The following is a 72089-nucleotide window of genomic DNA, read 5'->3' as shown; positions in this document are numbered from 1 at the left end:
GACAGTCACAACAGCGGTAGCTTCCGCAAAACAGGCGATTGCAGATATATCTACTTCCTTGGTGACGGGCGTTTTCACTTGGACAAGGCAAAATCCAGAAAAAAATGCAGAGGACTTTCCCCTTGCTGACTTCTTGGGAGCACCTGCTCGCGCACCTGCTCCCGCACCGGGTCCCGCACTGGCTCCCACACCGGACGTGCTCGGTGGTGCCTCCTCTTTGGCTGAGCTCGACGCCCTCACGGTATCTGTCACACCGGCCCCCTTCAATATAAATGTATAATCTCCCGTTTTCGTTGCCTTTCGGATGTCTCACGTCGCAGACTTTTCTTTGCAGGCCGACGAAACCCCGTGCACCATATTGTACACCATCGGCAAACAGAAGGTGGACATGGGGAAGGCGACGATAATGGAGCCGAAGGAACCATTGTTCCACAGCCGGCCGATCCCCCCGAACGTCTTCAAGGTTTCCATGGCTAGTGTCAAACCGGGCCACGAGAATTTGCCTCCTCTAATACTAGTGGGGGATGACGACGAGACTCCGCGGCGGCTTGGTGATTGTTGCAATAGGTGGGTCCTGTTGTGGCCAAAGAGTCTGCTTCGCCTGGAGGCAGCCGGGAGCACACCCACGAGCACGCAGCCTCAGCAAGGTATGAACATCAACACCCCACCTACCCAATTAGCATCGGGTGTCGGGTCGGGTGATAGCGGACGGGGTAAGCAGGTGGCTCCATTAGTCGCTGATGACGTCGCCATGGATGAGGATGAGGATGACGATGGCGCTGAACAGTATGTCTATACTGGCGCCTCCTTAGGGTTTGAGCATCATGAGTCGGTGCCTGAATTACCGCCTCAACGTATTATTGACGACCTTTCGGTAGTAAAGAAGTCTAGGAAGAGAGCGAGGAAAGGCAAAAAAAAGCTGATTCTATGATCCAGCCGCCTCAGCAGCCTCAGCTTCAGGACCGTGTAGATATCCCCAACGCGGATAAATGGCACATCCCCGGTCAACCAATCCTACCTGAAACAGCGCTTCGGGCCAGATTCGGTGATCTAAGGAGACTTCATGATGATGTGCTGCGGGTAGAGAAAGGCCTCATCGCCTCGAAAGATCATGGATACCCACTCTACGTGGTTAACGTTCCGCGGCAAATGTCGTACGTCGACAGCTTCCCCGCGGATAAGTTCTTCCTCCGATTCAATTACATATTCGACATGTTTCACGTGAAGAAGCTGGATTTTACGTTTGTCTGCCTTTATGCCTTGCACATGAACTACATCATTGGGGTTGAGCAGATACGTCATATCTATGTCGCTGACCTGTACTACATGCACGAGGGCTTCTTGGGAGTCTGTGCAGAGCAGCGTGAATACGCAAGGGATTACATCGTCAGTTTCATGCTCGCCAATAAGGACAAGGAGGCGATTCTTGTGCCTTATCATCTCGTGTAAGTCATCCGCGCTGCTATCCTTCCTTCTATTTCAATAATTCATTTGCACGGTGGAGGCTAATTAATTTGAGGTGTACTTATTTTGCGCAGCGGCAGGCGCGCCGTCCTCATCATCCTCTACCCCTGATTCTCCCACGCTCTTTACTTGGACTCGTCGAAGAACATTCACAAAAAGGATTACACCCACGTCAAAGATGTTCTCGACAGTGCTATGTTTTACTACCAAGCAAGGAGTGGAGAGGTTAGGGACAAGAAGAGAAGGGGCGGCAGGGCCGCCTTCAGCCATAAGACCGACTTCTGCTGCATCCAGCAACCGAACGATTCTCTTAATGATGGATTCTATGTCCTACACCACATGCTGGAGTACAGACGGGATCACAAGAACCTTCACATGTCACCTAGATCTGGCGATGCCCATATTCTGCAATGGGCAAAGGAAATAGGAGATATCAAGGATCATCGACTTCGAGCTGAGTTCTATAACATCCAACGCGAACTTGCCCAAATCATCATGAATGAGGTCGTCGAAAAAACAGGGATGTTCTACGCAGAAGGACAAATGTCGCGGGAAGACGTCCGAACATGGATAGCCTCTCAGTGTCTCGACATGAAGCCTTTCACTAAGCTCGAGGACTATCTCCCTGACATGGATAGATGGCACGACATGATGGAGTGATTGTCGATATATGACAATGTGTCTGTTTAGTCCATACTTTCTTTTATGACAAAGCTTTGAGTTATGGACGGTGAAACTTTACTTGTGATGTAATTAAACCGTCCTCCTCCTCGACTAGCGAAAATCACTCTAGTTAGGGCATTTTGGGTACGATGAACTTTGTTATTTATGCTTATGATATGTTGTTTCTATTTTTGCCAAGTCTGTCTCTTTCTGTTGCTCAACTATATATGTTGCATATCATCGACTCATGTGATGATGCAGGTGCATAGATCATAGATGGCGAAGAAGTGCTACGCCAGGAGTATATATACGACAAGTGGCCGGCGTGTCAGGCCCAGGTGTACTGGTTTTCGGTTTCTGAGCGACACGCAGTAGTTATTTTAGGTTCACGCTAATGCGAGAGAGGGATACGAACTCATGTACTCAAAGTGATAGCTATTCTCGCGTATATCATTGTTTAAATGGATGACGATGTATTTGCAAGTAATCGAGACTTGTATCACTATTTTTGAGATTGATGACGAGAGACCACTTTGTGTTGGATGATGATTATGATGATGACATGATTTGATGAGACTAATTGTATGTATATGCTATGATTACATTTGTATGTGGATGATATGCTAAAGATTAATGTATAAAGCCTATTCAAATACAAAACAAATATGCAGGAAAAAAACTAATAAAACTAGTAGTAGCGAGGGGGGGGGGGAAATTTAGCAGTAGCGCCGCCTTACCAATAGCGCTTCCCTGTAAACAACGCTGCAGATAATACCAGTAGCGCCCTTTTCTAAAGAGTGCTGCAGCTATTCATGTGTAGCAGTAGCGTGGGTCAACAGGCGCTACTGCTATACGTTAGTTGTAGCGCCTTATTAGTAGAGCCGGTACCCGCACTACTGAGAGGGCCAAAACCCGCGTTGCTGCTAGGCTTTTCCCTAGTAGTGTTAATAACACACCACATAATCACTATAGAGATAGATATGAACAATGTGTACTACATGAACTCGAATTCTATTTTTTGAATACACTTGATGTTGATTCCAAATAATAGTACATTTGATGTACTAACTATATATTCATAATCTAAACCATGTTCCATACGTGTACGCCGTGTTTATCACACATAGTATAGTGCCCCGCCCCCTACATTATGACAAGTATTTAGACCTGAGTTGCAAAAGCCACACATTAGCCCAAATTATGATCAATATTCTATATATTATATGTAGTACTAGCAAGATGCCCATGCGTTCGACAGAACATCAACATGATGAAGGGGAGGCCTAATTTGCAAATATGGAGAGGGGTGTGGGTATATTTTTTCAAAATTGCCATAGTTTCCTTCCTATCCGTCAGATATAAATCGGACGGCCTATATTGCAGGATAGGAGGCACACCATCATCAACAACTCTATTTTTTTATAAGAGTAGAGATAAAATATATTATATATAGTATAACATGTTCATAACCACACCATGTGTATCATCGTTATATATATATTCACACATGCGTCGGTTTAAAACACTATGATAAATTCTTAAAATATACAAATTCGCTTTTTATAATGAAGTATGATCTCTATTCGTCTTTTACACCCACACAATCCTGTTATCGTTGTAGCTAGCTAGCGCTAACTTTCTCTCGTGCATGCACACGCCCGCATCCCTCTCATCCTCTCTCAGCATTTTCTTGCTCCATCGCACAAATTCGTCTTTTCACTTTAGGTCATTCTCCCATGATGTGTTTAGCCCCCCCCAGCTCATTCTTTATGACACACATCGATCGATATGCCTCTCTAGCCAGGTGTGCCTAGCACAAACACAAGCTTCCCCTCTTTTCCTATCACCGTCCATGCCTCACTCCCATCACTCTTTTCATCGATTGCATACTCGCACACTCCTTCCCCCTCAATATACTATGACTCTCGCACCACCTCCTAGATATATCCCTCTCTCTCTATCCTTCTCCACGTGCCTCATTTTCTTCTAACACACACATGCATGTAGACCGATCGATCTCCCAACATATACCTAGGTCGACTTTAACTATTCCCCCCCCCCATCGATCGACGTACCTCACAAGTTATGTCTCTCCTTTTGCTGACAAAGGATGATTGATCTTCCTATGTAGTTATGTCTTCTTACCACGGTCATATCGTCCCCCCTCATCATTCGTGCATGCCTCCTGACCCGTCTCTCACCCGCACGTGCACAGACAGGCAGCCATCCTCTCTCTTATTGATATTGCAGGCGTGCCCTCCGGTTGTCTAGCAAGCCTATCCCACCATTTGTTAGAAGCAGCTCCACTACCACCCCCTCCAACACTCTAGCTCTGTCTCTCTCCCAACCTTATTCCTCTCCTACACATATGCATGGATGTCGATCGACCTCCCTTAATACATGAGGTAGATCGATCTCCCTTAATACATGAGGTTGGCCTCTCTCCTCCTCCACACATATACCAGCCATTTTACCTCTATAGTCAATTAGGCCTCCCTCCCCCCCACCACACACCGATAGTCGAGAGCTATAGGTAGGTATTGATGCCACAGAGAGAAACTGCACTTGTCCCCTCTCTCGTTCTAGTAGGCCAGGCACTCTATATCTTTGACGTGGGCACACACAAATTCGATGGCACTCTTTATCGACCACGCGTGCACACACACACATATTCCCTTTCTTCGATTTTGTGGGCACCTCAAGTCGATGATACCTCCACTCTCTTCTCGTGGATCGCCCCCTCTATATATATGATATATCCAGGACTCTATTTCACACACATTGCATATGTTACATTTTTTGATTGACCCCCCCCCCCACACACACACAAAAAAAAACTCTCACGAACCCACACGCTATATCTCTGTATGTTTGTAACTCCCTCACACAACCCCACATAGGTGGTGTACGTATACAAGAAGAGAATAGGTGCACCGTGCACGTACTCACGCTTCGTGCCCAGCCACGCCAGCGCGGGTACACAGTGGAGCTCATTTCTGTATGAAATGGCAGCCCACGTGCTAATTTGAATGCGTGTAGCGGTTGTTGACCTACGGAGGTCATGTACCATGCGTGCACGAAACAAAGTTCAACTTGATGCGTTGGCGCGTTATTTTTAAATAAATTTATATCGCTCAATGGCACGTACACATAATATAAAATGATTTTTATGGAGAAAAAGGTAGTCCGCTCCACTATATACAATGGAGCCTGCCTGCCTGGTTTGTCTCTCTTCAGATAACTCACACAAGGCTGCGGTGGCCTCTCTCTCTTTCTCTCACCGTTGGTCACTGATCCGGCCGCATCCCGTCCGTCAATGGAAAGGGAGGACGTGCATCGTTTCTCCGTTCGACGGCGCCGAGGGAGCACATCCTGATCTGTGGTACACGTTGTTCTCTTTGACCATGCTCCGGCGCGGAAGGGCCTATGCCACCTGCTTGCTGCCGCAGTATGGGTAGATTCCGCCCGCCGCCTCTCACCTAGTTACATCCCGATGACCTCCAGGTATCCCCTCCGGCCTTGCTCCAATGCCCGTCTTCCCACGTCGCTGCATGTGGATGTTCCATAGTTCTTCGCCCCAAACGTAGCTCGTCCGGCATACTTTCCATATTGCAATCTCGTCCTCACACTGTTTCAGACAAACACAACCGTGTTGTTATCTTCCCTTAGGACGAGGAATATGCTTCTTTTTGTCGTCACATGTGTCATCAACTGTTATTGGCCAGTAATTGTTTCCTTTCTACCTTTTTTTTGCAAACATGGCTATCCATTTCACCTCGTTGCTATTGTGACCTTTTGGTGAACTGCACAAATCACTTTTTTCTTAAGAGTGTTTTGTGCAGTTCTACCAAAATGTCACATGGACAATGACTCTACATTTTAGTGCGACTGCACAAAGGGAGATTGGTTTTGCTCTATCCACCTCATCCAACACCGATCCTAATCTTCTCCAACTAGTTAGTCATAAGAGAGACTACAAAGGTGACCGGCTTCTATTTGTGTGTTTATTGTTTCATCGGCAGTCCTCTATTATCGTAATCTTAATATCTTTGGAACAGGGACGCTCAGCTCTATTTTAGTGGAACTGCACAAAATGATCGGAATGTTGCATGCTCCAAACAGCTACTCTTTTTCCCAACATGCCTTGTATTTAGACAAAGCTGGGGGACGTTGCTGCCAATGAAAGCATGGATCAATTTTAATTTAACACCTTCTCACAACTTTATCTTCAGTTGTGATGTAAATATTAGCTCTGATTAGCAAGGCACACTACTAGGGAAAACCCTAGCAGTAGCGCTGGTTTTGTGCTCATTAGTAGCGCGGGTAGGCGCGCTTCTAATAAGGCGCTACAGCTATTGCTTAGCAGTAACGCGTGCCCGCACGTGCTACTGCCAGGACAAATAGTTGCAGCGTTTTTTCACTCCCACGCTACTGCTAATGTAACTATAGGCAGCGTGTTTTCCCTCCATCGCTACCAGTATTCTTTTTTTAAAATTATTTTTAGTGTATTTATGCGCCATCATACAAATATTGGTACAATACCAGTTATGAGGTTTACATCATTATGTCCATAACAGTGTGTCAAATGAAGGTGGATTAGGTTCAAGTGGAGGCAATATGTGGTGCATGTCAAAAGTATACTACTAATCCAAACTTGATATAGTTTGGACTAGTAGTACTTTCAATGTGCACCACATGTTGCCTCCACTTGAATCTAATCTGCCAGCACAAGCTATTTAATCATCATCCTAGTCATTACCACCAACAGTATTTATTTAATCACCACTAACACTAGCTAATAATAATCATCATAGTCATTGCCAGCAACACTAGCTATTTTATCATCATAGTAATAGTGTAACACATCATCATCCTCAAACTCATTTCTAGCTAGCTAATCACTCATGTTGCTCTCTCTTAGGTAAAATAACATAAAACATGTATATCTCTCCTCCTTGATCAAGTTGGAGCATGCAGATGAACCTGTCTCCTAATCGTGGGTAGCGCATCTGTTTGCTGCCCCCTAGTACTTCTCTGCGCTCCCCCATCACATATTTGGTCCAGTCTTGCACTATTAAGCATCCGTCGCTGATCTTGAATGCACTAAAGTAATCTATAGGATATCTTGGCCGTAAGCTGATAATACTCATGGTACCTTTACTCTCGATCCCATAAGGCACAACATTCATCGGGAGTCCCTGTTGAAGAACATCGTATGGTAACATACTTAGCAATGAAGTTTAGCGTCAAAAATAATGTATGGAAAATATGCACTGAGGAAAAATAGTAAAAATCTTACCATCCTTCCTAAATAGATGTGACCGTAGTTCATTATGAACACTATTGGTCGCACGTTTTCAGTACTAACATTTCTAAATGCAGGAAGAAAATTTGTCTTGACAGTATCAAGATCCTCAAGCCATGAAACATAATGACTTAGCTCCTCACAGTTGAGTTCAGCCCCAGGACAGTAGTAGGTCCTGTCTACCAAGCGTTGGACATGTTTGCTTGCACCGAAATAAGCTGACAATACAAATTAGTTGTCAACTATTTTTGAATAAACAATATCAAAGACATAACCTACTTTTTGATTCATTTAGTTCTTCAATTAACTCAAAGTGCTTTCTTTTTCTTTAATATGGTTGAGAAACTTACATAATGGTATAACTGGAGGCGTCTGCACATTGACCCAGATGTCGGTATTACCTTCAATATCATCTTCCGGACGAATATCAAAGGTGATAACCATATCAGGCTCAAATGCATAAGTCTTGCATAGTGCTCACCATGTTTTGCATCCAAAATAGGTGTAGTCGTCTGAATTGTATAATCTTGCATGGAAAATATAACCATGCTCGGTCTTCAAGTAAACTTTCTTTACCTCCGTAGTATGACTGAAACCTATCTTATCCAATACAAAAACTCTTGCATGGCAGGGGATACGCTAGTAGAATAGTAAAAAAATATAAGTTGAAGCAAATGAAGCAGATGTCATGCTTAATTACGAAAAAAGACTTGTCGTTGTAACTTACTATATCCACTTTGAAGTTCTCATGCAGCTTGATGCTGAAGCGCCTATCATCATGTAGGAAGATTCCGTCGCACAGGCCGCGCTCATCTTTGCATTATTTGCAAATACCGAAATTCTTTTCGTCGTCAGACATTTCCTATGTTCATAGTTAAAACATTAATTGAAAATCGATTGAAGACAACTACCAGGATACTCAACATGCAAATCCGGAGCACTCGATATTTCCTACATATTCTGGCACAAGTCATGCCAAAATTCACGGAAAAATCCGGCATGACCTTGCTAAAATAGGACATATCAAGCGCCTGAAATTTGCCGGAACGGAAATGAATCAACACTCCAGCAAAACATAGGCCACTCGAAGGTGTAACCTGCAAACATGACCGGCCACTTGGATATTGAGCAACACAAGATATACATTTAAAAATATCTTATAGGACTCAAATTAGCATGCATTCAATAAGCAAAAGTAAATCATCTCATGCGTCCGTACATCGTCGAATATTATCACTAATACATCACGAATGGTGTCATACATATAACATCACTAATACAACTAAAACCCTAGCACACGATGGGTATCGGCGCGGGCGGTGGACACCCACAAAGAAGGAACCATCACGGGATCATAGCTCCAGTGAGATCCCTAGAGAACCTGCCAGGTATTGGAGAACCTGTGCTCCAGCGCAAACAAGTAGCGACGGACGTGCGCGTCCTCCTCACTGACACGGTGACGCACCACCTCCACGGAGTCCTCGAGCCTCTGTACCGTCACTGGCCCACGCGACCGCCACCAAAGAAGGTTCGGGTCAACGACAGGCTGGCTCCTCACCAACCTGCGACCCCCGGTAGGTAGCGCCTCCCAGTACCACCCCGGCGGAGCCCAGTCCCGGACATGGCCGATCTGGTCAAGCAGGTGTCGTCCTCCGCCGACTCGACGACGAGGATGCAGGATAGGCATCGTCCACGTCGAGGCGGAAAAAATTGCTTTAACTAAAAAATAGCAACAATTTCTTACTAACTACTTCTATTAATTCAACTAGTTCTTACTAAAAATAAACTTGCTATAAATAAAAATATTCTAGTACCTAATTAGTACCTAGTTCTTACTAACTAATTAGTACCTAGGAATCACTGCCCTAATTACCATCTAATTTGATGAACCTATAGGGGTGGAAAGTGGTAGCGGATATCCCAATTATCCAACTATAAAGTGAAATAAGTAGTCAAATTTTACTCGTTTTATGATTCATCTTAGAAATTTGATTCGTTTCCACCCTTACATGAACCCTAACTCATTTGAGCCGCATCCGCATCCGATTTGTTTCCACTCTTACATGAACCCTAACTAATTTGATGCAACTAAAATATAAAGAAACCCTAGGCATATGTAGGGGAGAGGGAGGAGCAGCCGTGCTCACCTCGGGTGCCTGCGACGAGGGAGGGGCAGGGCGTCGTCGAGGTCAGGGTCAGGGCTCGGGCACGCGGCGGATAGCGGCGTCGAGGTCGGGGTCGGGGGAGGCGTTCGGGGCGGTGTTGAGGTTGGGGGCGGGGGCGGTGTTGAATCTGGGGTCCGGGCAGCGTAGAGGGTGTGCGGAGAGCGCGCGGCGGCCGACGGGCGACGGTGGCGGCGAGAGTGGAGAGTTGGATTTGGGGGAAATGGCCGCGTGGGGAAGGACGAACCCCATGGTTAAGTCAGAAGTAGCAGTAGCGTGTTCCAGGAAGAGCGCTGCTGCTACGTTAGCTACAACGCGTTCTGGGATACACGCTACTGCTACTCCTTTCTCTTTTTCCCTTTTTCATTTAGTTTTCTTCACATTTTATTTTTTTCCTTTCACCTTATTCTATTTCTTTCATTTTCAATTACCTTTCTATTTTCTTTCCATTTAATTTTATATCCTTTAGCAGTAGCAAGTTTAGATTAAAACGCGCTGCTACAAATAATGTAGCGGTAGTGCGGTTCATTATAGGTCGCTACTACTATGTGTAGCCTATCGGCTAAGCCGTGGGAATTTTAGTAGTAACGTGTTTAGAGCAAGACGCGCTACTGCTAGAACTTTATCTGCAGCGCGGTTTTCTCAGGCGCGCTGCTGCTACTTAGCACCAGCGTGCTTCTTTAACCCTCACTACTGCTAAAGTTCTATGTATAAGGTTTTCCCTAGTAGTGGAAGTTAGTTTTTTATTGTTTCCGAAAGAGCATCGATGGCAAGACACATGAAACAAAAGCTGAAAGCTCACACCATTATACAATTTCATGTCGCTAGAAAATTATTTGTATAGTACATCAATTATGTAAAAATATGCTGGAAGCTTGATAGCATTGCCAGAAGCCTCTTCGGCATCCGGGTCCATGTGCCATGCACAAAATTATACTCCTTCGTTCCTAAATATTTGTCTTTTTACAAATTTCAAATGGGCATATTTTAGAGTGTAGATTCACTCATTTTGCTTCGTATGTGTACTCCCTCCGTTCCTAAATATTTGTTTTTCTAGAGATTTCAACAAGTGACTACATACAGAGCAAAATGAGTGAATCTACACTCTAAAATATGTCTATATACATCCGTATGTAGTAGTCCATTTGAATCTCTAAAAACACAAATATTTGAGTAGTCACTCGTTGAAATCTCTAGAAAGACAAATACTCCGGAGTATATTTAAGAACCGAGGGGGTAGTGCATAGCCACATGGGAGACTCAGCCCGGTCGTTGCGCCGCATTAATAGTGAGTAATGAGCAGTCAAATCATAAGACCCACCTTTCCCATTGTAAGTTGCTCGGAAGAAGCAACCATCAATACGCTCGTCTTTGAATCCGCTCATACTACTCCATCCATCACTGTTTATAGAGCGCGCTTCAGAAAAAGAAATAATTTCTGGGACCAAGGCGACTAGCGATCATCCTGAAAAATAGCATTGGTAGTTATAGCACGGAGTCTATTACTAGAGGAAATAATGCGTACACACATGCATGCAGCTTCCACCCCGGGTACACACATGCATGCACTTACTCCACTCCGTAGTACTACATCGAGAGAAAATTGTGGACTTGATTACAGTTACCACGCCCTAATTAATTGAGCATTAAACCAAACGCGTCTAAAGTCTCTCTGTTGGTGGAAATGAATTGAGAGAAATGCATCATAATGAAGCGCGCCCTGTAAACTGTAACGGAGGGAGGAGGAGTATGAAGGTGCAAAACCAAGTACGTGTATGGCCAGTCGGTCAACGCACCTCCTCTTGGCATATCACTAACATGTGGGACCGGAGTGTGAGCAAACCGATCTCAATTGACGGCAAAATGGCCAACCCGCCGTTCCTTGGGAGAGACGAGGAGCGAGAACACACAGACGGTCTCGCACGGAGGCCAAGATATATTCGAGCATGGTTGATCGATATCATCATTACATGTTGGGCTGCCGTTTTCCGCCCTTCTCAGGAATAAATGTTTACTTTATCAGAGATTAAAAAAATAATAGTACAGAGGCTCCACCATGCGGTTCTAGTAGTAGTACTACTCATACTACTAAACCTTGCGCTTGGCTCTTCACCTTTTCGTGAAGTCGAACAATTATGGTACTCCGCATGTTCGGTCCTACAGTGTACGCCTCTGGCAATCTGACACCGAATGAACTGATGCATGTCCACTGCCTATGCGAGGGTACATTGCATTAGTCAAAAGGCATAAGCGAGCTTCACCTTGTCCTGCAAGCTTCTCCTCGTTCTGCGAGTTGACGGGACACACCAAAAAGTAGTGCTAGTCCATACTCCCTCCTTTTCGGTTAATATGGCTTAATCTTTTTGCGGGTAAATGAGAGAGCTTTATTCATATATAAGCATTCTTAGGACGATCAGCCAAGACACTGATCACTAGGAAGGGAGGTACCTCGCAAAAAGAAGAAGTAGGAAGCAAGGTGTTTCATCAAGCCACCTCTCGGCCACATTCAATGTGTAGCAAGCATGGTTCGCACAAAGATGCGCCGCAAGGTTTGCTGACCTATTTACATGCTGAATAAGAAAAAAGAGGAAATATTACCGAGCGCTCCTATTTGTAACAGGATATGAGCCAGAATTAAGCGAGAATTGTGGCGAGTGTTCCACGCAATTAACTTCCATTATCACATGTGAGAACCCTCAAAGAGAACCAAATGTGTTGAAGATTGCCTTATCACATTTTAAAAATATAATAAGAGTGCAGACACTCCTCCATCCGGTTCCTAGTACTACTATAGTACATACCTCTATAGACTATAGTAGTAGTACTAGTACTAGTAAACTTTGCACTTGGTTGTTCGCCTCTTCGGGAAGTGGAACAATAATAGTACTAGTATAGAGTATGCTTCTGGCAATCTGGCACTGAATTAACTGTTGCATGTCCACCGCCTGAGCAAAGGAGAGCTTGCATTAGTCAAAAGTTTCTCCTTGTCTTGCGAGCCACCACGTGCAAGCTTCTCCCGTCCTGCAAGCTTCTCCTCGTTCGGCAAGTCGACGGGACATAGCAAAGTAATGCTAGTCCATACTACTTCCTCTCCAGTTAATATGGCTTAATTTCAAACGAGATAAATACATTGTCTGTCACTGTATATTTGTAAAAATATGGTCAGTGGACTTCATAATATGCTATTGCGCTCAATATATACATTTTCCGGTGTTTATACGGTCACTAGCTCACCCTGGCTGAGTATGTGTGTGCATGCACATGTAGGTTGAGCACTTGAGCGTGACTATGTGTGTTCCGTCATGTGCTCGGACATGCATGCATTAGGGCGTCGCGCGCGTTTTTGCGTCCATGTGTACGTGTGACTGTTGCATACACGTAGGGGGGGGTACGTGTAGGGGCCACTAAAGGAGCAGTCAAATTACACAATAAGTTAGTCAGAAGAAGCACCCATCATTTCACTCTTCAATGCCACGTACACAATATAAAATGGTTGATATGGAGAGAAAAAGAAAACCACTATATATACACTACCAGGAGCCTAAGCTACAAGCCTGCTTGCTTGGGTTGCTCTCTTCACAAGCATAGAACGACGGTGGCCATACCGCTGGTCACATATCCGGCCTGATCCCGCAGCTGGGGGAAGGGAACAATGTTCTGTGTAGACGCGGTCGACATAGGGGAGGGAGAAAATCCATAGACGGCGCGTCCCAACCGCCCTTCTAGCTACAGCCCGACGTCCGTCTCAAAAATATTAGTGCATGTCAACAAAAATTATACTATCGTTGTTCCGTTTCGAAAAAGCATATAAGCTGTTACTTCTTACCCAAAGGATCTTTATATCCAACAGACACAAAATATCCATTCGATTGTTCGAAATTATTCACTGTTGATCAGATGTCGAGGTAATTATTCATCGCCCCCAAAACACACCATCGCCTAAGCTAAAGTAGACCGAGCTAACCCCTATATTAGCATATTACTAAGATAAACAGAAGGCACTGTAGAATCATTTAGGACGTGAGCTTGTCAATCTGAATGTGGAGGGACACTAGCTTAGCCCCGGCCAGCAGCTTGGGCAGAACTGTGAAGAAGGTCCGGTCCTGCACGGCGACATCGCCGGGATTCCTGCTGCTTGTCACTTCCATTTCCACCTTGACGAAGTCGGTCCTGCCTTTGGGCACCCTCGACGGGTCGTTCGCCCATAGGTTGGCCATGTAGTGCAGCAGTGGGGATGCCCCCGCTCTGATGCAGACGACCGACACGGCTATAGGCGCGCTGATGTCGAGCACGCCGCCGACCAAAAAATTGCGCGGCCGTCCTCCTCCGCGAACAGGAAGAGACGTGTGTCCGATAGTGGCACTTGTAGCTGGAGCGCGTTGCCATACTGGATCCTGTGCACGGGCATGGGATGCATGGTGCTGATGTGGTGGGAGATCACCGGCGGTGGGACATCGTAGCCGCAGATGGGCATGGGGCATTTGCAGGGCGTGACCGGACACATGCTCTGGTGATCGGCGAGCTTGTGGTAAGTGACGTAGAGCCCACAACATTCGTGCGGGCACTCCACCCTCACCGAGGAGAGGACGGCATCCACCTCCATGTTCCACACGTCGAAGCCACCACCGCGCTCACACTTCTGGCACTGCCGCTGGTTCCCGGGGCACTCGACGCGGCAGTCCGCGCAAGCCAGGTGCCCTCCCTTGCACTGCACAAATCAATCAAACAACACATCAATCAAGAAACCTGCACCTTGCTCGATTAGCTGAACGGACAAGGTGTATTTGACCCTCATACACTGGAGGCTTCAAGGGGCAGAGGCATAAGGGGCAGTGGAGCAAGGTGAGGTCCGTCGAAACCATAGAGAGCTCCATCGTCGGGTCCTGTTCCGTCTGCATGATCTCGCCCTCCTCGTGCACAACCATCTCTTGCTTTATTAGGGCTGGGGCATTACAAAGCTTTACCGTCACATATTCATACTACTTCAAGGTGCATTAAATCAACACATGCAAGTATCAAAAGGAGAGTCACGGCATGCATGCATGTGTTGTAATTAATGCATCGGTAAACGCAAATCATTGAAATATATCGAGTGTAGAGCTTTGATGTGTTGCGTCAACTCGTACAAGACCGAGAAGTTTGATTACTCCAACGCCCTCTCGCCTTAACCGCACCTACCTTTGGTTGCATGATAGGTGGGCCACCGACCTGTTGGGCCTACCTGTCATTGATGCAAAAGCAGGAGCAGTAAGTCAATGAAGCTGCATCCCTCCCTCACCCATGAGTGTGGTGGCTGGCAGGACTAGGAGAAGCTTTCGTTCGCTACACGCTCTCCCTCCCATACGCGGTGGACATGCAGCAGTTCAATCGGTGTCAGATGGCCAGAAGCATACTGTAGTACTCCTCCACTGTAGTAGTACTCCATCATTGTTCGTCTTCCCGAAGAGGTGAAGAGCCAAGCATAGCCCGGACGCTCGTGTGGTATTTTCATGTGTAGAGTAGTCTAGGATAGCGTGTACCGTGCCAATAAGCTTAAAATCGTTGGGGTCGGCTCCATGCTATATTTTTTTATTAAAATAATCTTCTGGCCCTACCTATCATCGTGGTGATTCTAGTTTGCACGCTCATCTGGTCAACAGAGGAATATATATTTTAATTTGTGGTGGGGTAAATGTTAGAGGTTGCAGCAAATGGAGTACACTGTGGGTTTTTCAGCCAAGTTTAGAGGCAACCATGTGGGGCCAGTGCTCTGATGTGTCACGTCAACTCGTACAACGAGGAGAAGCTTGATTTTACTACTACATGCCTTCTCCCTCGGCCATGCGCACGGTGGCTCGTAGACGAGGACAAGCTTTTTCTTATAGCACTACAACAAGCTATCCCTCCCGCTCATAGTGGACAGACATGCAGCAGTGGATTCAATACTGTAGAAGCAGTAGTAGTAACATCATTGTTCGTATTCTCGAAGAGGCAAAGAGTCAAGTGCAACCCGAAGGTGGCAGTTGTGAACCTTGGAGCACGCATATAGCCAGGCTCTTGCATGAGACAAAATTGCTATGTGAGCCCACTATTGTAGTACTTGCTAGTATAGCCCTGTAAACCAGAAAGGAGTATTTGCCTTTCTAGAGATTTTAACAAGTGACTAGACTACACCGAGACGGAGTACATATGGAGCAAAATGAGTGAATCTACACCGTAAATAAATACGTAGTTCTCTCGTTTTCCTCTCGGCCTTGGTCACGGTGCACAATATTGAGTATACTAGTACTATCATCTTGAAATTTACGAAGTCACCATAGGCACCTCGTCGTCGACGAGAACGTCTCCTGACACACGATAGAAGCGAGCGGCAGTCGCCTCCATAGGTGCTTGAATGCCAAGGAGGGAGAGGGTAGCGGTTCCAGAGACGTTGAACGGTCAATGATGCATCCTCAAATTACTCTGCATGCAGAGGGAATTAATTGGAGAAGAAGAATAGAGCTAGCACAATGTGAATGCAATAGAGTTTGGATTCTCATATAAAGGCGCCCTACCACTCTAATCCATCTACTCCTTTGACTCTGCGCAACACTGCTCACTCCAATCCAAGACCAAGTGACTAGAAGCCAGAAGCACCTATGGAGGCGATGGTCGCGAGCGGCAGTCGGCTGTGCCAAATCATCCAAGGCGCCGGCCTGCGGCCCCGCACCGCCCAGCATTTCCAGACGGTGCTGGCGACCGCCGTCGTCATAGCCCTCGCCGACGCCGGCTTCGCCTGTTGCATGGACGACATGATGGTCAACTCCATCCGCAAGTTCGCCGCCGTCAAGAAGCATGTAGTGAAAGCTCCTACTAGTCCTGCCAGCCACCACGCTCATGCACGAGGGAGGGACGCAACTTCATTGAATTACTGCTCCTGCCTTTGCGTCTGTGATAGGTGGGCCCAACAGGTGGTTGGCCCACCTGTCATTCAACCAGAGGCAGGCGTAGTTAAGGCAACGGAGCTCAGTCCGCGAGGGAGAGGGTGTTGTAGTAATCAAACTTCTCGGTCTTGTACGAGTTGACGCGACACATCAAAGCACTGCACTCGATATAAGTCTTTTTACACATTTCAAATGGACTACTACATATGGATGTATGTAGACATATTTTGCTTCGTATGTAGTCACTTGTTGCAATCTCTAAAAAGACTTATATTTGGAAACGGAGGGAGTACAACGCATGCATGCATGCCATGACTTCCCTTTTGATACTTGCATGTGTTGATTTGATGCACCTTGCCAAATTTTGACTATAAATTTAACTAACCAAATTTTCATGCATGTCACAAAAAATTACGGGGCTGTTTGGATTGTGACTATGTTTGTCTTATGTTGCCACATTATTTTTCCCACACTTTCCACACTTGCTTAACTTGAGTTGCTCAAATTGTTAGACACACTTTGGCTTGCCTAAGGGAATCTTGCCACACTTTTTGTGTCTATGACATGTGGGGTTCACTGCTAATAAAAAAATTCTTGTATTAGGTGTGGCTAATAAAAAATACTTCTATTTAGGAACGGAGGGAGTAGAAAATATAAATAATAATGCATGTTGGGGCAACCCACGTTTCCGATAATTTTAGCCATGGGCTTGTTCACAATTTTTACGAGGGGGTGGTTGTTCATTTAATGGAGGGACTTGTACCATACTTGAATGATACAAAGTGCGACCTGGCACACCGTAACACCACTTGGAACAAGTAGGTAGCTATCTAAAAAAACAATCAACAACTAACAAAAACGTCGACCTGGCACGTAGTACACAATTTTAAACGATTGTTTTGATGGAGTGAAAAAGGAAAACTACCCCACTACGTATATATAGGCCGGAGCCTCCGCGCTTGCTTGCTAGGGTTGCTCTATTCACACACTCTCATGCTCTCCCGATCTAAACAAGATAGGGGTGGTAACACTGTCTTTCTCCCTTCAAAAAACACTGTCTCACCGCTGGTTATAGATCCGGACATATCCCCCTCCGCCGGTGAAGGGGAGGAGGGGCAGCATTTAGGCCGACGTTGACAGCGAGGGAGGAGACCCACTGCCGGCCACACCGTTATCTCTGGCCGAGCGCCGGCGCGGCAGGTCCTCCGATCCCTTTTTTGTTGCCCTAGTGTGGGCGGATCCGGCCTCCTGCCGCCCACCTATCCACATCCCGACGACCTTCAGGTATATCTTCCTTCGAAACCGCCTTAGCTCTACTTCCCCAGCTCGCTACGTTGCTACATGTGCATCATTTTCTACCTCTCAGCCCCTCTCGATCGGATGGTCCAACATCACCTATTTTTTTCTTCCATTGTTAGAGGTAAAGCTACTTCATGGAGTCGAAGCTTGTACTTGGTTCAAACAAGAAATAAAGTGGGGGTGGGGGAATTTAGTATGTAGTACATCTGACTTGGTAAAACAGGAAGGAAAGCGGGTGAAAGTAGTACAGACTGGTCATCCAACCGGTCTCTTGGTCAAAAAGGGAAATATAGGGGTAACGCTGTACACAGTGGTACGGACATGACTAGATTTGCTATCCACACGTAGGAGTAGGTGGCTAGAGTGAACAAAAATGGGACCAACCCAGATATGTTTCTTGGATGTTTGTTTCTCGGTGCAACAAACTATGAATCACCACTTTATGCCCTTGTTTAGGTACATGGTGCTGGACTGCTGGTGCACCCACTGTCCCATGCCCTTATACCAAATATTTAGCTGTTCTTAATCTAATGCCCCTGGTAAAAATGAAGCCATGCCACTGTTATAAGCCATGACAAGTTTAGCCAAATGTTTTTGCCTGTAATAGTTTGAGACTCTGACTGTTTCCTCTGTAGCTTTTTGTGCAAACGAGGATATCCATTTCACCTGGTTGCTTTTGTGACCTTTTGGTGGACTTCACAAAACTCTTCTAAAAATAAGTGTCGTTTGTGCTGTTTAACTGGAATGTCAGAATGGAACAGTTGGTTCATTTTAGTGGAACTGCACAAAGGGAGATCTGTGTTCCAGTCCTCATCATCCATATTGGCACCATAACCTTCCTTTAGGTAAGAATGATATTTAATGCATGTGTTCATCTCTATTTTGTGACTGCCATGAGAAAATAATGCTATTTTTTACTAGTACACTTGTACTCCCTCACTGACAAAACCAGTTCTGAAATAGAAGGCTAATCATGTACTTGGTTTCACCAACTGGTGAGGAGAATGAGAAACAGAGCATGAAGAGGAAGAAGAAGAAGAGTAAACAGCGCCAAGTCGATCTTGCTTAAGCCAGAGGCCTCAGTCGAGGCCATTCAAGGGCTCTAGAAATGACTAACTTACATGTGAGACGATCCTCCAGGGAGCCCTTCCACTTCTGCTGTCTCACTTAATTAATTAGGAGTACTTAAGTACCACCAATTTATTGCTGCCTAATTTTCCTGTCGGAGTTAAACAATCTTTAGTAGCACCCTATGCTGAATCATGTATGTGTGTATGTTTGTCTATGGAGGTGAATCATGTGGTGGAGCAGGGAGGGAATGCTAACTTTACCCATTAAGATAATGAGGGTTCTTCTATTTGTTAGTGTATGTTTCATCAACTAGTCCCACTATTACAGTAATCTCACTCTCTCAATATATGTGCCAACCGGCATGCTCGATTTTGGTGGAACTGCACAAAAACTTTGGGTGCTTCATTGCCTTGACAGCTTCCTTCCTTTCCTATTAGTCACTGATCTCGGCTTGCATTCTTTCTTTGCTGTCAGTCGCTTGGCTTATCTCGGCTTCCAGTCAAAGGAAATAGTAATTGATATGCTACCTCACACATGTTGGTACTGGTCTTTATCCTCATTATTGTGCTTATCATATGTATTAGTAAATTGGTATTGTGCTACTGTTTGCCGATTTCATAAAGGAGTAACTTGGATCCTGAACTCACAGGCAAATCATTACATCGGGTGATTTCAGTAGAACTACACAAAAAGATCAGATGGACAGGTACTTATGCTGCTGCTATGTACTCCAAAGTTCACTCAGACAAGCATCGATGTTGACATGAAGAAGTGCCTATATTCATTCGAGTATCAACCGGCGTCAACCAAATTTCAAACTCCAAGTATTAGGGGAGTGAACGCCAAAAATATTGCTTGGCGCATAGCCCAGAAAAACGCAGTCCAGTCTTTGGTCCCAACTTATGCCTTTTGGTTATTGGCACATATGGTAGCGAACTGTATGGCATGGAGTCTAAAGATTCCATACAAGTTGGTCGACACGTATATTCATTTGGCACTTAATCAGTCTGCATGCCACGGATGCTCCATTTCAGTTGAACTGCACAAAAAAATTGGGTAGTTCATTTTCTCAACCGCCTCCTTTCTCGTCTGCAATGTCGAATTTTGGCGAGCTAAAGGACCAAGATGAGCCAGCAAACTAGTTGGATGAAAGTAGTGGCCAAGTTGCTCAAACCTCCCATGGCATGAGGACACTATTTGAGGATAAACCTACAAGCAAAGTTCAGATTGTCTGTGCTGCCTCTTATGTACTCCAAAGTTTACTCGTACAAGCATTAATTTTAGCAAGAAGTACTTGCAACTAAACACCTTTTACCAGTCTGTACCCTAGGTAATTAAAGCTCGTCCATGGATCATATTGGCTGTGATCTCAATCATTTGGATGCATAAACATACTGAACATGTGTATATCTGAATCTTTTTGTGAATTATCTGTGAATATTGTTGTGTGATCTATCAATCATTTGGATCCATAGACATGTTGAACTTGTGTATATATGAATCTTTTGAGTTGTTGATAGTGAATGTTGGATATGAATATGAACATGTCCTGTGGACCTGAGTTTGATATGAATGTTTACCTTTTATGTTGTGCTTATGTGTGAACTTGTTAGTATGCCTACTGTGGGGTATGTGACGTGTGGGTGTCAACGGCACACCTTCCTCCCGAGAAGAATTGCACCTGCTTTGTTAGGGTAGCAACGACGCATCAGCTCTTTTTAATCTTTTTGCTCTGTCTTGCCCCCTCCCCCGTTCAACCCCTGCCGTAATGTTTTCGGCTTCAAAACAAACATAGTACTGCATTTTTTTTGGGGCTTGATGAAAAATCGAGTTCTGGTTTCTGTAGGTTGGCCCGCCCAGCAAATGGGCTGCTGGTCCACCACGGATTAGGAGGCTAAAAATACAAGTTGTAGGGTGCCGAGGCAAGTAAAAAATGCCATCGAGAGCCATCCACTAAAAAAATCGCTCCTGATGTGCTTCTTCAGTCGTGCCGCCGGCCCCCTCTTTAATCCAGTTCACTCGGGGATCTGGTATCATTTTTTTCCAGAGGGCGAACAAGTATCAGCTAGGCCTAGGTTTTGTATTTTAACATGTGTAGCCCACGACATACGGTGACAGTGGTTTCAACTTATTTTTTGAGGTCCATACTAGCCTATGGGCTTTTTCTTAAAGATCGGCAGCCCAATGTATTTTTTAACCATATTATATATTTTTATATTATTACTATTATCGTATATTTTATAGAGACTGATATATACATTATAAAAACATCCCACGTGTTACTAACTTATAAAATTAAATGTTTAACAGAAGTTGGCAAGGAAAATCCTGGTTGTTTTTGACTCACAGGCAAGGAAAATCCTGGTGATTGCGTACAAAAGCTTGCGAAGATTTTAAGGACCAATGTAATAATAACACACTCATTTTTATTTTGATAAATAACTCGTTAATTTGTTAATTATGTATATAAAAAATGTGCCTCTCCGGTTTATTTTTGATATTAATTGCTCCTTCTAACATAACATTATATATATAATGAGCCCAGCTAATTCATATATTTGAAGGAAGTGCAAATGGGCTGGGATTTCTTAGATAATATAAATGGGTCGCATTGACGCAAAATTATTTGTTCGCCCAGCCCAGCAAATGGACTGTACATTCTAGAAAACTTGGGTTAAATATATGCCACATTTTTGCAGGCTGACATGTGGGTCAATTGGTCGAAGCCTACGCAGGGTGTTGTCAACTTGGTCGGCATGCATATTCAATCTCTCGTCTTCTTCCTCCAGCGTCACCGGCACCGCCTGGTCTGGCCTTCGATGGCTAGCAGCTCTGCTTAGCACGCATCGCTACGAAGCGCTACCCCACCACCGGCCAGGCTATCCCTCCACACCTCCTGTTATTCTCCACCGACTGCAGCCCCATGCCGCACCAGAACCAGTTATAACCCTTCTCCTCCAGTCAATCTGTGACTCCACTGCCGCGTATTCCCATCTTAGAGTCATTCCCGTATGGGGCCTCGCCGTCGTCCATCGCCTCGCTGCGCTCGGTGCGGCGTGGTCAACAAACGAGAGTCATCAGAGCAGGACTGTACGTGGAGACCCTGACGGTTGGGACCCACGAGGTCCATGGTCGCACACAAGGAAAGTTCCTCCTTATTAAGCTGAAAAAATGTTTCCTCCACCTAACAGCTGAGACCCATTGGCTGTATCTTCTCACGGAAGGAAGTGCCTCCTTGTTATGTGAAAAAAATTATTCCTCCCGTTGACAGCTGGGACCCGTCAGATTTTGTGGCCGACTTGTGGGCCTACTAAGCGAACATGTATGCAGGGCTTTGTCAACTTAATCAACAAATGATTCTAGCAGCTGGAGCGTTGGATGTTAATCCAACAGCCATGCTCCTTCTTCAACCTCTGTTCTTGCTCCTGTCTCCTGTGGCGGCACCGTGGCTGTGCTGCCACGCACTCCTCTCCATCTAAGACTCCACTGCCCCGTCTTCCCTATCTCTGGGTCATTCCAGTCTGGGGCCTCGTGGTCGTCCACCGGCCTTTGGTGCGCTTGGCACAGTGTGTTCAACATGGTCAACAACCAAGAGTAATTGAAAGATGAATATATGTGAGAGGCTGATAGTGGGGACGCGCCATGCCCATGGACGCGTGCATGCAACGGAACGTGGCGTGGTCAACGTGGTTGAGGGAGCTCCGGACTAGGGGGTGTCCGGATAGCCGAACTATCATCATCGGCCGAACTCCAAGACTATGAAGATACAAGATTGAAGACTTCGTCCCGTGTCCGGATGGGACTTTCCTTGGCGTGGAAGGCAAGCTTGGCGATACGGATATGTAGATCTCCTACCTTTGTAACCGACTTTGTGTAACCCTAGCCCTCTCCGGTGTCTATATAAACCGGATGGCTGTAATCCATAGGACGAACAACAATCATACCATAGGCTAGCTTCTAGGGTTTAGCCTCCTTGATCTCGTGGTAGATCCACTCTTGTAACACACATCATCAATATTAATCAAGCAGGATGTAGGGTTTTACCTCCATCAAGAGGGCCCGAACCTGGGTAAAACATCGTGTCCCTTATCTCCTGTTACCATCCGCCTAGACGCACAGTTCGGGACCCCCTACACGAGATCCGCTAGTTTTGACACCGACATTGGTGCTCTCATTGAGAGTTCCTCTATGTCGTCACCGATAGGCTCGATGGCTTCTTCGACCATCATCAACGATGCAGTCCAGGGTGAGACCTTTCTCCCCGGACAGATCTTCGTATTCGGCGGCTTCGCACTGCGGGCCAATTCGCTTGGCCATCTGGAGCAGATCGAAAGCTACGCCCCTGGCCGTCAGGTCAGGTTTGGAAGTTTGAACTTCATGGCTGACAACCGCGGGGACTTGATCCTCGATGGATTCAAGCCACAGCCGAGCGTGCCGCACTGTCACGGCGAGCATGATTTAGCTCTGCAGCCGGACAGTACCCTGGAGGCCGCACTCGAAACCGCTCCGATCTTCAATTCGGAGCTAGCTACGCAGATCGAGGATGGATGCCAAGACACCACCTCGAGGGCTGCAACCTCTACGGTGATAGAGCCGAACACTGACTTTGTCCCTCATAAAGCTCGTGACTCCAAGGTGCCGGACTCCTCGCCGGACTCTAAACCTCCCGCGCCCCCCCCCGATCGAATTCGATTGGGCGCCGATCATAGAGTTCACCGCAGCGGACATCTTTCAACACTCACCTTTCGGCGACATCTTGAGTTCGCTAAAGCATCTCTCGTTATCAGGAGAGCCCTGGCCGGACTGCGGTCAGGACGGTTGGGATGCGGACGACGAAGAAATTCAAAGCCCACCCACCACCCACTTGGTAGCCGCTGTCGACGATCTAACCGACATGCTAGACTACGACTCCAAAGACATCGACGGTATGGACGACGATGCCGGAGATGACCAAGAACCAGCGCCTAACGGGCACTGGAAAGCCACCCCAGCTCACAACGTATACATGGTAGATACACCAAAAGGAAGCGACAATGAGGAAAAACGGGACGTGGCGAAGGACAACTCCCCCAACAAACAACCAAATCGGCAACGCAAGCGCCGCCCGAAGACCGGCATCAACAAAACGACACCCATACGGACCCGGCCCTAGAGCAAGGCGAAGCAGTGGACGACGCACATGTCAACAAGCAGTCAGCCGGACATGAACTGGACAAGCAACCCATCCCCGGCGAAGATGATCTCACATCACCAGAGCATATGAATCTTCATAAAAGGCTCGTCGCCACTGCAAGAAGTTTGAAGAAGCAAAAGCGGAAGCTCAAAACAGCGGAGGACGCACTAAGAATGAGATGGAGCGAAGTACTCAACACCGCAGATAAATATGGCACTAGTCACCAGACAAAGAGCTAGCCGAAGCGCAAGCTGTTGCCTGAATTTGACGAGGAGGCCTGAGAGCCCCCGCAGTCAAAAAAGAAAGAAGCCGCCTGGCCGGATAGACGACCAGATGACAGGCCAAGAGCAACAAAGGGCGTCGCACACAAGCCGGCACACGATCAGAATAAAGACCCTCGGAAAAAGGATAACCCGGTTAGGTCTATTTATGGGCCAAAAAAGAAGACTCCAGGAAGTAACACAACCAGCCGAGCATTTGAAGACAACAACACACCCAAATACAGGGGCGCCGCACACCCACTATGTTTCACCGACGAGGTACTGGATCATGGATTTCCAGCGGGATTCAAACCCATTAACATAGAGGCATACGACGGAACAACAGACCCCGGAGTCTGGATTGAGGATTATATCCTACACATACATATGGCCAGAGGAGACGATCTCCATGCCATAAAATACCTACCCCTCAAGCTCAAAGGGCCAGCTCGGCATTAGCTTAAAAGCCTCCCAGAGAATACCATTGGAAGTTGGGAAGAGCTTGAGGATGCGTTTCGAGCAAATTTTCAAGGGACTTATGTCCGGCCTCCGGATGCAGACGATTTAAGTCACATAACTCAACAGCCCGGAGAGTCAGCACGCAAATTCTGGAATAGGTTCCTCACTAAAAAGAACCAAATAGTCGACTGTCCGGACGCTGAAGCCTTAGCGGCCTTTAAACACAACGTCCGAGACGAATGGCTCGCCAGACACCTCGGCCAGGAAAAACCAAGAACAATGGCCGCACTAACAAGCCTTATGACCCGCTTTTGCACGGAGGAAGACAGCTGGCTGGCTAGATGCAGCACCAGCGACCCGAGTACATCCAAAGTTAGGGATGGAAATGGGAAATCACGACGCAGAAAAGATCAGTGCCGGAATAAGGAAAATGGCCCAAATAGTACGACGGTCAACGCCAGATCTCGGCCAAACAACAAAACACTGCCCCTAAAGGATAATAGTGACGAGCTATCCAACCTAAAAAAGATTCTGGATAGACTGTGTCAAATACATGGTACCTCCGGGAAGCCTGCAAACCATACCCACAGAGATTGTTGAGTCTTCAAGCAGTCCAGCCGACTTAACGCCGAACACAAGGGGCTCGACACACCAAGTGAAAGTGACGAAACCCAAAATCAGCACTCCGGAAAACAAAAGACTTTCCCACTAGAAGTCAAAACAGTGAACTCACTTCATGTGATAACACGCAGTGCGGCACCTGCCATGCCAGGACACCGTCCGCAGAATGGGGATAGAACCTACCAAAATTCGCTATAGCAGCACTTCTTTCAAAGGAGTGACGCCAGGCCTTTTTTAGCCAATTATACAGGCTCTGTACCACTAGAAGTTGTGTTCGGTTCATCCGACAACCCCTGTCGCGAAAAGCTCACTCCCCATCGCCCCATTTAGTAGTAGCCCTTAAGCACTACTGGGGCGTACAGCTTTCGCCCGCTTTAATGCAATACCACATTACGTGTCTCTTACGCTTAAAAATGCCCGGTCCACGTGGCATAATCTCAAAACTCCAGGTGTCTCTCGACCATGGAGAATGTGCGGCTGCCTCGACAGCCACACACTAATCCGACCTTGCAGGTCAAAGCCCCTAAAAACAGGTCATTTAGACCTCGAACATGGTTAGACGAGTCCGGCATAACTTAACAAGGGGCTTCCCAACCGCATACCCCTTTTTTTAGGGGGCCGCACGCATAAATGATGAAAGCCAATAAAGCTTAACTTTCTTCATCTTCCAAATTATACTTTATTTTAATACAATTTTTGCACAATATTTCTTAGAAACTAAGTCCTTCTCTTTTACAAATGAAGCACGTGCTACACCCATCCAGGATACAACACAATGGAGACACAGGCGCAGGTGTGCAGTAGGGACCCGTTGCAAGGATTCTTTTCAGATTAAGACCCTGCGTAAACCTTTCTTACTGTCTCTTGTTGATACACATCCCCCGGTTTCCTACCAGAGCCGAGGAGGAGGCTGGCGTTTTGGCATCGGCCGTGTCAGAAGTTCCCGCCTGTACCTGGACACTAGGGGCTTAGGGCTTTGTTCTGCCCGATATCATAAAGACCGAACACCTCAGGGAGTGTTCGGCGTCTCGAGTTAGGCCTTATATGCATCAGCTCCGAATCATGTCTTTGGTCAAATGTTGGGTTTGCTCGGCTCCTGTGTTTTGCTGCCTTACGTTCCGTATCATCGGCTAACGCGGCACCAGGAGAACTACTGCGATTGTGCCCCGGTTCGGTCGGGAGAGCACCTCAGTAGAGAAAGCCGAAAACTGACTGTCATGATATAGCGAGAGACTAGTCAACCACTCGATCGACAATTGGAATGTTTAGAATTCCTCCGCTTTGACGAAGGACCGCTTCCCGGTCAGGCACATACGCGCCCCGAGTTCAGAGAAGCGCGGTGCCATCAGGGGCTATATAGTAGCCCCACATTCGAGCTCCTATGGCTAAGTGAAAGTGATAAAGCATTATAGTCTGGTTGCCTAGTTTGCTACGCTATCACCTCCTTAAAAGGACCAAGACGTTGGATTAAGTGTGAAAAAGCTCTTTTCTTTTTGCAAACACCCCCGCACCATGTGTGTGGGGGCTGAAGCCAAAGACTTCCATCTTTCAGATTATACATACATATACGGCCGCACAGGAGATAGTTCAATACTTGAACACACAAGTATAAAAAGTCATTGCATTATAAACATGATCTTAGAAATCATACATGTCATTCAAACATAACATCTTTCGAGCACTGCGACTCTATTATACGAGCGCCCTGCAGGACTTCCTCAAAATAATGCTCGGTGGGGAATCGGCTTTTGTCCGAACCCCGGGACGCAACAGCGGTGGCATCCATCTCTGCCCAGTATGTTTTACGACGGGCGAGAGCCATCCGTGCACCTTCTATGCATGCCGACCGCTTCATCGCCTTAATATGCGGCACCGCCCCAAGGAATTGCTGCAACAAGCCAAAATAACTCTTCGGCTTGGGCCGTTTCGGCCACAGATGAGCGACCACATCCGTCATGGGTAGTCCGGACAATCTATTCAGCTCAGCCCACTCAACCAGTCGATCACTCAACGGAAGTGGACGCTCCGGACTATGGAATTGAGACCAGAAAAGCTCTTCCATTTCATGATCCTCCTGGCTTCGAAAGTGCACAACTCCGTCCGCCGCACTCGCCGCCAAGTCCGTATAAGGATCCTTTGCACCGTACAATCGGCCCAGCTGAGCATACTTCGGATCCGTGAACTTCCTACGCAGCATAAAGGGCTTTCCAGACACAATGTCTCCGACCTGATGTAGTTCCTCCTTCATAGCCCGCATCGCACTACGGGCATCCTTGGCTTCGGCATCGGCCTTCTTCAGGTCCTCTTGCTCCGCTCGGCGTTCTCCTTCAAGAACCGCCAGGTGGTCGGTAGCAACTTTTAATTTCGCAGCCATTCCGGCCATCTCCTCCCTACTTCGGCAGTGAGCAGCCTTCTCGGCTTCTAGCTCTTCCGCTGCCTTCAAGGAAGCCGCCTCGCTTTTTATGGCTTGCTCCTTGGCCCAAGCAAGTTATGCTCGAAGGCCTTCCACAGCAGTAGCACCATCTGCATCAAGCATACAACTTGTAAGGAATGGGCGTCAGCTCCCTTACTAAGCGACCGCGGAGCAACCACATACCTTGTGACTCATCAAGTCGTTTATTGACCAGCGAGATGTCCGCATCCGCAGCGTCGAGTTGCCTCTTCAGCTCGGCGAATCCATCAGTCCGGCTGGCCACCGAACGTCCCGCCACCTGCATAAGACATGCGACAATCATTAACTGAGATTATGATCCTAGGTACGCCGTCGTTTTCGACAGCATGCCAAGTCTCAGGGGCTACTATCTATACAGGGCGCACTTTATGTGCAAAACTGTCAAAAGGTATGTCATTTTTTGCGTACCTCAAACCCCGTCAGTAAACTTCCGACGGCCTCATACAACCCGCTTTCGGTGGACGAGATCCTCTCAATCACCCTACCCATTAATGTGCGGTGTTCTTCTGAGATAGACGCCCTCTTGAGCAAATCCTGCAGCTCCACCGGCCGTACTCCAATGGGTGCCGAACTCTCCGACCCCGCCGGACTCGGGGAGACCCTCCGTGACGACACCTCAGGGTCGCCCGCCTCGTATGACGGGGCGGCAGATGGAGGCGTTTCGCTCTCCATCATCTCTGGACGAAGGTCTCCCGAAGATGAGCTGTGCTGAGATGGGCTGAGATCCGAACTACAAGGTAAAAACTTCGGTTACCTTTAGACATTAAGCAGGGGTGTCTAATAATTATAAAATCCCCCTTTTTTACTTACGGCTCGTTAGAGGGCTGATTCCTCCGAGGAGACAGTACGGCCGGGGCTCTTCCCGGCACAGGACCTTCCGGTACAGATTTCTTTCCCCGCTTTGAGGCCTTGGCCTCCGGGTCTTCGGAAGCGGTCCTCTTCTCCCCCTGGAAGGAGGGACTCTCGATTCCTCCCTTACTAAAAACCTCCTTGGCAGAGGTGGTAGTTTCCCTGTGCCCCCCTTCGCCCTCATTCGAAGTTGCAACCTCCAACATTTTGATTAACATGGGATCCTGCGTAGTCTCAGGGAGGGGGGCCGGACACCGTATCAGTTTTGCTTGCGCTACCCACTCCTGTCCAGGGATAGCTGGCTAAAAGGCAAGCTCACAATAAATAAATGGACGGTGTGTCCGGACACAGGGCTACTTACTTGAGTATCCGGGCGATTGCAGCTTAGGCCAGCGTCCTCGGTCAATTCCGGATGCGTCTCTTGCGATCCGAAGAACAGTTTATACATCTCCACGGGTGTCAAACCCATGAAGTGTTGAAGAGCTCGTGGCCCCTCCGGATTAAATTCCCACAGGCGGAGGGGGCGGCGTTTGCAGGGCAGTCGGCGCCGGATCAACATGACCTGTACCACTGCGACCAGATTGATCTCCCTTTCTTGGAGGCCTCCAATCTGGTCTTGCAACAGGGGGACGTCTTTGGGCGGCCCCCAGTCACGCCCCTTGCTGACCCACGACGTCAGCTGTTGTGGAGGACCCAAGCGAAAGACGGGCGACGGCTTCTGCCTGCTGCCTCGGGGAGCGGTGATATAAAACCACTCCTGTTGCCACAAGCCGAGCTCCTCTTGAAAAGAGCCCTCGATCCATGGAGCTTCGACCCTCTTGCTTATAACTGCCCCGCCGCACTCTGCCTGACGCCCCTCAATCATCTTCGGCTCCACGTTGAAGGTTTTGAGCCACAAGCCGAAGTGAGGGGTAGTGCGGAGGAAGGCTTCGCAGAAGACAATAAAGGATGAGATGTGGAGGATGGACTCCGGAGCCAAGTCGTGGAATTCCAGCCCATAGTAAAACATGAGCCCCCTCACGAAGGGATCCGTCGGAAAGCCTAGACCCCGACGGAGGTGAGACACGAACACGACGCTCTCACCAGGCTCGGGAGTAGTGATAACTTGCCCTCGGGCAGGCAGCCTATGCGAAATCTTGTAGGTTAAGTACCTGGCGTCTCTCAGCTTTAGCACGTCCTCTTTCGTGACGGAAGAGGGCATCCACCGGCCTCGTAGGTTAGGACCGGACATTGTCGAAGATCGAAGGTACCCGAATTTGGAGCCCTGGGTGTTGGAACTCGGGGAGAGGGGCAGATTCGATGGAGGATTGAATAAAAAGAACCGGCCTTGGTCTCATTATAAAGAGGAAGAATACCAAGAGCCGCCCCCGTGACTGTTTGGAACCCGCCTTCGATGGAGGGGGCATGGCAACGGGCGAGGTTGGGTTACCCAGGTCCGTTCATGAGAATCCCGGAATAAGGGGAACACGATCTCTGCTTCGACAAGACGTGCCAAGGAAACCGCTTCGCTAAACGCGCTGAGGTGGAAAAATAAAAAACAATTCGAGTAAAGGCTTGGAAGTGGTGTGACGTCACGCCACAGAATACGTCAGCGGATCGATCTTGTGCAATATTATTCTCTCTACGGTGGTATGTGGAATTTATTTTTGCAGAGCCGGAGACTATCCTGGTGTTCACAATCTTCTATAAATTATTCGAAGGAGGAACCCGCCTTTGAATGCCGAAGATAATATGCGCGCCGGACTCGTCGTCATTGAAGCCTGGTTCAGGGGCTACTGAGGGAGTTCCGGACTAGGGGGTGTCCGGATAGCCGAACTATCATCATCGGCCGGACTCCAAGACTATGAAGATACAAGATTGAATACTTCGTCCCGTGTTCGGATGGTACTTTCCTTGGCGTGGAAGGCAAGCTTGGCAATACGGATATGTAGATCTCCTACCTTTGTAACCGACTTTGTGTAACCCTAGCCCTCTCCGGTGTCTATATAAACCGGATGGCTGTAGTCCATAGGACGAACAACAATCATACCATAGGCTAGCTTCTAGGGTTTAGCCTCCTTGATCTCGTGGTAGATCCACTCTTGTAACACACATCATCAATATTAATCAAGCAGGACGTAGGCTTTTACCTCCATCAAGAGGGCCCGAACCTGGGTAAAACATCGTGTCCCTTGTCTCCTGTTACCATCCGCCTAGACGCACAGTTCGAGACCCCCTACCCGAGATCCGTCGGTTTTGACACCGACAGTGGTCAAGGAACGACTTCCACCGAAGTGTACTGTACGTGGAGAGGCTGACAGCTGGGTCCACGGCCGCAGCAAGGAAGTTCCTCCTTATTACGCGCAAAATAATGATTCCTCCACCTAACAACAGGGACCCACCGGACGGGCCACCGTATTTTGCGAAAAAACCGTTTGCCCCCTGACTGCTGGCACTACAAGGATTATGTCAACTTGTGGCCACCACTATTGGTCACTGAATGGTCATAGTTTTCCATTTGTGACCTTTTTGTGACCAAAACCACAAGGTCAAAAGATGACTGTCGTAAACTGACATTTTTTACCTTTCTTCTGGAATGGTCGTAGACGTTTATGACCAAAATATGCCTACTGTATTGTTTTGGTCACTAGCAGCCTCCCCAGGCCACGTAGGCATCCGACGTGGCAATCTGATGTGGCACAAGAATCAGCCCGGTCCAATTCGATTTTCTACATGGGCCTAGCCTAACAATTCGGCCTTTTTAATGTATTTTTTTCCTGTGCTTTTATTAGCTACATGGGTCTGACCCCACAATTCAGCCTTATTGATTTCTTTGCATGGCCCTTTTAACAGCAGATTTTCTTTTTGATCATGTTTTTGGGCCTTTTCTATAATGGGCCTTTACCTTTCCACATAGTTTGTTTCCTTTTTGTTTCTATTTTCTATTTGAGTTGAGGCTTGCTTATAATAATTCTGAATAGCTTTTTAGCCCAGGTTATTTTGGGCCATGGCATCTTAATAGTGCAAGTATATTTGGGCCGTGGCCACTATCAGGTCTAGTAAGAACATTTTTTCTGGAGAATTTAATGTTCAAGTAAAATGTACACCATACATCACAGGGAAATAGCACATACAACAGCAGATACATTTTCATTTCACTCCTACTACAGCTCACTACAACATAGACAGTACATTACACTTCATCCTTCATTTTTTTGTCAGGCACTAGACGAGTACATCTCACTTCAAATAAATAGTACTGTTCTCGGAAGCAAAATATGCCACCACACGCCATGGTGCGCCATCTTACTCGATCTGGCCTCAAGGAACTAGTAGCGCTGCTTGCTCCTGGCTGTAGAGGATGGCTGAAACTCGGATGTGGAGCTCCCTGCACTCAAATAAGTGGTTGTACTCAAATAAGTGGTTGTACTCAAATAAACAGTACTTTGGCAATGCTTGCAGCAACAGAAAGAACTCACACAGTATGAAGCAAAAACAAACAAGACGGTGAGGAGTTTATACAAGGTAGTAGTGAAGCTATGCGGGGATCTTTGTGAAGCAGTTTATCGCTTCCTGGAGACACCAACAGTCTTTCCTCTCCTGCCCCAGTAGTGACGCAGACCACGATGGTTCCTGGGAAAGAGAGCAAGGTTTGAAGCATAAGTGATCGCTCATACATCTATGCACTAAGGAAAAATGCTACTGCAACAGTGAAGTTTTAAGGAATCAGCCATCAGGCATCAACATACATCTATTAGAAACAGAGCATTGATATACATATCAGTTGGGTCACATACAAGGTACACTAGAAAGGTATAAATGAATACATTGACAATCATCAATACCAGATTGCAAGACATAACAATTATGTACCTAAGCAAGTCGACAATGGCAGGGCAGGATATAAAATCTGGGTACAAGTAATAGACAAACTAGTTCGAACAGATTGATTGAATTGAACTGTTATATAATCAAGTTAGAGCTGGCAGAAGTTGCAGGTAAATAAACATGCATAGAGCTAGCAGTAGCAAAAGATGACTTCGGTCTATGCTTGACTAATGAATCAGTACATCGTCAAGCGAAAAATCATGAAGATCACACTACAATGTCCCTAACAATATTAGAAGCTGAGAGGTGTGACAATATTTCGTAATATATAAGCCCTGGCTAAAACTTTCCGCTTAACATGCAAATAAAAATCAGCCACTTATTGCTTATTTCATGCTTCAATTTTTATTTTCAGTTTTGTTAGGATAATCTGTATGCATAGGTATAGTCCTATACTTGTTTGGGAAGTCAAGATATTCATGTCAACAATTATATAGAGCCAAACAATCATTTAAGCATAGAAAACACATCATTTCTATATATAACTAAAGCATATTCAGCAAGCTACCGAAGCCAACAACCATGATTACTTCAGAAGGAAAATAGTCATCATAAGCCTATATTTCTTCAGGTTGGGCAGAACATGAATAGAACAACATCTAATTGACTTGATTGCCTTGGAGATGACACACAAGATGAAGAGCACTTGGACAGAAGCTACTATACTTTTGGATGTAATTAACCTAATCTAATGTGATGGGAACAACATCACAATTCACAAGCAAGCACCCATACTCTCAAATTTAGTATACAGTTGCTAACTGAAATAAGTTCAGTTCAAAGCAGAGTAGAGAACAAGAAACAGAGCTGCTTCATGGCACTGCTACCGTTTTGCCGCAGGTGAGTTAGGCTTCCAAACGACACCGGTATAGCAAATATAGAAATCATCTAGGGACTAAATCATGAATCATCTCTACATGTAACATGGTCGAGGTTGATGCGCTCCAGCAAGGTAAGCATCATGGCATCATCGGGTCTGCGAAAAAAACTGACCAAGGTGTGGGTCAGCAAGCATGAATGGAGTGTTATCATTTATCAATGCTGGAGTATTAAACTAGCAAATGAATCATTCTACTTTTATATAGAACCAAGGATCATGTTCAACCAGCAGCAAATGTTCAACCAGCAAGGCAAGGGATGCAAAGCCTGACAAACCTGTTTGGAACAAGGATTGTGCTGGCCAGCTTGCAGCAGGCAATGATTTAAAGCACAGAGGTAGGCGTTGATGACCTCGGCGAGATTGACACCGTGCAGCAGCTTCAGGTCCCTCCTCACCTGCATAGTCAAGCACATACACTTGTTAGTGTAGATCCACTTGCCGGAACACGGTGGGGGACTGGGGCAAACAGCTCGTGGTAGTACACCTACCTTGAGGGGCACTGGTAGTAGGCAGCAAAGCGGTGCTGGTTCCGGTTCTTGCAACGAGACGCTAGAGCACTCCAGCATCCGCCTGCAGCCGCTCATATCCTATCAGCATAAACATTTCACAAATCAAGATCCATGCTCATATCCTATCCAACCAGCACAAACAGTTCACAAATCAACATCCATGCTCATATCCTATCAGCATAACATTTCACAAATCAACATTCATGTTCATATCCTATCAGCATAAACATTTCAGAGATCATATCCTATATATCCGCATAAACATTTCAGAAATCATATCCTATCTATCAGCATAAAAAGGCACTCTTAAAGCTTAAGTTTCCTATAACTTGCAGCACCCTATCAGAACTTAAAGCTTAGGAAGGTAGGTAGTATGTTATATGACACCTTGAAGAGTAGGACATAAGGATGTGCTGCCGTTATACATGATGCAATTCAGCATTTTGCCAGCAAGAGAAATGCTTAATCAGGATTCAGTGGTTGTCCATCTAAGCGATATCATCCCTTCTCTGGGATTTTCATTCTCCCCACCTGAAAACCATAGTGTGTCCCTAGATCATGCCAACCCCTGTTTTCTACTCTAGGTAGCGATGACCGAGCAGCAGAGCTACACAAAGAGTAGTAAGAGACCGCTGCTTAACAAATACACGAGTAGCAGCACGGTGACCAATCGCTAACGGCTGCCGATTAACAGAAAACTAGTGCGACGCGGGTATGGAAACTAATGTTCCCCTTTTTGGATTAGAGGAAACTAGCATGGGTGGTTCCACTTATTCCCTGCATGTTCACAGATTGTAGGGAGGGTGCTTCTGCATTTGGACCACGAGCCACGGAAGCTAATGACCACTGCACAGGTTAAGGATTTATCATTGTCTACACACTAGAACTACACAGCTAACAAAAACAGAGAGATGTAAAGAACAAGCAGTAAACGCAGGCAGGCAGGCAGATAGAGCAGTCCGACAGTTAAACTAGGCGAGCAGAAGGAGAACGAAAGGTACCGAGCGAGATTGACCTCGCACGATGGGGACCGCGGCCGTGGGCGGGAGGCGGGGCTGGCGGTGGTGGCCGGCGGAGCGATCCAGTGGGGTGGGGTGCTGCCGGCGTCGGCGCGGGGAACACCGACGGCGGTACGCACCGGGCGGCACCGGGTGCTATGCGGGGTGAGACGGATGGATACAGATCGGGGCCTCCGCCGGGTGCCGCGCCCGGGGAAGAAACGGTGTGAACTGGACCCGCGAGGGAGGGAGAGGATGGCCTCGATTTCGGCCACCCAAACCGCGGCACGCCGGCGGGGTCGGTCGGTGGGACGGTGGATCTCTCCAGGCCGCGGCGGGATTGGGCGGGCGAGCGGCGAACGGCGAGCCGCCCCCCTCATCCTCTCCTCTGTACCGGCATCGGAGAACACCGGAATCGGCCGGCATCTATGGCGGCAGAGATGTGTCCCGGGAGAGAGAGAAAAGTTGCGGGAGAGAGAGATGGATGGGTGGGGGTCCGCCTGAGGTGTGTGGGAAGCGGATGGGAGGGGAGAGGCTGCCGGCGGATGTGGGAGAGACGGGGCGGTGAGTGGGTGGCGGCGGCAATGCGAGAGACGAGGGGAGGGGATGGATCAGGGTGGGTGGGACAAGGAGTGGATTAGGGTTTAGGGCGGTGGGTCTGGTCTGGGTTAGGTGGGACATGGGTAGGTGGGACATGGGCTGTCGTCGGATCCGGTATAATCAACCTTTTAAACCAATCAGAATGCAGTACCCCTTTGATGACGTTATGACCATTCAAATTTGGCGTAATCAATTAAAAACAAAATGCTAAACTATGCCAACTATTTTACGGTCTAGAAAGTTTAGAAAACTAAATTGAAAAAGAATAACCTTCGCATTGGGTCACCAAGTGTGACCTGCTTTTCAGTAAAAATAACAAACTTTGAATAAAACAAATAGCTTCAAAATGTGTTCTTAGAAATGAGTTTTTTTTACAAAAGAACCATTTTTTGAGTGCCCAAAATGAGTTTTTTCGTGAAGGACCTACCATATATTTGTTGCAAAATTGGACCAAATAAATTTTCTAAAATATTAAGCCATGTTTAATACACAATTGACAAAATGGTTGGTTGTCAAATGTTTCGATCCACCTCTGGTGAAAAAGACAAATTTTCGCCGATCCAGCTGGAAGCGGGTCAAGTTTGAAGTGCAGCTGGCTTATAATTTGCTCTTTATTTTTTCCAAAAATTGTTTCTAGGTACATAATTATCTATTTAATCAGAGAAACACCAAAAAAATTCAAGGATTCAACAACTAGCTAGGAATGGTTATTCCCGTCATTTTGACCACATTTTGAAACGGGCATAAAAGTATCAAAAATATCAAAAAATTGGAAAACCTTCGCATTGTTTCATTATATGTGGCCAAGTTACCAGGAAAAATAATAAACTTGTAATATGACAATTATTTTAAAAAAGTGTTCTCAGAAAAGAGCTATCAAGTGTGAAGATTCATGGCTTTCAAGCCAAATGATCAATCTTATGGCCACATTCATGACATAGTTTGTTTAAATGATCTCATGTTGTGCACAAGGGAGCACCTTGGAATGGCAGACAATGTTACCTAAGGAAGTTTTCATTTTCTTTGGACGAAAAATTCATTTTCCATTTTTCGATTGCCCAAAATGAGTTTTTTTGTGAAGGACCCATAATATATTTGTTGCAAAATTGTACCAAATCAATTTTCTAAAATACTAGGACATATTTAGTGCACAATTGACCAAATGGTTGGGTGTAAAAAGTTTTGATCCCCCTCTCGTGATAAAGACAAATTTTCGCCGATTCAGTTGGAAGCGGGTCAAATTTGAACTGTAGCTACCTCGTAGTTTGCTATTTATTTTTTCCAAAAATGATTTCTAGGTACATAAGTATCTATTTAATCATAGAAACACCAAAAAGAAATTCAAGATTCAACCAGTAGTTAGGAACGGTCATTCCCGCCGTTTTTACCGCATTTTGAAACTGGCATAAAAAATTCAAATAAAATCAAAAAAATTGGAAAACCTTCGCATTGTGTCATTTTATGTGGCCAAGTTTCTAGGAAAAATAATAAACTTGTAATACAAAAATTATTTTAAAAAAGTGTTCTCAGAAACAAGTTATCATGCGTAAAGATTCATGGCTTTCAAGCCAAAAGATCAATCTTATGGCCACATCTCATGGCATAGTTTGTTCAAATGATCTCATATTGTGCACAAGGGTGCATCTTGGAATTCCAAACAATGTTGCCTAAGGGAGTTTTCATTTTCTTTTCGCAGAAAATACATTTTCCATTTTCCGAGTGCCCGAAATGAGTTTTTTTTGTGAAGGACATACCATATATTTGTTACAAAATTGGATCAAATCAATTTTCTAAAATACTAGGACATATTTAATGCACAATTGACCAAATGGTTGGGTGTAAAAAGTTTTGATCCACCTCTCGTGAAGAAGACAAATTCCCGCTAATTCAGTTGGAAGCGGGTCAAATTTGAACTGCAGCTGCCTCATAGTTTGCTCTTTATTTTTACCAAAATTAATTTCTAGGTACATAAGTATCTATTTATTCAGAGAAACACCAAAAAAATTCGAAGATTCAACCACTAGCTAGGAACGGTCATTCCCGCCGTTTTGACCGCATTTTGAAATGGGCATAAAAAATTCAAAAAAAATCAAAAAATTGGAAATCCTTCGCATTGTGTCATTATATGTGGCCAAGTTTCCAGGAAAAATAATAAACTTGTAATACGAAAATTATTTTCAAAAAGTGTTCTCAGAAATGAGCTATCATGCGTGAAGATTCATGGCTTTCAAGCCAAATGATCAATCTTATGGCCACATTCATGGCATAGTTTGTTCAAATGATCTCATATTGTGCACAAGGGTGCATCTTGGAATTCCAAACAATGTTGCCTAAGGGAGTTTTCATTTTCTTTTCACGGAAAATACATTTTCCATTTTCCGAGTGCCTGAAATGAGTTTTTTTTTGTGAAAGACCTACCATATATTTGTGGCAAAATTGGACCTAATCAATTTTATAAAATACTAGGAAATATTTAATGCACAATTGACAAAATGGTTGGGTGTCAAAAGTTTTGATCCACCTCTGGTGAAAAAGACGAATTCCCGTCGATTCAGCTGGAAGCGGGTCAAATTTGAACTACAGGTGCCTCATAGTTTGCTCTTTATTTTTTTTTTCCAAAAATCATATCTAGGTAAGTAAGTATCTATTTAATCAGAAATACATGGTTTGATGGCGAGAAATCGAGGTTTGGACGGTGGCCGAGGTCCCCAACTCTAGAGCGCATAAGCTCGCATGCCCGCCGCGTGGTCACCGCGTGACCGTGGCGTTGCCATGCATTCTGGGCGGCCTAGGCATGTCTAGTGGGTTGGTCACTCCCCAGGTAGGTGCTAGGAAGAAAATTATAACATAAGATTCTCATGAGGAGAGTGAACTATGCTCAAGCATGAATTAGCAGCCAAGTGTTTGATTAGCGGTACGGGAAATGCACATGGCCAATGGGCGTGAGTTTTGGCTGAGGATGATCATATACTAAGAAGAATGTCTTCTCAAATTTTTAGGGAAATCAAGAATATATAAATAACACTTCCTTCACAAAGTGCTGCTCTGAACAGAATAGGAAAATGAACATTGTTGAGTTATTTTTGAACTAGGAAAGGAAGGTTTTTGACATATTTGATGAAGATATGATCCAAACAATTTATGAGAATTTTTTGGGAATTTTTGGAATAGAAGAAATATAGGTTGCTTCACAACCTTGGGCAAAAATTGACACATGGACATGACACATAGGCAGAACTGATGAGATGGCGCCTAGTCATCACAACCCACCCCAATCTACAAGGCTATGACCATCTATATTGGTCGTTAACAACTAGAAATAAGGCAGCGGACCAGCATTGTTTGCTTTATGACCATTTCGTGTAAGGAAATTACGACCTTTGTGACCAAAATGGTTGCAATGGTTTAGGGTTTGGAGCCCCTCGAACAGCTTTTGACCAATTGGTCTCAAATGGTCATAGATCTATGACCAATTCTTCTAGGGTCACTGGCAGAAGGTCCCTAGTTGACATATTTCTTGTAGTGTGGGACCCACCGGACGGGTCACCATATTTCGCGAAAAAAACGTTCCCCCCACTGTCAGCTCGGACCCATCGGAAGTGCCTCCTTATTATGCAGAAAAAAAATGAATACTCCCCCATCTAGCTGGGACCCACCATGGTGGGAGGCTGACTTGTGGGCCTACTAAGTTGACGGGGACGAAGGGCTTTGTCAACTTAGTCAATATGAACGATTCTAGCTCTAGTGACCGTATGATGTCCATCCAACGATTCTAGCTCTAGTGACCATATGATGTCCATCCAACGGTCGTAGTGCTTCTTCAATGTCTGGTCTTCTTGCTCCAGCCGCCCAAACCAGCGTCGGTCGTGCCACGTGCTCCTGCCTCCCGTGGCTGGCTGTGATGTCGCGGAGGCCTCACCGCCCCCTACTACTCCCACCGCTGGCCAGGCCATCCCTCTACTCACCACACCCCCTATTATTCTACGGCGACGGCAACCTCACACCGCAGCTGAACCAGTGAACCCTCGTACTCCTCTCCGCTCGGGCTTCCACTGCCGCATCTTCCCCAACTCCGTGTCATCCCCTTCCTAGGCCTCGCCGTCGTCCACAGCCTTGGTGCTCTCGGCGCGGCGTGGTCAACGTGGTCAACAAACGACTTCCATCGGAAGAGTACTGTACATGGAGAGGCTGGCAGCTGGGTCCATGGAGGCCGCAAGAGAGTGCCTCCTTATTATGCGCAAAATAATTATTGCTCCATCTGACAGCGGGGACCCACCGCACGAGCCACCATATTTCACGAAAAAGAAACGTTTTCCCCTGACTGCTAGGACCCATCAGCTACATCTTCGCATGCAAGGAAGTGCGTTCGGGCAAAAAACGATTCGCCCCCTGACTGCTGGGACCCACTAGCTACATCTTCACACGGAAGGAAGTACCTGATAGTCTGGACCCACCTGGTCAAAGCATACGTAGCGTTGTCATTCTGGTCGCGAATGTGTAAGTACATACTGGTCGATGTAGAGGCGTGCACGTAACATGTACATGTAATACAGCGGCCAGGGTGCAAGAACGTAAATACAGCCACGTACGTACATACGGGCGGGGTCTCGAACGCCTACACGCGCGTACGTATGGCTAGGGCTCATGTACATGGCTGGGTCTGAATGGAGAAATTGCGTCGTCGTCGTGTTCATGGGGAGGCAACAAAATGCGTCGTGTTCATGGGGAGGCAACGGAACAGCCGATGGAAACGAGGCCTGGCGTACCGCAGAACGAAGGAAACAACCTTGTGTTCGACCGACCACGTTCGAAACGGGATCCTGTTCATCGGGAGGGGTCTGGCGTACCGCAAAACGGAGGAAACAGACCTCCTATGGTCGAAACGGGGGTCCTGTTGATCGGGAGGGGTGTGGCGTACCACAAGACGGAGGAAACGGACTTGTGTTGGAGCGCTACAGTCGAAACCGAGGTCCTGTTCATCGAGAGGGGTGTGGCGTACTGCAAAGCGGGACTCCAATGGATACTGTTCATCTCCATCGTCAACCCCCTCCAGCCTCTATAGGCTACTGTTCATCCACCGTCAACCTCCTCCAGCCTCCACCTACGACTGTTCATCCACGGGCTCCTGTTCATCCAGCCTCCACCACACGCTACTCCACTGGCTACTGTTCAACGAGCCCTCTCCATGGGCTCCTGTTCAACCACCCCTCCACGGGCTATTGTTTATCCAACCCTCCACCGTCTACTGTTCATCCATCCCTCCACGGGGTGGTCCTGTTCATCCAGCCCTGCATGGGATGGTCCTGTTCATCCAGCCCTCCACGGGGTCCTGTTCATCCAGCCCCAACCGGCTCGATCGATCGTGGTCCTGTTCATCAAGAGGCAACACCACAGGGTCCTGTTCATCCACCCCACCGGGAACTGTTCATCCAAACTGCCTACCAACGCTCACTGTTCATCCAGAGGCAGCATCGATCGGCTTCAGTTAGCAGCAGTAGTGCAGGAATCACTCGATCCGGTTCAGTTAACAGCCGTCGATCGATCCCTCGGGTTCAGTAACGCGTAGCCAGCAGTGCAATCGCTCGGGTTCAGTTAGAGCCCAACGCCTCGCACCCATGCGTGTGCGTGTAAGAGAGAAATGCGCATCGCTTGGCCCCGACCACCCACCGTAACCGGGAACACCCCGATATTTCCTCGCCCTCGCTTCTACCACGGTTTTTTCGTCATGGACAGCCCAAAGAATGTCATGCAGCTGTGTCTCCGGCCCGACTAGGACGAAAAGCTCATTTTCTGTGATGATTTTTTGTCATAGAAGTAGGAGCCCACCACATCTATGGTGATACCGGGTTTTGTCACAATTATCGTCATAGAAGTGTCAAAAGTACGATAGGAAGAAAATTTGTTTGGCCCAAAATGTCACGGATGTGTCCTTTTTTTGTAGTGGAGATCGAGGGACGAGGTGTGTGCGTGATAGAAAGATGCACCGGGACAAATCGAGATAGACCATGCACATGTTTGTGATGGAGTCTAAGAATTAGCTAGTCATATACATATATGGGGGATTGTGTGTGCCTACAATTGAGTGAGAGACCATCATACTTGGCTAGGCATGAGAAAGTGTGTGTGTGAGAGATGGAGAGAGAACGAGGGAGAGAGATAGAGTTTTAGATGGGTCTATCGAGTGCTAGTAAAATATGCATGTGTATGTGTGACCCAGGGAGATGGAGAGTTTGAGAGAGAGGGGGGAGACCTCTGAGACGACAGAGTGGTGCGTGAGAGACTTGCGGGCAACGGGCCAAGGAATTTGTGTGCGTACGATGAGTGCACCCAAGATATTTAGCTTGGACTAGAGAATCATACATAGTGTGCAAGGGAGACCTATAGATGGAGTATATATGCATGCGGATTAGAAAGACCCCCCCCCACACACAAAGATAGAGAGAGACAGATGGAGAGAGAGAGGGAGAGGGACCAACAAGGTTTGTGTGTTGGATGCGTTTGACAAAATTGAAGATTGTCAGCGAGAGAGAGCAGGAGTCCAGGAGAGGGGAGGTCGCGTTTTATGCATCAAAGACTGATATAAACCATGCTTCGATATAAACTTCCATTCAAATATTTAAATTGGGGAACATGTTATCCGCAATCCACACATGAACGGAGATATGCGTATATCAAACAAGTTCATTAATTTGACTTTCAATATGCTCATGGAGTATTATAATATTGTACAACATGCTACCCAATTGAGGTGTTCAATTTTGGATTTAGTTCACTATTTTGACCGGGTGAACGAGATATTTCATTGAATTGAGATATTTCATTTTGGGTTTGATTCCCGTTTTGAGTGGGTCAACTATTTGTCATATAGTAAATCGTTAGCAACAAGCATGTAAAAACACATTACTCCCGAGCATCATCTCTCCATCTAAAAAAGAAGTGGCAAGCTAATATTTCAAAATTTCATTCGAATCGACTTGGTAAGGTAGACATGGATGCTCGTTCTCCCAAAATTTGAATGAACCGTTAAACACCCTCTTCTCGGTGGAATTCGCCCGAGCAAATAATTGGGAGACGCGAAATTACCGGCCTATGTGGGACACACATCAATTGGCCCGTTGTACATCGAGGGTAGGTTCATAACTTCATCCAAGCACGCCTTCTCCTCGGCTGAAATGGCATGTGCCAAATAATTCATAAACCCTGGTCCGCAAAACACCCTCTCCTCGCCCGAAATCACTCACGCCGACAATTTAAAAACATGCCCTCCTCGCCCGAAATAGCTCGCGCCCACTATTTCAAAACACGCCCTCCTCGCCCAAAATCGCTCGCGCCCACTATATTTCAAAACACGCCCTCCTCGTCCGAAGTCGCTCGCACCCACTATTTGGGAGAAGCAAAGTTTCTCTACTATCCCCGACGCTCAGTACATAGAACCAAGCTGAGAAGCCTAAAGGCAGGGGTAGAACTGTAACTCACCCCCACATTTTAGACAAATGCGTCTATAAGACATGGTCCCCCCTCCCAATTAACCATTCATACCTCATGGGCGCCAAATCAGCTTCTCCCCGGAAGCTCCCTTCTCCCGAGCCGCGACACGTCAGCCCCAACTCCATGGCGCCCCCCACCGCACCAAATTCACAGTCGCCCTCCTCCCTAATGCCGGAGACGCTGTCCATTTTCCGTCATGCACTGGGTCATGTGCCTCTTACTCCGTGCTGCCGGAGCTGCCTCGACGATGGCCGGTGAACCGTACAGGAGCCGATTCACCCCCACCGTTGTTCAAGGCGCCGGAGTGGCTCCAACTTCGGATCCGTCCAGAGCCCCGGCGTTGCTTCCCCGTAGCCGACGACCATCACGACATCTCTGCTGCTGGTAGCCACCGCAACCGTGTCGACCTCACTGACTCGACAGCTGGAGTTGCCTACTTCACCGGGCCGCCAGATAGGTCGCACCCTCATCTCAAATCACTTTATTTAGCATCAGTTGTCTGAACTTTTATTCCGGGCCAATCGATTCCCAATGGGAAGCAGCACCCCTCGAGGCGGCGGAGCTCCTAGGCTGCCGGTTGGCTGGTGACTAACCTAAGGGTGCGGGGGCACAAGTTCACTGCGGAAGCAACGCCTTAGATGGCTATCTTAGAGTTGCGTGGGTTAAAGGTACTGCCGTCGTCGGATCTGCATGACGGCGAGTGTACGATCGAAAGTATGTCTAGAGGGGGGATTAGACTACTTGACCAAACAAAAATCTAGGCTTTTCCCAATTTTAAGTCTTGGCAGATTTTAGCAACTCAGCATAAGTCAAGCAATCAACCTACACATGCAAGTCTAAGAGTATTGCAGCGGAATGTAAAACATTGCACATGAAGGTAAATGGAGGAGTTTGGAGGGAGCAAACGCAATGTAGACACGCAATTTTTTTCCGTGGTTCCGATAGGTGGTGCTATCGTACATCGACGTTGACGGAGACTTCAACCCACGAAGGGTAACGGTTGCGCGAGTCCATGGAGGGCTCCACCCACGAAGGGTCCACGAAGAATCAACCTTGTCTATCCCACCATGGCCATCGCCCATGAAGGACTTGCCTCACTAGGGTAGATCTTCACGAAGTAGGTGATCTCCTTTCCCGTACAAACTCCTTGGTTCAACTCCACAATCTTGACGGAGGCTCCCAAGTGAGACCTAACCAATCTAGGAGACACCACTCTCCAAAAGGTAATAGATGGTGTGTTGATGATGAACTCCTTACTCTTGTGCTTCAAATGATAGTCTCCCCAACACTCAACTCTCTCTCACAGAGTTGGATTTGGTGGAAAGATGATTTGAGTGGAAAGCAACTTGGGGAAGACTACAGATCAAGATTCTTGTGGTTGGAATGGAATATCTTGGTCTCAACACATGAGTAGGTGGTTCTCTCTCAGAAAAATGTATGCTAGAAGTGTAGGCATGTTCTGATAGCTCTCCTCACGAATGAAGAGTGGGTGGAGGGGTATATATAGCCTCCACACAAAATTTAACCGTTACACACAATTCACCAAACTCGGTGGGACCGAATCAGAAAAGTCGGTCAGACCAATTCAGTTCAAAATGTGAACGTTGGGCTTTTCGTTGGGACCGACATGTCAACTCGGTGGGGCCGATTTCATTAGGGTTAGGGCATAACATAATCTCGGTGAGACCGATTACACAAACTCGGTGTGACCGACTTTGGTAATAAGCTAACCAGAGAGTTGGTCACGCAAACTCGGTGGGACCGATTCGCTCATTTCGGTGAGACTGAAACGTTATGAAGGGAAACAGAGAGTTTGCAATCCCATCTCGGTGAGACCGAAGTGACTAGGGTTTCTGGCAGTGGCTATGTCAAGTGAACTCGATGGCACCGGATAGATCAAATCGGTGTGGCCGAGTTTGACTTGTGGTTTGGGACATATGTGGATATGATAAAGTGGTTGAGGGTTTTTGGAGAATATCACTAAGCATTTTGAGCAAGTAAGCTATTAAGCAACACCTCATCCCCTTTTAATAGTATTTGGCTTTTCCTATGGACTCAATGTGATCTTGGATTACTAAAATGAAAATGTAGAGTCTTGAGCTTGAGCCAATATGTGTCCTTAGCATTTTGAGGGGTCCACATTCTTAATCCATGCCATGCCAATCATTTAACTTTCTGAAATGATCATCTTGAAAGAGCATTAGTTCAATGAGCTATATGTTGTTAGTAATTACCAAAACCACCCAGGGATAGTTGCACTTTCAGCGGGTGATAATCCAAAAGTATAGGGGATCTATCGTAGTCCTTTCGACAAGTAAGAGTGTCGAACCCAACGAGGAGCAGAAGGAAATGATAAGCGGTTTTCAGCAAGGTATTCTCTGCAAGTACTGAAATAATAGGTAACAGATAGTTTTGTGATAAGATAACTGGTAACGAGCAACAAGTAACAAAAGTAAATAAAGTGCAGCAAGGTGGCTCAATCCCTTTTCTAGCAAAGGACAAGCCTGGACAAACTCTTATATAGAGAAAAGCGCTCCCGAGGACACATGGGAATTATCGTCAAGCTACTTTTCATCACGTTCATATGCTTCGCGTTCGGTACTTTGATAATTTGATATGTGGGTGGACCGGTGCTTGGGTGTTGTCCTTGCTTGGACAAGCATCCCACTTATGATTAACCTCTATTGCAAGCATCCGCAACTACAACAAAAGTATTAAGGTAAACCTAACCATAGCATGAAACATATGGATCCAAATCAGCCCCTTACGAAGCAACGCATAAACTAGGGTTTAAGCTTCGGTCACTCTAGCAACCCATCATCTACTTATTGCTTCCCAATGCCTTCCTCTGGGCCCAAATAATGGTGAAGTGTTATGTAGTCGACGTTCACATAACACCACTAGAGGATAGACAACATACATCTCATCAAAATATTGAACGAATACCAAATTCACATCTATACCTATACTAATTACAGACTTTCAAGAAATTCTCACGTTAATTAGATTTTATGAGCCGTTAATCTGGTGGGACCGAATTATTACGGTGTAGATCGATTCGTAGAAGGAAAAAACTAAGAGTGGTTTAAAAAAATAAGAACTGTTTATATGGTGGGGTCAAATTTCTACGTCATAGATCAACCATGTAATTCTTTATGGTACCCATTTAATTCTCTGTCGTCCATGAAAGTTTCTTGGACGTAACTCCACCTAATATAAAATCGTAGGCAAATACAATACACTCTTATTCCACCGGCCCACGGACGGTTTTTGGCCGTAACTAATATAAAATCCTAGGCAGATACGATGCACTGCTATTCCACCAGCCCTCCCTATCTCTAATTCTCTTTTCCCCGTGGAAACACTCCCTCTCTAAAAAAATGTCCCTTCTTTGTATCTTCTTTTCTCTCTCTCTCCGTATGCTCCTCTTCTCCCTATCTTCCTCTTTCTCTCTCTGCGCTCTCCCTACAACTGACTTTTTAATTTATCAGGTATAGATAGCTCGCCCGCAATGAGGCTTCAAGGAGATGCAACTGACTTTTCAAGGTATGAATCAGTGTTGATTTTTGAAGTTCCAGTGTATGAAAAATTGATTGGTTGGGATCCAATCTTTCCTATCTCCTGTTCTCAGGCCGCCGTGCGCCGCGGATGATCAGGTGTTGATTTTTGAACGACAAGTACATCTTCAAATCACAAATCCACCGTTGCATCGATCTACAAATTAAGCACACACTGCCCATGTTGATTTGAAGCCTATACGGCAGAAATAGTCATCGCTTTGGAGGTACACTGTACTTCTTCCCTAATGTTATTCAGGTTCGTCACCCATGTAAGTCGTTCTACTCTCCTATATTCCCCTTCACGTTGGATTTTCACAGGAATTCATCAAAAATCCCCATGAAGTTGGCCTTATCAGCAAGAGAAGATCCGCAGGTGACTATTCCAGTTGTTCCTAGGCTGTGAGATCTAAAAAGCTCTGTGTCCTTTGTGGATTTTGTAGCATGGAAGCACTGTTATGCCTATGTATGGTCCCAATTGTGTTTTTTCATCTAATTTTACATATGGAATCTCCATTGTTTCCATGAAGGGTTCAATGATATTTCGGTATTCAGGACAAGTTTGGCCAAATTGATGATTATTTGCGTTTCTTATGTGTCGGTATAGAAAAGATTGATTCCATTGTTGTTCTTTTTGCAGCGCTGAAGAAGTTGCGGTGCATAAAGATGTGAGAAGTAAGGTTATTAGGTTAGTAGTTGTTTTTATTCAAATCTCCTTGATTTTTCACATGAGTTTGGATAAGGTTACAGAGTAATGTAATAGCCCCGCACATGCACGCGCACATAGCAAGGACTGCACTATAGTTGGAGCCTATGGATTTGTTTCTGCATCTAAAACTGTTTAACTTTTTAGTTCACTTGAATTGTAAATTATGTAAACCATGTCTCATTTAACATTGAAAGAATGTGAGTAAATAGACATGTCATACTGAGCTATTCATGTGCTTTTTGTATTTTAATTAACAGCCAATTTGACAGTACACTATCAGTTGCGCTCCAGTGAACCAAATAAGTATGTGTTACGTAATGGACTGTCTTTAGCAAACACACCTATATGAGTTCTGGTAGATGCAAAGGCTAATAGTTTTGTATTGTCATGTTTAATACGCATGAGTGGACTCCCTAGGATACAAAACAATGCTCTAAAGGAAGCAGGCACCAATGTTCATGTTGATCATAAATCATGCCTCTATTTTTGCAGGACTGTGCGCTGAACAGAACCGAATCTGCGAGTTAAAATGATTCACATCATTTATTATCTCCCCTCCACTTTTGTTGTGTATAGTTTGCAGATTGCCACCATTTAATGTTTAATCAATTATTTACACGCCAGTTGTTCTATTTCATCATATCTTGCGCTAAATAAGTCAGTTCTTTCATAACTACCAACCCACTTTAAAGAAAGCCTAATTTCTCCTACAAGGAAATATGCGCTGTGATCCATATTAATTGTTGTTGCTTTAGAACAAAATCGGCGACAAATTACATTGATTAAAAAGAGGAACCAATTGTTAGTTCATCAAATCTACACAAAAGAACTAGGAATATATATGCACAACTATCTCTGAACTCTCAAGTGGTGCTACTAACAACGGAGTTCATTTGTTGAAGTTCAAAATTTGACACAAACAGCTGCGTGTGTAAATTTGGATAGGCGTATGATCCATATTGTGGTTTAATATTTTTCAAAATCGAATAATAATAATGTGCTCGCTTGCTTTATTTTTAATTGATTTATATGTCATCGTTGTGAATTTTCAAATAACTTTCTGTCATCTGAGTTCCATGTGTTGTTAGCATGCAAGACCTGGAGCTACTCGGATTTGTGAAAGAACATCATGGAAGTCATATAATTCCATCAGTCAGATTAAGCACATATAATTGTGTATTGCAGCAACCTACTATAATTTATGCGATTATTAATTTATCGTTTATTCAGGTTTACTATGCCTCTCATCCCCACATCTGCACACCAGTTTCATTAGGGCTAGACTATACAGCCGAGGACATTGAATGTCGTATAAGGTAAACCAATCTACTTTTATTTTAATGACCTTAACTCTTTAATTTTGTGATTTATGACAATTCGTTACTTCCCCTGTCATAATTTCTGAAGGACATACTTTCTTTTTTTGCAAATAAGACATTTCGATCAATAGTTAAATATGTGTGGATTTCTGTGTGTTATTCCTTAAAAACTTAAATCATCAAACTTCTTAATGTGCCAGTACAATAAAGGCTTTCATTTTGTTCATGTGCCTCACATAATGAAAATATTAATGTGCAAGTACAACAAAGGCTTTGATTTTGTTCATGTGCCTCACAGAATGAAAATATTTTATGATGTAAAGGTTGTTATTAAACATTTATGTGGGAAAGTATGTCGTTGTTGGTCGATAAATATTATTTTACAACAGTACTTGAGGCCATCTCCTAAATGTTAACACCATCTTCTCTTTGATATTCCCTCTTTTTCGTAGCTTTTTGATATCCCTCTTGCGACATAAAGAACATAAGGATTCAAGGTGTGATGTCAAACACCAAGACTTGGGCGAGCACCTAATATAAACAATCCATTCTTTGCTATTCAAACTCCTCTCTCTAATAAACATGCATGGGGTAGGCGAGAGAAGCATCATATACATGGCAACCAAAGTGACTTAACATCAGTGATCTTTGGATTTTCTTGGTCCTGGTGTTTGTCCATCCCATTTCCTATTGAATACATTCTTAATCCCACTCCATCAATCCTTTTATGTTGGAAATTGCCTCTCCAATCTTATCATGCTCTTGATCATTTCCTTCCTGCAGCCAGCAAGGTGCTGTATAATTTTGCAGCTTGATTTTTGGACCATGTACTAAAGACATGAACATCGAGGTTGGATGCCATCAGTAGCACCCAATTCAGCCTGCACACTGATTTGGAGATTCCGTTTAAGGGAGGGAGGGGGTGTGAGATCTGAATTACAGAATATAAATGAAAAACTAACTTCACATAATATACTAAAAGGAATAGTAGAGTAATTTCTGAGGATCCTATTAAACGTGATTAATTATTATGTTGTTGACCTATTGGTATTACTTCTGGATAATCTTAACGATCATTATTGGTTCCCGTCGTTGTTAACTTTCAGGTATTACTTCTGGATAATCTGAACCGGCATTACTTGCTCCCTATCGTTGTTGATTTTTTGGTATTACTTCTAGATAATCTTAACCATCATTATTTTCAACTGATCTCACCATCCAAAATATTTAAAACAGACTAGAGTCGCATATGTTATTCGAATCCAACTATACACTATCATGAAATTACAAATTAACTCTTTAATTACACATGTAGCATTCCACCCAGCTCTTTCACATGTGACCAACCATCGAAAAAATTAGATCCAAATTGAATATTAGTTTTTTTACAGTGAGGACATATAGATAAGCATGAGCCATACATGATAATACCCACGGCTACAAATCAAAAATAAAAACCATATGCATGTATGAAATACTGAAATATAGGTGTTTATAAATTGTACTCCCTCCGTCCTAAAATAAGTGACTCACCTTTGTACTAACTTCATAAGTGACTCAACTTTGTACTAACTTTATAAGTTAGTACATAGTTGAGTCATTTATTTTGGGAGAGTGCCACATAGGGAGTAGTATATAATACATTTGGCGATAGTAAAAAAAATCCATGTTGCTATGTTATTGTACTTGGAGACATCGCATAATTCAACAATTGAAATAACTTCTGCAGGTGAATGGGTCAAGTCCAAGATAACCATTTTCATCCTCCACGAGAGCATCAGAAGGCGTTCTACAATTTTCCACTGTAGAGGTAAACAACCAGTAATCTCCGAGGATAAAAATAAGGTTGCTTTACAAAAGTTTGCATTCTGTACATCCTAGAGTTCATCGAGATTTAAAATTATGCACTAAAGCTAAGTATCTTATGCAGTGTGCAGCAAGTGGAATAAATTCAGACACCAATTTCCAAATAGAGTGACTTATTTTTAGAATTGCTATAAAACATAGGTATTTGAACTGAAACAAATGGATACATAACAAAACCATATCATGCCTTATGTGAAAATTAATGTTTGCAACAATAATATGATGATTAAGTACCTAAAAAAGTCATGAACTAATAATAGCTGAATTGTAATGTATGTTCAACATTGTTCACAGCTAATATTCTCATCCTAGCCCGTGCGGATGCACGGATTGACGACTAGTGAGTACTAATAGCAAGACTTCTCCCATGTCCTCAGGAACAAACGTAACTACTCACAAAGCATATTCATATTCATAATCAGAGGAGTATTAATATGCATATAGGATCTGAACATATGATCTTCCACCAATTAAACCAACTAGCATCAACTACAAGGAGTAATCAACACTACTAGCAACCTACAGGTACCAATCCCAGACTATGAGACAAGAATTGGATACAAGAGATGAACTAGGGTTTTAGATGAGATGGTGCTGATGAAGATGTTGATGGAGATTGCCCTCTCTCGATGAGAGGAGTGTTGGTGATGACGATGGCGATGATTTCCCCCTCCTAGAGGGAAGTATCCCCAGCAGAACAGCTCTGTCGGAGCCCTAGATTGGTTCCGCCAAGGTTCCGCCTCATGGCGGCGGAGTGTCGTCCCGAAAGCTTGTTTATCATTTTTCTTAGGACGAAAGACTTCATACAGTAGAAGATGAGCACCGGAGGGCCAACAGGGGGCCCACGATGCAGGGGGGCGTGCCCAGGGGGGTAGGGCGCCCCCCACCCTCGTGGACAGGTGGAGGCCCCCCTGACGTATTTCTTCCGCTCAATATTTTTTATTATTTCCAAAAATAACTTTCGTGGAGTTTCAAAACTTTTGGAGTTGTGCAGAATAGGTCTCTAATAGTTGCTCATTTTCCAGCCCAGAATTCTAGCTGCCGGCATTGTCCCTCCTTATGTAAACCTTGTAAACTAAGAGAGAATAGGCATAAGTATTGTGACATAATGTGTAATAACAGCCCATAATGCAATAAATATCGATATAAAAGCATGATGCAAAATGGACGTATGAACTCCTCCAAGCTTAGACCTCGCTTGTCCTCAAGCGGAAGCCGATAACGATAAATATGTCCACATGTTTAGAGGTAGAGGTGTCGATAAAATAAAATACGGACATGAGGGCATCATGATTATTCTCATAACTGCAAAATATATGGATATTGTCATATGATTTCTTATGCTCAAGTAATAATCTATTCACAATGCAAAGTATGAATCAGAAACTTCATTGAGAACTAACAAACTATAATCTTAGTCATTGAAGCAATTGCAATTTATCATAACATCAGAAAGAGTCTATGTTAGAGCTTTCTAGCAAGTCCACATACTCAACTATCATTTATTCTTTTATAATTGCTAACACTCATGCAATACTTGTGGTTACGGAGTTTAACCGCACATAGAGAAAGATAGGGGCTTATAGTTTCGCCTCCCAACCTTTTACCTCAAGGGTAATGTCAACAATAATAGTTCATGCTAACTTACATACAATTAGGTATATATATATATATATATATATATATATATATATATATATATATATATATATATATATATATATATATATATAGACACACACACACACACATCCCAGCTATTTTGCAACCCATTCTTGAATAAGCTATTCAGGAATCCTTCTTAACTGCCCGAGAACATATAGCTAACTTTGCAACCTATACTAGTTAACTGCCGGGCGAACTTTTTCTGGCACCATTTTTTCGCATTGTTTTTTTGTTGTAATTATTGAACCGTTCTTCAGAATGATGCATATGATATACCGTTGGATAGCTATTGAAAAGGAGCAAAAAACTCATGTTGACCTTTTTCCCAAAATCGATGCAGATTTAAAAAAATTAAAAAACTAAAAAATCGATCAAACGAGTTTTCAATGTTTTGGTGAAAGGAATATTTAAAAAATTTATCAGAACGATGCGTATGATATACCATTAGAAAGCTACCGATTATCCCGAACTTTGGCATATATAACACATTCTCAGATTATCTATGGTTTAAGAGCAGTTTTCTAAAAACTAACATCATTTTTCGACATTTTTTGCCCGAACTGCTACAGTACACAATAACTGCTCGAGCAGAATACCTAACTACCCCATACTGAGCAAGCTAACTGCCGTACCAAATAAACTAATTTTTTTCTTTTATTTTTTTCTTCCCGTTTCAAGTTAACTGCTAGGACTGAAGTAGCTAACTGCCGAAGATCGGGGCAGTTAATACCTAGTTAACTGCCGGACCAAAAATACTAAAATAAATTCATTTTTTTTCCGTGACGAGCTAACCGCCAGGACTGTAATGGCTAACTATCGGGATTGCATACCAAGTTAACTGTTGGACATAGTTTTTTTTTCATTTTTTGGGGAGTCGAGCTAACCGTCGGGATTGAAATTGCTAACTGTAGGGATTGTGACAGTACACCAAGTTAACTGCCGGATTGAATATGCAAAAAATCATTATTTTTTAGCATGTGTCACAATAACTACCGCAATTTTTCCGAAGTTAACTCCACAGATTGCGAAAGTTAATTCCACCTAGTTAACTGCTATGAACAAGCTAACTGCCCGACCAGAATAGCTAACTAATGTATGACAACCAAGCTAACTATCGTGACTTAAGACACTTTATTTTTTGTTTTTCCTGGTTTTTCCCGGATCAAGCTAACTGCCGGTATTGAAATAGCTAATTGTTGGGGATTGCGGTAGTTAAAACAAGCTAACTGCAGGACTGAAGGTACTAATTTTTAATTTTTTAATTTTTTTCGCCTGGGTCAGGCTAACTGCGGGGCCGAAAATAGCTAACTTCTAGGACTGCCGCAGTTAAGAATAAGTTAACTGCCCGACTAAAGATGCTAATTATTGTTCTCGCGAGGCAAAGAATGAAGTCAAAAGAAAAAAGACAACGAAACCAAAGGGAAGTAGAAGCAGTACCAGTGACGACCACAAATGAAAGCAGTAACATGTTGTTTCTAAAAAAACAGAAGCAGCTAGCACAGTCGGCAGCATGTTGTTAGCAGTGTAAACTAAAATGAGACAGGACAAAAGAGAAAACAGGAGGAGACATCCACGAGCTAGTACTAATGCTTCAAAAAAATTCCATCATAGTATGCTCCCGTGAGACACAAGCTAGCTTTGGCCATCCATCCATTCATCCATCTTCCAGGGAGTGGTGGTACGTACTAGAACCAACATGAATGCACTAGATGTTAGGCTGGATCGATCCAAGTTAATCGAGCTGGGCTAACTAGCTTAACCTCACTCAATCTTCAGGGAGTTGATCGATCACCATCGAACCAAGGTTCTCATCGGCTTCAGATAACTGCTGCAAATTGCAGATTTAACTGACATAATTCATGTGTATTTTTTCATAAATAAGTGCAAAAGAACTGCACATCTCAAAAAGTTAATTATTATGTTTGAGTAAATATAACTGCAGAAACGCACTATGTTTTGCTCTGACCACACAAGGGACGAGCTAACTGCATCTACACCTAGTGTATTACTGGGCAGCAAATTTGCAGGCACCACCGGCCCTCTCCCATCTCCCATGTAGTCTCGTTGAAGCAGGAGCTTGGGATGGGCAGTGCAGTGCGCTCGGAGTTAACTGCAGTCAGGGGCGGCATGGAGCGGGCGCTGCCGTCAATGGAGCATAGTCCACAGCAGGAGACGGGGAAGGAAACCAGGGCGGAGTTAACTGCACAGTTTTTTCCAATGGAAATGCTAACTGTTTTGTTTTCACTTTGTTTCATATTTTTCCCTGCTAGCTAACTGCAAGAACGTTAATAGCTAACCAAAGACATACTGCTAGCTAACTGACAGAGTACACACATGTACCCAACTGATGAACATGCAGACAAAAATACCCGCCGGCTGTGCTCACACATGGGGGAGGAGCCAGGGGCGTAGGCGAGGAGTGACAGTTTGATCCCAATAAGGAGAAGTCAAATGATGTACGTCACACAAGCTAACTGCTAGATGTTTCATATGTAACTGCAAAAAATGCAAAATTAACTAATGTCTCTCACGCCGAGATTGACCATGGCAGCGTGCCGATGGGAACCTGGCAGCAGTGACATGCACAGAGGAATGGCCGGGGATCCATGGCCGCCCAGTCTCCCGTGCGCCAAGGAGGCCGAGGTTGGCCAGCAGAGCCGCGGCGAGAGGCGCACATGGTCGATCTAGCGGTGGGTAGCAAAGGCTGCGCAGGAGGCCATGGAGGAGCACGAGAAATGCAGACCCGTCGGCCCCCTCCTCCCTTCACTCGATTCACAACAAAATCGGCCGATGGCTGTCACTGAAGTTAGCCCAACGATGCAAGAAGTTAGCTCACTTCCTCTGCCTCTCGCGGATCCCTCCGAGCTCGTCCTCCTCAGCTCCCCTTCTACTCCCTGCCACTGGCCAATCGGCAGTTAACTATCGACAGATCTGCGCAGGCGCTCGTCCTAGCCCATGCAGCTCTACCACCGGTTCGGGCGAGCTTTGGGGACGAGCTCAACCACCGGATTCAGCAAGCTCCGTCACCAGGACCCATGCGATGCAGGAGGGGAGGCGCGGGTCGCGGGAGGTGATGGCCTCGTAGCAGTGGTGGGGTTGCCACCGCCCACCGATGCAGAGGGGATGGGGAGGCGCACGGCTCACCTGGTGGATGTGGGAGGCACGCAGCTCGCCGGGGTGAGGTGGGGAGGCACGCATCTCGCCGGCGAGCCGTATTGGGGGACGGTGTGCGAGGAGATCAGGGTTCGACCCCCTTTATCCCACCGCGGTGGCAGTTAGTTTTCTCGGTTGGGGCTTGTGGGCGTGCGGCGTCAGGAGTTGGTGGATCTCGGTGACAGGGTCTGCGGTCGCGTGGCGCACGGCGACAGCAGGAAGAAGGTAGGGGGGTAGCGCGTGCGGGACGCGCCACTGGCTCTGCTCGCTCCGCGGGTTGCTACAGGTAGGAGGGGGTGGGGTTCCCACCCTATATATATATATATATATATATATATATATATATATATATCAGAATCTTTTCAACACCCTGTGCTTGCCAAAGGATAAAATGTAAAAAGGAAAGGTGAAGATCATCATGACTCTTGCATAAGGTAGAAGATAATAATAAAAGATAGGCCCTTCACAGAGGGAAGCAGAGGTTGCCATGCGCTTTCAGGGTTGGATGCACAAAATCTTAATGCGAAAGAACGTCACTTTATATTGCCACTTGTGATATGAACCTTTATTATGCAGTCTGTAGCTTTTATTTCTTCCACATCACAAGATCGTATAAAGCTTATTTCCTCCACACCAATCAATCATACATATTTAGAGAGCAGTTTTTATTGCTTGCACCGATGACAACTTACTTGAAGGATCTTACGCAATCCGTAGGTAGATATGGTGGACTCTCATGGCAAAACTGGTTTTAAGGGTTTTCAGAAGCACAAGTAGTATCTCTACTTATTGCAAAGAATTTGGCTAGCATGAGGGGGAAAGGCAAGCTCAACATGTTGGATGATCCATGACAATATACTTTATCTCAGATATAAGAAAACATAACCCATTACGTTGTCTTCCTTGTCCAACATCAACTCTTTAGCATGTCATATTTTAATGCATGCTCCCAAATATAAAAGATGTCCAAGATAGTATATTTATATGTGAAACCTCTCTTCCTTTATTACTTCCTATTAATTGCAACGATGACCAAGGCTATGTTTGTCAACTCTCAACAATTTTTTTAATCATCATACTCTTTCTATGTGAAGTCATTACTCTCAATAAGATCAATATGATCTCTTTATTTCCATTTTTATTCTTTTCTCCTTTCTTTTATTCCCTCAAGATCATAGCAAGATAATCAAGCTCTTGACTCAACACTAATGTTTATTATATAGCTCACGGACTCGATTACAAAGAGGGATCATAAAGAAAAACTCAAAACTAGATCTTACCAAAACTTTATTCTACTAGATCAAGATATTACTAAAAGGATCGAACTAAGAAAAACGGTAAAGATAGATATGTGATGGTGATACGATACCGGGGCACCTCCCCAAGCTTGGCAGTTGCCAAGGGGAGTGCCCATACCCATGTGATTATGTCTCCTTTGCTGGTGAAGGGATTGTTCATGATGTAGGCTTGTCGTCCATGTTCCAAGGCATAGGCTCACCATCATAGAAGGATGATCGAGTCTCCGGGATCCTTAAATCTGCAGCCAAACTCATCCTTTTGAATCTATATTCATACTCACAGTTTTGGTTTTGCAGGTCATAGATTTGGGCTTGGAGGTGCTCGATTTTCTTGTGGAGCTTGAAGATAGCCTCCCCAATGTCCTTGGCATCCAGCTTGTGGTCCACGCTCCACCATCTCCTGGCACTTGAAAACTTGTTGCTCCATTGCTTCAAGCCTTGTCTCCACGCTTCCGGTCCTCCATGGTCCCTCAACATCGCGGATGTGCAGCACCCCCTCACGCATCTCAATGGTTTGAGGGTGTTGCAGCACCTCCGCGAGGTAGGGGTTGATGACCTTCTCGAAGAACTTGTCCTTGGGGGCACTTGGAGACGGCATGATGATCTAGATCTGTCAAAAAACAGCTCGAAACAAGAACAGAGGATATTTGCGTGATACAGGAGTCAAAACCTTTGGGAGATTATATAATGAATTTTTACCGACCAAAATCCGTAACGTGCATGAAAACGGAGTCCGGAGAGCACACAAGGTGCCCACGAGGTAGGGGGCGCGCCCAGGGGGTAGGGCCCGCCCTCCACCCTCGTGGAGGCCTCCTGTCCTTCCCGGACTGCCTCTTATTTTTTTATTTTTCTAAATATTCCAAAACGGGGAAATATTGCCATAAAAACTGTTTTGGAGTCGGTTCACTTACCGTACCACATACCTATTGCTTTATGGAGTCTGAAACGTTCCGGAAAGTGTCCCTTATGTATTCCTCTGGGTTATGGTTTCAATAACATTGGTTTCAACATTTATAGGATTACCTGAGATATAATGTTTGATTCTTTGACCGTTCACCACTGATAATCCACAAGTATAGGGGATCGCAACAGTTTCGAGGGTAGAGTATTCAACCCAAATTTATTGATTCGACACAAGTGGAGCCAAAGAATATTCTTGAGTATTAGCAGTTGAGTTGTCAATTCAACCACACCTGGATAACTTAGTATCTGCAGAAGTGTTTAGTAGCAAAAGTGGTATGATAATAAAGGTAGCGGTAGCAAAAGTAAAGATAAATGTTTTTGGGTTTTTGTAGTAGTTGTAACAGTAGCAACGGAAAAGTAAATAAGCGAAGAACAATATGTTTAAAGCTCGTAGGCAATGGATCAGTGATGGATAATTATGCCGGATGCGATTCCTCATGCAATAGTTATAACATAGGGTGATATAGAACTAGCTCCAGTTCATCAATGTAATGTAGGCATGTATTCCGTAAATAGTCATACGTGCTTATGGAAAAGAACTTGTATGACGTCTTTTGTACTACCCTCCCGTTGAAGCGGGGTCCTTACGGAAACTAAGGGATATTAAGGCCTCCTTTTAATAGAGAACCGGACCAAAGCATTAACACATAGTGAATACATGAACTCCTCAAACTACGGTCATCACCGAGAAGTATCCCGATTATTGTCACTTCGGGGTTGTCGGATCATAACACATAATAGGTGACTATAGACTTGCAAGATAGGATCAAGAACACACACATATTCATGAAAACATAATAGGTTCAGATCTGAAATCATGGCACTCGGGCCCTAGTGACAAGCATTAAGCATAGCAAAGTCATAGCAACATCAATCTCAGAACATAGTGGATACTAGGGATCAAACCCTAACAAAACTAACTTGATTACATGGTAAATCTCATCCAACACATCACTGTCCAGCAATCCTACGATGGAATTACACACGCACGGCGGTGAGCATCATGAAATTGGTGATGGAGGATGGTTGATGATGACGACGACGACGAATCCCCCTCTCCGGAGCCCCGAACGGACTCCAGATCAGCCCTCCCGAGAGATATTAGGGCTTGGCGGCGGCTCCGTGTCGTAAAACACGATGAAACATTCTCTCTGATTTTTTTCTCCCCGAGACGGAATATACGGAGTTAGAGTTGAGGTCAGAGGAGGTCCAGGGGGGCCACGAGATAGGGGGCCGCGCCCTAGGGGGGGGCGCTCCCCTGTCTCGTGGACAGGCCGTGGGCCCCCTGGCACTAATTCTTTCGCCAAAAATTCTTATTGATTCCAGAAAGTGCCTCCGTGGATTTCCAGGACATTCCGAGAACATTTCTTTTCTACACATAAAACAACATCTGTCAGTTCTGCTGAAAACAGCGTCAGTCCGGGTTAGTTTCATTCAAATCATGCAAGTTAGAGTCCAAAACAAGGGCAAAAGTGTTTGGAAAAGTAGATACGTTGGAGACATATCAACTCCGCCAAGCTTAAACCTTTTCTTGTCCTCAAGCAATTCAGTTGATAAACAGAAAGTGATAAAGAAAAACTTTTACAAACTCTGTTTGCTCTTGTTGTTGTAACATGAAAAGCCATCATTCAAGTTTCAAAAAATATTACGAACTAACCATACTCACAATAACACATAGGTCTCACATTTACTCATATCAATAGCATGATCAGCTAGCGAGCCTTAATAATAATACTCGGATGACAACACTTTCTCAAAATAATCATAACATGATATAACAAAATGGTATCTCGCTTGCCCTTTCTGAGACCGCAAAACATAAATGCAGAGCACCTTTAAAGATCAAGGACTGACTAAACATTGTAATTCATGGTAAAGGAGTTCCAGTCAAGTCATACCCAATATGAACCAATAATAATGAATGCAAATGACAGTGTGCTCTCTAGCAGGTGCTTTTTAATAAGAAGGGTGATGACTCAACATGAAAGTAAATAGATAGGCCCTTCGCAGAGGGAAGCAGGGATGTGTAGAGGTGCCAGAGCTCGATTTTAAAATAGAGATTGAATAACATTTTGAGCGGCATACTTTTGCTGTCAACGCAACAACTATGAGATGGCTGTATCTTCCATACTACATGAATTATAGGCAGTTCCCAAACAGAATGGTAATGGTTTATAGTCCCCAACCACCAACAAGCATCAATTGATGGCTTGCTCGAAACAACGAGTGCCTCCAACATACAACAACCCTGGGGGAGTTTTGTTTAATTATTTTGATTTGCTTTGATCTTTTTGGATCATGGGACCGGGCATCCCGGTTACCGGCCCTTTCTCGTGAATGAGGAGCGGAGTCCACTCCTATTGAGAATAACCCACCTAGCATGGAAGATATAGGCAGCCCTAGTTGAAACATGAGCTGCTCGAGCCTAGAAAACAGAATTTCATTTGAAGGTTTGGAGTTTGGCACATACAAATTTACTTGGAACGGAAGGTAAATACCGCATATAGGAAGGTATAGTGGACTCATATGGAACAACTTTGGGGTTTAAGGAGTTTGGATGCACAAGCAATATTCCATCTTAGTACAGGTGAAGGCTAGCAAAAGACTGGGAAGCAACCAACTGAGAGAGCGACAATAGTCGTAAACATGCATTAGAATTAATTTACACCGAGTACAAGCATGAGTAGGATATAATCTACCATGAACAAAAATATCATGAAGGCTATGTTGATTCGATTCAACTACATGCGTGAACATGTGCCAAGTCGAGTCACTTAATACATTCAAAGGAGGATACCACCCCATCATACCACATCATAATCATTCTAATAGCATGTTGGCACGCAAGGTAAACCATTATAACTCATAGCTAATCAAGCATGGCACAAGTAACTATAATCTCTAAATGTCATTGCAAATATGTTTACTTCATAATAGCTGACTCAGGAACGATGAACTCATCATATTTACAAAAACAAAAGAGGTCGAGTTCATACCAGCTTTTCTCATCCCAATAAGTCCATCATATATCATCATTATTGCCTTTCACTTGCACGACTGAACGATGTGTATCATAATAAGAGTGCACGTGCATTGGACTAAGCTGGAATCTCCAAGCATTCAACTCAAGAGAGAAGACAACTAATATTGGCTCTAAATTAAATAAACAATCGTGCATGTAGGATCCACTAATCATTTTCAATATGCTCTTCTCGACCCCCAAAAGAAAGAAAAGAAAAGAAAAGAAAACTATTTACACGGGAAAGCTCCCAACAAGTAAAAGAAGAACGAGAAATATTTTTGGTTTTCAATTTTAATTTCTACTACAAGCATGGAAATTAAACTAACTAATTTTTTGGTTTTTCTTAAGGTTTATCAAACACACAAGAAGAAAAATAGAAAAAGAAATTTAAACTAGCATGGATAATACAATGAAAGAGTATGAGCACCGACGACTAGTGTGTGAACATGAATGTAAAGTCGGTGAGAAATACGTACTCCCCCAAGCTTAGGCTTTTGGCCTAAGTTGGTTTAATACCAAGGACCGCCGCTACTCTCCCCGGTGTAGTGGGAGGTGTAATCTGGATACCACGGGCTGGTCATCTCCGGATCCCACTGGACAGATGATGCACGATAAGGGTCCAGCTCAGGTTCCGGCTCAGGTTCAGGTTCTGGAGTAAAAGCTTGGGCTAGATGGTTGTTCACCGCTTCCGGCGTGACAAGACGATTTTCTGCAAGCAAATCAAACAATAGAGGTGCAGGCAAAATAATAAACTCAAAGTGTTTCTTATTGAATCTAAGTCTATACATGAGCATCTTCTCTTCGTTGTCAACAATAAACTTGTGTGCTACCATGCTCTTGTAATCTAAAACGTGAGGAGGTAATTTTGTCTCCTCCTCCTCATAGTGGCTAATGGGTATCTGAAAATGTTCAGCAAGACGTGCAGCATAGATACCTCCAAATATGGGGCCTTTGGTACGATTCAGGGCTAGTCGTTTAGCAACGACGGCACCCATACTAAAAGTATTGTCTCCCAGCAAAGCATGTTGAGGAATAATAATATCTAGAACGCTCAAATTTCCACTATTTCCACGACCAATCAAGCATCTACCAGCAAATATGGAAAAGTAGCATAAAACAGGAGAGTGTATGCTAGAGACCTTCGCCTCGGAGCCCTTCTTTGGCTCCTCTACAACAATAGTATTAACAAAGCCACCCACATCATGACGATGGGGTTCATCTAATTCGCCCTCAAAAGGTATCCTACATACCGCGCAAAAATGACGTAAAGACATTTCTTTGAATTCATCATATAAATGAAATGATACTACAGGCGGTGACTTCTTAGGATAATAATAAAAGTTTTGCACGAAAGTATTGGTGAGTAAGAGATACTGATCGATTCGGTTGTTCATGAAACCGGTGAGGCCTGCAGTCTCGATTAAAGCATAAAAGTCTTCATGAATTCTGGCTTCTTTCAAGAAATCCTCACATCGCCATTCGCACGACCGTACTTCCGCTAAGCGAGGAAGATTATACTTGGCTTTTTCCTTCTCTTTGTCTTGTTTTTCCTTAGAGTTTTGGCTAGAAGAGCCTTTAAAGAGCCTCCTTAACATTTTTCTGAAAATTTCTGAAATTTTAGTAACTTCAAAATAGAAGTGAATAAAACTAAACAAGATTGATAGAAACTACTCCTACAAGTGCCTAGAGCCTATATCATGCATTGGAATTGCTTAGGACCTCAAGAAATTTAACATGCAAGCTCAAGAACAAGGTCACCTATGCAGCAAAAATTTGCAAGGAATAAAACACTAGAACAAAAGCTAATTGGACCAATGGAGGAGTCACATACCAAGCAACAATCTCCAAAAGCAGTTTTGTGAATGGAGCTTTGAGCTAAGAGATCAAATATCGCAGCAAAACGAGCTAGAACTCGTGCTTGAGCTGGATGGGGATTTTTTTGGGTAGAAGATTAAGTGTGTGGGTGCTGGCATAAGTGGAGGAGAGCCACCAGGGGCCCACGAGAGAGGGGGGCGCACCCTACAGGGGGGCGCGCCCTCCTCTCTCGTGGCCTGGTGCTTGCCCCTCCTGCAGTGTTTTCAGTGCCTAAAATCCTCAAATATTCCAGAAAAAATCATACTAAATTTGCAGGGCATTTGGAGCACTTTCATTTTTGGACTATTTTTTATTGCACGGATAATTCAGAAAACAGACGGATAATATTGTTTTTGCTTTAATTATTCTAAATAACAGAAAAGAAAAAGAGGGTACATAAGGTTGTGCCTTCTTGTTTCATCCATCTCGTGATCATCAAAATGAATCCACTAACAAGGTTGATCAAGTCTTGTTAACAAACTCATTCCGAATAACACGGAATCGGAGAAATTTTGAATAACACTAAGTTACCTCAACGGGGATATGAAAATCCCCAACAATAAGAATATTATACTTTTTCTTGACAGTACGAAGAGGAAATTCAAAATGTCCAAAAATCATAGTTGGAACTTTTTCAATAGAATTGAGGCTATGAACTTGAGATTGTTCCCTCGGAAAGTGTACCGTATGCTCATTACCATTAACATGAAAAGTGACATTGCCTTTGTTGCAATCAATAACAGCCCCTGCAGTATTCAGAAAAGGTCTACCAAGGATAATAGACATACTATCGTCCTCAGGAATATCAAGAATAACAAAGTCCCTTAAGATATTGACATTTGCAACCACAAGAGGCACATCCTCACAAATACCGACAGGTATAGCAGTTGATTTATCAGCCATTTGCAAATATATTTCAGTAAGTGTCAACTTATTCAATTCAAGTCTACGATATAAAGAGAGAGGCATAACACAAACACTGGCTCCAAGATCGCATAAAGCAGTTCTAACATAATTTCTTTTAATGGAGCATGGTATAGTTGGTACACCCGGATCACCAAGTTTCTTTGGTATTCCACCTTTAAAAGTGTAATTAGCAAGCATGGTGGAAAATTCAGCTTCCGGTATCTTTATTTTATTTGTGATGATATCCTTCATATACTTAGCATAAGGATTTACTTTAAGCATATCAGTTAAGCGCATACATAAGAAAATAGGTCTAATCATTTCAGCAAAGCGCTCAAAATCCTCGTCATCCTTTGACTTGGATGGTTTAGGAGGAAAGGGCATGGGTTTCCGAACCCATGGTTCTCGTTCTCTACCGTCCTTCCTAGCAACAAAATCTCTCTTGTCATAACGTTGATTCTTTGATTGTGGGTTATCAAGATCAACAAAAGGTTCAATCTCTACATCATTGTTTTTGCTAGGTTGAGTATCAACATGAACATTATCATTAACATTATCACTAGGTTCATGTTCATCACCTGATTGTGTTTCAGCATCAGAAATAGAAATATCATTGGGATTCTCAGGTGTATCTACAATAGGTTCACTAGAAGCATGCAAAGTTCTATCATTTTTCTCCTTCTTTTTGGAAGAACTAGGTGCCTCTAAATTATTTCTCTGAGAATCTTGCTCGATTCTCTTAGGGTGGCCTTCAGGATACAAAGGTTCCTGAGTCATTCTACCAGTTCTAGTAGCCACTCTGATAGCAAAGTCATTTTTATTATTCAATTCATCAAGAAAATCATTTTGAGCTTTGAGTACTTGCTCAGCTTGAGTAGCAACCATAGAAGCATATTTGCTAACGCAGTGAAGTTCATCTTTAACTCTTGCCAGATTATCACCTACGCGTCCTATCTCGAAAGCATTATTCTTTAACTCTCTACCAACATAAGCATTAAAACTTTCTTGTCTAGCCATAAAGTCATCAAATTCATCTAAGCATGGGCCATGAAATTTAGTAGAGGGTATTTCAACTTTATCATATCTATAGAGAGAATTTACCTTTACTACCTGTGTCGGGTTATCAAGACAATGTGGTTCTTCTGGCCTTAAATTAAGACCATGTATTTCTTCAATAGGTGGTAAATTCTTAACATCTTCACCTTTAATACATTTTTCTTTCATTGATTTCTTTGCCTCTTGCATATCTTCAGGACTGAGAAACAAAACACCTCTCTTCTTCAGAGTGGGTTTAGAAATAGGCTCAGGAGTTGGCTCAATTGGTTCAGGAATTACTTCAGGAACTGGCTCAGGAAGAGTCCAATTATTTTCATTAGTCAACATATTATTCAATAGTATTTCAGCTTCGTCGACTGTTCTTTCCCTGAAAACACAACCAGCACAACTATCCAAGTAGTCCTTGGAAGCATCGGTTAGTCCATTATAAAAGATATCAAGTATTTCATTTTTCTTAAGAGGATGATCAGGCAAAGCATTAAGTAACCGAAGAAGCCTCCCCCAAGCTTGTGGGAGACTCTCTTCTTTGATTTGCACAAAATTATATATTTCCCGCAAGGCAGCTTGTTTCTTATGAGCAGGGAAATATTTAGCAGAGAAGTAATAAACCATATCCTGGGGACTACGCACACAACCAGGAGCAAGAGAATTATACCAAGTCTTAGCATCACCCTTTAATGAGAACGGAAATATATTAAGGATATATAAATAGCAAGACTTCTCATCATGAGTAAACAGGGTGGCTATATCATTCAACTTGGTAAGATGTGCCACAACAGTTTTGAGATTCAAGGCCATAAAAATGACCAGATTCAACTAAATTAATCAAATCAGGATCAATAGAGAATTCATAATCCTTATCAGTAACACAGATAGGTGAAGTAGCAAAAGCAGGATCGGGTTTCATTCTAGCATTAAGAGACAGCTGCTTCCATTTAGCTAATAATTTCTTAAGATCATTTCTATCATTGCAAGCAAGAATTTCCATAGCAGCTTTTTCATTCATAACATAACCCTTAGGAACAACAGGTAATACATAATCATTGGGGGGACCTTCGTCATCACTATCATCAGTAATAAGATCTTCAGTAATTTCATTCCCCCTAACTCTAGCAAGTTGTTCATCAAGAAATTCACCTAATGGCAAAGTAGTATCACGCACAGAAGTAGTTTCATCATGCATAGCAGAAGTGGCATCATCAATAACAAGCGACATATCAGAATTCATAGCAGTAGCAGGTTTAGGTGTCGCAAGCCTACTAATAACGGAAGGAGAATCTAGTGCAGAGCTAGATGGCAGTTCCTTACCTCCCCTCGTAGTTGAGGGCAAAATACTAATTCGATCGTCTTTCAAGTTCTTCATAGTGATCAACAGATATAAATCCCAAGTGACTCAAGGAATAGAGTTATGCTCCCCGGCAACGGTGCCAAACATTAGTCTTGATAACCCACAAGTATAGGGGATCGCAACAGCTTTCGAGGGTAGAGTATTCAACCCAAATTTATTGATTCGACACAAGGGGAGCCAAAGAATATTCTTGAGTATTAGCAGTTGAGTTGTCAATTCAACCACACCTGGATAACTTAGTATCTGCAGCGAAGTGTTTAGTAGAAAAAGTGGTATGATAATAAAGGTAGCGGTAGCAAAAGTAAAGATAAATGTTTTTGGTTTTTTGTATTAGTTGCAACAGTAGCAACGGAAAAGTTAATAAGCGAAAAACAATATGTGAAAAGCTTGTAGGCAATGGATCAGTGATGGATAATAATGCCGGATGCGATTCCTCATGCAATAGTTATAATATAGGGTGATATAGAACTAGCTCCAATTCATCAATGCAATGTAGGCATGTATTCCGTAAATAGTCATACGTGCTTATGGAAAAGAACTTGTATGACGTCTTTTGTCCTACCCTCCCATTGAAGCGGGGTCCTTACGGAAACTAAGGGATATTAAGGCCTCCTTTTAATAGAGAAGCGGACCAAAGAATTAACACATAGTGAATACATGAACTCCTCAAACTACGGTCATCACCGAGAAGTATCCCGATTATTGTCACTTCGGGGTTGTGGGATCATAACACATAATAGGTGACTATAGACTTGCAAGATAGGATCAAGAACACACATATATTCATGAAAACATAATAGGTTCAGATCCGAAATCATGGCACTCGGGCCCTAGTGACAAGCATTAAGCATAGCAAAGTCATAGCAACATCAATCTCACAACATAGTGGATACTATGGATCAAACCCTAACAAAACTAACTTGAGTACATGGTAAATCTCATCCAAACCATCACCGTCCAGCAAGCCTATGATGGAATTACTCACGCACGGCGGTGAGCATCATGAAATTGGTGATGGAGGATGGTTGATGATGACGACAACGACGAATCCCCCTCTCCGGAGCCCCGAACGGACTCCAGATCAGCCCTCCCGAGAGAGATTAGGGCTTGGCGGCGGCTCCGTGTCGTAAAACGCGATGAAACTTTCTCTTTGATTTTTTTCTCCCCGAGACGGAATATATGGAGTTGGAGTTGAAGTCGGAGGAGGTCCAGGGGGGCCCATGAGAAAGGGGGCCGCGCCCTAGAGGGGGTCCAGGGGCGCTCTCCTGTCTCGTGGACAGGCCGTGGGCCCCCTGGCACTAATTCTTTCGCCAAAAATTCTTATTAATTCCAAAAAGTGCCATCGTGGATTTCCAGGACATTCCGAGAACTTTTCTTTTCTACACATAAAACAACATCATGGTAGTTCTGCTGAAAACAACGTCAGTCCGGGTTAGTTTCATTGAAATCATGCAAGTTAGAGTACAAAACAAGGGCAAAAGTGTTTGGAAAAGTAGATATGTTGGAGACGTATCAACCACCTTTGGATTTGTGCCTTCAAAATTGTTGATCTTTATGGCACCGGAATGATAGACCACCTCGATAACGTAAGGACCTTCCCATTTAGAGAGAAGTTTTCCTGCAAAAAATCTTAAACGAGAGTTGTATAGCAATACATAATCACCAACATTAAACTCATGATTTTGTATTCTTTTGTCATGCCATCTTTTAACTTTTTCTTTAAACAACTTGGAATTTTCATAGGCTTGGGTTCTCCATTCATCAAGTGAGCTAATGTCAAATAACCTCTTCTCAGCGGCAAGTTTGAAATCATAATTGAGCTCTTTAATAGCCCAATAAGCCTTATGCTCTAGTTAGAGAGATAAGTGACATGCTTTTCCATAAACCATTTTATACAGAGACATACCCATAGGATTTTTATATGCAGTTCTATAGGCCCATAATGCATCATCAAGTTTCTTGCACCAACTCTTTATAGATCTATTAACAGTCTTTTGCAAAATTAATTTGAGCTCTCTATTACTCAATTCTACTTGACCACTAGATTGTGGGTGATAAGGAGATGCAATTCTATGATTAACATCATACTTAGCAAGCATTTTACGAAAAGCACCATGAATAAAATGTAAACCACCATCAGTCATTAAATATCTAGGGACTCCAAACCTCGGAAAAATAACTTCTTTAAGCATCTTAATAGAAGTGTTATGATCAACACTACTAGTTGGAATAGCTTCTACCCACTTAGTAACGTAATCAACACCAACTAAAATATGTGTATATCCATTAGAGGCAGGAAAAGGTACCATATAATCAAAGCCCCAAATATCAAATGGTTCAATAATAAGAGAATTATTCATAGGCGTTTCTTGAAGTCTACTAATATTACCAATTCTTTGACATTCATCACAAGATAAGACAAACTTATGGACATCCATGAAGAGAGTAGGCCAATAAAAACCGGATTGCAATACCTTATGTGCAGTTCTATCTCCAGCGTGGTGTCCTCCATAAGCCTCGGAGTGACACTTGTGTATGATCTGTTCCTGTTAATGCTCAGGTACACAACGTCTAATAACACCATCTACCCCTTCTTTATAAATATGTGGGTCATCCCAAAAGTAACGTCTCAAATCATAGAAAAACGTTTTCTTTTTTTGGTATGTGAAACTAGGTGGTATGAATTTAGCAACAATATAATTAGCATAATCAGCATACCACGGAGTACTATGAGAAGCATTTATGACATTTAGTTGTTCATCAGGAAAGCTATCATCAATAGGTAGTGGGTCATCAAGAACATTCTCTAACCTAGACAAGTTGTCTACAATAGGGTTCTCAGCTCCCTTTCTATCAACAATATGCAAATCAAATTCTTGTAGCAAGAAAACCCATCTAATAAGTCTAGGTTTAGCATCTTTCTTTTCCATAAGATATTTAATAGCAGCATTATCCGTGTGAATAGTTACTTTAGAATCAACAATATAAGGTCTGAACTTATCACAAGCAAATACAACTGCTAAGAGCTCTTTCTCAGTAGTACCATAATTTCTCTGAGCATTGTCTAGAGTTTTACTAGCATATTGAATAACATTTAATTTCTTATCAACTCTTTGCCCTAGGACAACACCTACAACATAATCACTAGCATCACACATAATTTCAAAGGGTAAATTCCAATCAGGTGGCTGAACAATAGGTGCAGAGATCAATGCTTTCTTAAGTATTTCAAATGCTTCTACACAATCATCATCGAAGACAAATGGTATATCTTTTTGTAATAAATTAGTCAGAGGCTGAGAAATTTTTGGGAAGTCCTTAATGAACCTTCTATAAAACCCGGCATGACTGAGGAAACTTCTTATACCTTTGATATCCTTGGGACGTGGCATCTTTTCAATAGCATCAACCTTGTCTTTATCAACCTCAATACCTCTTTCAGAAAATTTATGCCCCAAGACAATACCTTCATTAAACATAAAGTGGCACTTTTCCCAATTCAAGACAAGGTTAGTTTCTTCACACCTCTGCAAAACTCGATCAAGGTTGCTCAAGCAATCATCAAAAGAGGATCCATAAACGGAGAAATTGTCCATGAAAACCTCACAAATCTTTTCACAAAAGTCAAATAATATAGCCATCATGCATCTTTGAAAGGTAGCAGGTGCATTACATAAACCAAAAGGCATACGTCTATAAGTAAAAGTACCAAAAGGCCAAGTAAAAGTAGTCTTTGATTGATCATTGGCTGACACAGGTATTTGAGAGAAACCAGAATAACCATATAGAAAGCAAAAATGTGTATGTTTGGATAATCTTTCTAGCATTTGATCGATAAAAGGTAAGGGGTAATGATCTTTTTAGTAGCCTTATTTAATTTGCGGGAATCAATTAACATCCTATAACCTGTAACAATTCTTTGCGGAATCAATTCATCTTTATCATTAGGAACTACGGTAATACCTCCCTTCTTAGGGACACAATGGACAGGACTTACCCATTGACTATCAGCAACGGGATAAATTATACCTGCCTCAAGGAGCTTTAGTATTTCTTTTATTACCACTTCTTTCATCTTAGGATTCAGCCGTCGTTGATGATCACGAACTGGTTTGGCATTTTCCTCCAAATTTATTTTATGTTGACATAGAGTGGAACTAATGCCCTTAAGATCATCAAGAGTATATCCAATAGCAGTGCGGTGCTTCTTCAGAGTTTTCAATAATCTCTCTTCTTCATGCTCTGAAAGGTTAGCACTATTAATAATAGGATATATCTTTTTCTCATCAAGATAAGCATATTTAAGAGTATCAGGTAACAGTTTAAGCTCAAACACGGGATCACCCTTGGGTGGAGGAGGATCCCCTAGGATTTCAACATGCAAATTGTGTTTCAGGATGGGTTCCTGTTTATAGAATACTTCATCTATTTCCCTTCTTTCATTCATAAACATATCATTTTCACGGCAATAGAAGCAAGACCAATAATTTCATCTTTACTAGGTAATTCCTCTTCACGGTGTTGTCTAGGAAATTTAGAAAAGTTGAACTCATGAGACATATCACCTAGACCAATAGTAACGACATCCTTTTCGCAGTCTATCCTAGCATTAACTGTGTTCAAGAAGGTTCTACCAAATATAATGGGACAAAAGCTATCTTGTGGGGAACCAAGAACAAGAAAATCAGCAGGATATTTAGTTTTCCCACACAAGACTTCAACATCTCTAACAATTCCCATTGGTGAAATAGTATCTCTATTGGCAAGTTTAATTGTGACATCAATATCTTCTAACTCAGCAGGTGCAATATCATGCTTAATTTCTTTGTATAAGTCAATAGGTATTGCACTAGCACTAGCACCCATATCACACAAGCCATGATAACAATGATCTCCTATTTTAACAGAAATAACGGTCATGCCTACCACGGGTCTATGTTTATCTTTAGCACAAGGTTTGGCAATTCTAGCAGTTTCATCACGGAAATGAATAACATGCCCATCAATATTATCAGACAAGAGATCTTTAAAAATAGCAATATTAGGTTCAACTCTAATTTGCACAGGAGGTGTATAACTTCTAATATTGCTTTTACGAACCACAGTTGAATCTTTAGCATGATCCTTTATCCTAACTGGGAAAGGTGGTTTCTCAACATAAGAAGTAGGAACAATAGCATCATTATAAATGATAGTCTTTTCTTCAACTTTAATAGGTGCAGCTAGTTTTACTTCTATGGGAGGATGATATTTAAACCACTTCCCCTTAGGGAGATCAATATGAGCAGCAAAAGATTCATAGAAAGAGGCTACTATTTCAGAGTCAAGTCCATATTTAGTGCTAAATTTACGGAAAACATCGGTGTCCATAAAAGATTTAACACAATCAAACTTAGGTGTCATACCTGACTCCTTACCTTCGTCGAGATCCCAATCTTCAGAGTTGCGTTTAATTCTTTCCAATAAATCCCATTTGAATTCAATAGTCTTCATCATAAAAGAGCCACCACAAGAAGTATCGAGCATGGTGCGATTGTTATCAGAAAACCGAGCATAAAAACTTTGAATAATTATTTCTCTTGGGAGCTCAAGATTGGGGCATGAATATAACATTGATTTAGTCCTCCCCCAAGCTTGAGCGATGCTTTCTCCTTCGCGAGGCCAAAAATTTAATATATAATTTCGATCACGATGAACAAGATGCATAAGATAAAACTTCTATTGAAATTCCAATTTCAATCGTTTGTAGTTCCATGATCCCGTATCATCACATAGCCTATACCATGCCAATGCATCTCCTTTCAAACATAAAGGGAAGACCTTCTTCTTAATGACATCACCGGGCACACCTGCAAGCTTAAATAATCCACAAACTTCATCCACATAGATTAGGTGCTCATCACGATGTGATGTTCCATCTCCTGCAAAAGGATTAGCTAGCAGTTTTTCTATCATACCGAAAGGAATTTCAAAGTAGACATTTTCATCTTCAGTAGGTTCAGTAGGTTGAGGAGCAACTCTTTGCTCTACTGGTCGGGGTGAAGATACCCCGAACAAGCCCCTCAGAGGATTACTTTCCATAGTAACAAGTGACACTAAATTTCAGCACACTATATAAATTTTTCCTTAGCAAAATCCACCTACCAAAGGCGCTTCACTCCCCGGCAACGGTGCCAGAAAAGAGTCTTGATGACCCACAAGTATATGGGATCTATCGTAGTCCTTTCGATAAGTAAGAGTGTCGAACCCAACGACGAGCAGAAGGAAATGATAAGCGATTTTCAGCAAGGTATTCTCTGCAAGTACTGAAATAATAGGTAACAGATAGTTTTGTGATAAGATAACTGGTAA

The 72089-nt window shown here is 44.0% G+C and overlaps 1 long non-coding RNA gene across 2 annotated transcripts; it reads right to left on the bottom strand.

The window, feature by feature from the left end:
• Positions 1 to 31716: 31716 nt before the first annotated feature.
• On the bottom strand, positions 31717 to 35560 carry LOC123071280 (uncharacterized). 2 transcript variants are annotated; one of them, XR_006434224.1, is made up of 5 exons: positions 33916 to 35560; positions 33703 to 33822; positions 33375 to 33535; positions 32182 to 32292; positions 31791 to 32047 (listed from the first exon to the last, which is right to left on the bottom strand). It is a non-coding gene; the product is annotated as an uncharacterized lncRNA (long non-coding RNA). The 2 variants fall into 2 exon arrangements; XR_006434223.1 differs by having other exon boundaries at positions 31717 to 32047; positions 32182 to 33535.
• Between the last annotated feature and the right edge of the window lie 36529 nt (positions 35561 to 72089).

This window comes from Triticum aestivum, chromosome 3B (assembly GCF_018294505.1).
Source record: "Triticum aestivum cultivar Chinese Spring chromosome 3B, IWGSC CS RefSeq v2.1, whole genome shotgun sequence".
In the NCBI taxonomy this organism is placed as follows: Eukaryota; Viridiplantae; Streptophyta; class Magnoliopsida; order Poales; family Poaceae; genus Triticum; species Triticum aestivum.
The sequence above is the reverse complement of the archived record's forward strand: the minus strand, read 5'-3'. Positions and strand labels throughout refer to the sequence as shown.